This window comes from Natrix helvetica, assembly GCF_964273705.1.
Source record: "Natrix helvetica genome assembly, chromosome: 5".
Lineage (NCBI taxonomy): Eukaryota > Metazoa > Chordata > Lepidosauria > Squamata > Natricidae > Natrix > Natrix helvetica.
In genome coordinates, this window is record NC_138551.1 from 114,473,831 (window position 1) to 114,539,025 (window position 65,195).

The 65,195-nt window shown below is 48.6% G+C and overlaps 1 protein-coding gene across 5 annotated transcripts; it reads left to right on the forward strand.

Moving 5' to 3' along the window:
* The first annotated feature begins 35,340 nt into the window (after nt 1–35,340).
* On the forward strand, nt 35,341–58,034 carry LOC309393447 (telomerase Cajal body protein 1-like). Of its 5 annotated transcripts, none has more exons than XM_081955715.1 (11): nt 35,341–35,747; nt 39,028–39,464; nt 41,365–41,463; nt 43,133–43,241; nt 45,079–45,167; nt 46,117–46,207; nt 53,094–53,226; nt 54,150–54,358; nt 54,800–54,903; nt 55,761–55,904; nt 57,279–58,034. In XM_081955715.1, exons 2-11 carry the CDS (start codon nt 39,184–39,186, stop codon nt 57,478–57,480), a joined length of 1,461 nt encoding a protein of 486 aa, XP_081811841.1. In that variant the 5' UTR covers nt 35,341–35,747; nt 39,028–39,183; the 3' UTR covers nt 57,481–58,034. The 5 variants fall into 5 exon arrangements, with proteins under 5 accessions (XP_081811841.1, XP_081811843.1, XP_081811844.1 ...); XM_081955717.1 differs by having other exon boundaries at nt 39,121–39,464; XM_081955718.1 differs by having other exon boundaries at nt 35,341–35,525; nt 39,121–39,464.
* Nucleotides 58,035–65,195: the final 7,161 nt, after the last annotated feature.

Below are 65,195 nucleotides of genomic sequence, written 5' to 3' on the forward strand. Positions count from 1 at the left end.
CGCGTAGGCTTTCGGCACCCGAGGAAAAAAAGTTTAGCCATCACTGCTTGAGCAGGGGGTAGGACTAAAAGAACTCTAAGGTTCCTTCCAGCTCTGTTCCGACTGATTGATCTACATGACTGGCAGACTATTTGTGCAATGAGTTCCCTCCATAACTATCCATAGCACCACATTATGGACCAGTGACACCTTCTCAGTGCTCTTCAATGGGAGGAACCAATATACAGTGAATTGCAAGGTCTTTCATCAAGTTTCAAAGAACTCAGGTGTTCCTAGAAAGGTGAATTTAGCAGCACAAGTCCAAACTAGAAAGCAGGAGAGATGTTTCCTCTGCTGTTAGTAAAGCTTGCCCAGTCTGCCATCCCCTCCTCCCATCTCTTCCCAGCGCTTCTTTCAAAGTCTTTTTGGTTTACTTCCTTTTAGATAAGAAATTGTTCAGGTTAAAAATTAAGAAAGGTGAGCTTGTGTCTTTTAACTTGCACTTTCATGAAAATGTTCTGGATGGATCCAGTTCCACAAAGCCTCCCATTTTCCTCAGTGTGACCCACCTTCCTGAGTGGAGAAGGTCCCCTCCGGGCAAGGAACGCAGTCATAGCAGCAAACTGGCTCTCCTTCTCGAGCCCTCTTGACAAATCCAGGATGACAACTTTCCACACATTTGGACTGAGGCAGGGACTGAGCAGAAAAACAAGGAATGCCAAAGAAAATGTGTTAGTAGTCAACATTCATGGAAAATAGAGGTAGACACTGACAATAGCCAAATAGCTTCTGGTCTTCATGTAAGTAAATATGAAATACCTGACTACTACTAAGAAGATGCAGGAGGTATAACTAACTACTGGCAGATTCTTCATTTAGTTCCTCCTTTTTGCTTTTGGCATTTAACATTACAATAAAGTACTTTTCTACTTAATACAGTCAGCAGAGATGGAATTGAAAAAAGATTTACAATTGATGATATATTCAAATTAAAACTGAGAATAAAATTTATTGTAAAAGATTTAGGAAATTTCTATTCCATTAGATTTTTCAATAAAGAATAAAACTGTGATGAAGAAAGAAACCTCTGACCAGTAAGATCTTGAAAGATTTCCATAAAACATGGCAAAGCCCCTCCACTTACTGTAGGTCCCGTCTGTTGAAGAACTACAATCAGATAACACCAACTGGCATGGGATGCCAACCACCCTGGAGACTATAGGCTTTGCCCACTTGAAATGGGACCTCAGACTTTGGGAAACAGAGAAAAGACACCAAAATTTATCTCACCTTATTGAGCAACTTTAGCCGTAAAAGAGCATAGTGTTTGATAGAAAGTCTCTGCCTTTTAAAATACGCCAGAGTCTCTATCTTGGGATCCTCCTTGGGGAGAACCAAGAAGCCCGAAATGGCCAGATCTGCTCTTATCTCTCCATTTTGGCCCAAGTATAGTTTAAATTCGGAAATATTCCAAAATTCATTCTTCTCCAGAAAGGGATGAAACTAGAATGGGAACATCCAGGAATTTGAAAAGCAGAAAACTTTGTTTCTCATCCCACATTTAATCTTTCTTCTACAATTGTCTTATCTCCAAATATGGTTAAATAGGATACAAATACTGCCATTATCTTCATAAGTGAATGAAAAAGTTTGAGAAAAAATTGTCAATCATTTAGTAACAAAATATAAAGAAAATATAATTGACACAATTGGTCAATTATAGGGAACATTCTAGAGCAAATGGCAAATAAAATGAACAGAGAAAAAACGATGATCCATAAACTCTTTGAAAACAACAGGTTTCCCAGAAAGCATGGGTTGATCAAGAAGAAAGTTGTCAGGCTAATCTTCTCCCTGGTCATCCTGATGGAAAACATCTCTAAATGTGCTTATTCTACTTGATCGTAATACGGCATTAATTTTTTTTGCAGATCTGAAAGAACAAATCTCCCACCAGCTCTTTTCTCAGTCTGAAAAGTTAGGGAGGATCCTGAGTTTCTTTCTCTCCCATTATGCAGCTGCAGGATTCTCCCCTCTTATCTGATCCTTCCCTAGGCAGCCTCTCTTCCCCTCATCCCAAAAATCATTCTCACACATCATTACACTTCCTAAATAGATTATGGGAACTCTGGTGATAGAACTGGATTTCAATAAAGGACTCAGAAATGATTTTGCGATAGGATTAGAAACCTGAGGGGTGGGTGGTATGATAACTAAGTGGATAAAAACTGTCTTCAAAATGATACTCAAATAATTTTTAACCCTTTTTAATCTTTCTTATGACACCTAAAAGTGATGGATACAAATTTGCCTTTGGTCATCAATTATTCTATGTTGTCATTAATAGGGTAATTAATGGGATCTTAGAGTAAGCTAATTTGATGTGATTTAAAGAATATAAAGTCTTTCAACTTAGAAGCCTTATTTGAAACTTCATTTTAAAAGTTTGATAAAATAACAATGGTTTTAAATCAACTTAAAGGCGATAATCAGAAGCAAGCAACAATTGTTGAATCAAATGGATTGGATGGATGGACTGGAACTTAACTTGCTGCTGGCATCCCTGAAGGAGGAGTCTGGTTTGAAGGAAGGCTGCTTGGAGATGGCTGGAGAGGCCATGGACCCTGAAGACTCAAAGTGGACAGAATGGAGGACTGATGAAATGGATTCTTTCAAGAAGATTGAGGGAGATTGGGGAATGGACTTGCCATATTTAACTGGAAAACAAGTCTTAAGAGCCGTTGTTTTTCCATTTACAGGAGGTCCTATGACTTTGGGGAATGGAAAGCAGTTGTTGGGAAAGATTCTAATTAAATTTTTAAGGAAATGTATTTTTATTATAAGAATCAAACAAAGATGTTTAACCCTGGACAGATTATGGATGAATCAGAGGTAATGATTGTGTTGGTCTGTGGTAGAAATTTTCTGTGAGTTAAATACAATAGCAGATAACAGACAATTTTGAAGTTTTGAAATTTAACTTTATTGTTGGATTGCCTGTTAACTATGTTTTTTATATACAGCAGATAGATGACAAGTCAAGTAGATAAATAGTTTATAATTGTGGGCCTATTTTGAAAGTGGGAGAAACTATTATTGCTGTATTGTATTCAATTGGGGAGACAATATGCATGTCTTTGTCTGTTTTTAATGTTTTATCTAGTTTTGTTTTGTCTTTGTAATAGTTTTATTTTCCAAAACTTGTATTTTACCTTTTTGAATAAAATAAAATTTTATAAGATGAATATCAAGTTTCGAGAAACAATATTTATGATTAGCACACAGAGAAGGGTTCATAAGTAAAAAGCAGTAGAAAAGTATCTGATTTTTATCTACTAGGACTTGACTAACAATAGAGCCTCATATAAGAATATTAAGGATGGACTGGAAGAAACATGAAGGATAGCAAATTTGATATGTATGTTTGTGAAAATGATCTCAAAATCGTAGTTAACTGGAAACAGACTATGAGTCAGCCGGGAGATGTTCATGGAAAGAAGGCAAATGCAGCCATAAGAATCTGAGGAAGTGAACATTCTGGTTTGGGGAGATCCCAACTCAAGGATCAGATCCCCTTCCAGGCATCACACGTGGAGGAGAATTTGCACACAATCTACATGAACTTCAGGGAAGGACAATGAAGCCAAGGAAGAGTTGAAAAGAGCTGCTTTTAGCCTTGAGGAAAGACAACAAGGAGAAGAGCTGAAGATCAAGAGGAGTCTGGGAGCCCCCTTTCCAATTGAAACAATCTTTCAGTTGGGGAAGGGAGGATACAGCCAGTGGTGGGATTCAGACGATCTGGCCCGGTTTGGGTGAACCAATAGTAAAAATTCTGCCTGACCATGCCCTGCCCCACCGCTACTTGCCTCGCACGCCTTGGCTTGGGCCTTAGAGTCATAGCTGCAGCTGCTCTTTGGCTCCCTTGTATTGACCACATGGCACGCCGCCCAGCCTGTTTGCCTGTCTTTGCCGTGGCCTCCTGCTCATCTTGGTCTGCTCCCGAATGCCCACCTCTGGCTGCTCCCGACCACTCCAGCATTCTTCACCTTTTCCCTCTTTCCTTTCTTTCTCTTTTCCTTTCTCCTTCCCTTCCCATTCCCTCCGTTTTCATCCTTTCCTTCTTTCCCATTTCCTTTCCCTCCCTCCCCTCCCCTCCCTTCCCTTCCTTCCTTCTTTCCTTCCTTCCTTCCTTCCTTCCTTCCTTCCCTCCCTCCCTCCCTCCCTCCCTCCTTCCTTCCTTCCTTTCTGGGAGTCTGAGGGAGAGTCAGGGGACCCCTTTCCTCCTTGACCCCCTCTCCAATATCTGCTCTGATGGCAATTATGGCTAAAAGGCCTTTGGAATCTGGGGCTACCCTCTCCCCCTCCCCATTGCAGAAACTCCTCTTGCTGCAGAATTGGGATCTTTCAGATCTTCTCCTGCCCCCCTCCTCCCCCCTGCACAGTCTCAGTTGCTGCTTGGAGGGGGGGAGATTTCTGGTTTTGCTGGGCTGAGAGGAAAAGGGGAAGGGTGAACAGGCCCTCCAAGGCTGCCCACCCATTTGCGTTTCTGCAGCCAAATCCTACCCCCAAACAGAGGAACCCCCCCACCCGAATACTGCAGGGAAGAGTAGGCTGGGCGCATAACTGGGCAGTGTGTTGGGGAAGAGGCTCCAGCAGCTCTGCGGGGACCAGAGGGAGGGAGAAAAGTTCAGCCAGGTCCAACTGGGGGGGGGGGGGGATTGACCAGCTCAGCCAACAGATTTCATTCGTCCCTCCTGGCTCACCTGAACCACTCCAATTTCCCCCCTGGCCAGAGGCGCCTCCGGCTAAAAGCCCCTCAGTGGACACCCCACGCACACGCCCCCCAACGTGGAGTTCAGAATGACGATTCTCCCAAAGGAGTTCTGGGGAACCGAACCCCCCACCCCCCTGCTGCCCCTTCCAGAGCCCAGAAAACTCCCAGGCAAAGCAGCGCCGCCTTGCTCTCAGGAGTGCGGGAGAGAATGGATGGGAGGAAAGAAAAACTTGGGGAAGTTGGAAGGAGATCCAGAGGAAATGGGGAGAGGCCCTCACCCCATTTCTGCCTCCTCCCAGGCGGCCCACAAGGTTGAAAAGCTTCTGATTCCTCACTCTCACTCTCTTTTTCTTTTTTCTTCCCCCCCCTCTCTCGCTCTTATTCTCTCTTACATACTCTCTCTCTCTCACACACACACACACACACACTCGCAATCTTATCCCTGCAAGTCCCCCTTCTCTGCCTGCTCCAGAGAGAGAAGCTGGCCTGCGCAGAAGAGGCACCGATCAAAGCGCGTCCCAGTAAGTTAATCAGCCGGGTTTTCCTGGGATGCGAGCAATGCTGCCGGGCGCTTGGAAAGGACTTCGGCCACCGGCCCACCACTAAAATCAAACAATGAGGCGAGGCGCAGAGCTGGTTGGAAGAGTGTGTGCGTGTGTGTGTGTGTGTAAAATGGACGGTTTCATCCAAAGTTTTTGTTTCAGGTGGATCTCCTAGCTTTGGAAGGAGGAAAGGAAGGGGTAGAAAGAGAGAGAAAGAGAGAGATGAAAGAAAAGGAAAAAGAAAGAAAAGGAAAAGAAAGGAAAGGAGAGAGAGAAAGAAAGAAAGAGGGAGTTATGGAAGGAAGGGAAAGAAAGAAAGAGAGGGAGGGAGGAGGAAGTGAATGAGATATAGTTGGATGGATGGGTCAATAGATACATGGAGGGATTGAAAATGAGAGGAAGGAAGGACACAAACCATGGCTTCAGAAGACTCTTTCAAACAGCACAACAATGTTTGAAAGAGCTGGAAAGGATCTTGGAGGTCATTTTCTAGTCCAAGCCCTGCTCTAGTAGGGTCAGAAGGGACCTTGGAAGCCATCTAGTCCAACCCCGTGCTCCAGCTGGAGACCTTATATCCTCTGGATTATTTTGGTGTCTAACAGAGAGGAAAATTGCCAGAAAAGGGAAGGAGTTTACTTGGACAAGGCTGCCATGCAGAGGAAGGCAGAGACAGTCCTTGACTTGTGACAATTGAGCCCAACATTTTGGTTGCTAAGCAAGAGCGTTGTTAAGTGAGCTTTGCCACATTTGACTCAATCCATGACGTCTCCTGGCTCTAACAGTCATGTGCAGGCTAGGGAAGAACATCTGAAGGCCTGTGTAATGTTCTAATGAGCAGAAGTGATAGTTAAATGTGTGCCAGAAAGTGGACTCTGGGTGTGTTTTTCAAAACACAATAAGTGAGGTTGAATGTGTATAGTTTTAGAAGAGCTCTCTGTGTGTGTATGTGTGTGTGTGTACATACACATACAGTGTATAAAGTAGATAATGTATCTTTTTGTGTGCATATACACACAGTATACCTTGTAATATGCATGTGCACATATGGCATATATACATAGGATTAAAGTGTGTATTTTGGATGTTCAGTAGTAGTAAATAAATAGACAGGGAAATTGTATCTTGTTGATGCCAGGAGAGGCCAGGCAAGGTACCCCTTGACGTGAGTGATGTCAAGTTGGCTACACCCATCCAATCACATGACAACCAAGCCACACCCACCCAGTCACAAGACCACCAAGCCACACCCACCCAGTCACAAGACCACCAAGCCATGCCCACAGAACCAGGAGTAAAAACATTTGAATCCCACCACCGGATACAACCCTCTTCCAATAACTGACTCCTGTTACACACGAGTGTAAGATCTGCTCTCTATTATTCCAGACTGTCAGACGTGGAAAAGTGAATTCAGTTACAAGAGAGGAGATTTTAACTGAATGAGAGAAAAAATATATCATAAAAGGATGAGCTGTTTTAGAGCTGAGCCAGTAAAGCAGAGAAGTTCAGTCTCCTCTTCATGGATCATCTGAGAGCAAAGACTGAGCAGCCATCAGTTAGAGAAACTTGAACTGGGATTCCTGCAGAGAGGAGGGGTTGGTCTAGATGGTCTCAGGGTCTCCTCCTAATTTATAAAGGTTGTCATGCCACAACATGTACCGTACATTTCGGAGTATAAGATGCACCGGAGTATAAGACACACCAAGATTTTGAAGAGGCAATTTTTTTTAACAAAAGTAGGTAGGTAGGTAGAGGGAGAGAAAGAGGGAGAAATACAGTAGGTAGGGAGGGAGAGAGAGAGAGAGTAGTTAGGTAGGGAGGGAGGGAGGTAGATAAAGGAATAAAGACAGAGAGAAATGGAGAGAGAGATAGAGATAGAGAAATACATTAGGTAGGTGTTCTGACCCCCCTTCTTCCCTTGCCCACACAGAACACGTTCCGGAACAATACTACTTTAACAGGATTTATTGCACAGACAGACAGACAGATCCTTGGCAGTAAACCTCCACGACAAGGCTCACAGACACGAGACACGATAGCAGCTATCCAGCATGCTACGTTTCCAAGACCGAACTTCTTTAATAATTCCTTTGTTGACTTCTGCAAAGGGCGGATGCTCAGTCAATCCTTTTATAGCCTGAAGGGGAGTCTACTTATCAGCAGCTGAGAGCCCTTACCGCCGATAACTGCGCCCTTGCTCCCTGCTTCTGTGGGCGCGGCGGTAACGAGCATCCAAGAACTCCCTGCTGATCTCTGATTCACTGTCCCATGACTCCTCCCCACTGCTCCAAGGCATGGCATCAGGAGCCCCCCTCCTTTGGCTCTCACCGCTGCTCCATGCCTCAGGTGCCTCCTGGTGGCCGACCAGACTCTCCGATCCCTGCTCAGAGTCAGAACCCTGCCCAAGGTCCTCCTCATTCTCCAGAGCCGACTCATAGGGACCCTCACTCTCGGAGTCTGGTGGCAGCTCCAACGGCTCCTGCTGGGCCACAACAGGTAGGTAGGTAGGTAGAGGGAGAGAAAGAGAAATACAGTAGGTAGGTAGGGAGAGAAAGAGTAGTTAGGGAGGTAGGGAGGTAGATAAAGGGATAGAGATAGAGAAATAGAGAGAGATATAGAGATAGAGAAATAAAGTAGGTAGGTAGAGGGATAGAGAGAGAGAGAGAGAAATAAAAAGAGATAGAGAGAAAAATACAGTAGGTAGGGAAAGAGAGGGGGTAGGTAGGTAGAGGGATAGAGAGAGAGAAATAGAGAGAGAGAGAGAAATACAGTAGGGAGGGAGGGAGGAAGAGAGAGTAGTTAGGTAGGGAGGTATGGAGGTAGATAAAGGGATAACGAGAGAGAGAAATAGAGAGAGATATAGAGATAGAGAAATGCAGTAGGTAGGTAGAGGGATAGAGAGAGAGAAATAAAAAGTGATAGAGAGAGAAATACAGTAGGGAGGTAGGGAGAGAGAGAGAGAGAGTAGGTAGGTAGATGTTTCCAGGTGTATTTATCCATGTGCTGGAGAAGGAAATCGCTGACAATCTGCAGCACCTAAGACTTTGTTTCTGCTGGCAAAGCACTTGATGAATGTAATTCTCATCAACCAGTTAAAGAGCTTTCCAAGAGGCGGGAAAAAGTTTTTCCACTCTGCAAACTTCCCCAAAACAGTCCGTTTTTGTAAAAACGCCCCCCCTTTAAAAAGTCATGAATAGCCTTGGGGAGGCTTGCAAAGTGGCCCCCTGGGGGGGGGGAATGAGCAAATGGCCCATTTTTCGAAAAAACAAGCCCGTTTTTTGTCAAAAAATTGCATGCATAGCCTTATGGAGGCTTATAGAGTGCTGCTGGGATGGGGGGGGCCAAAATGGTCCAATATTTGCTCATTACTGCCGTCCCCAGCCCCCAGGAGCTCTCTGAAAGCCTCCATAAGGGTATGCACGGCCATTTTGGTGAAAGGGGTGGGGCTTCGAAAGGCAAAAAATGCTGTATTCGATGTATAAGACGCACCCAGATTTTCAGCGTCTTTTTTGAGGGAAAAAGGTGAGTCTTATATTCTGAAAAATACGGTAACTGTTGTGCTGTTCTTGCTCTAGCCCCACCTAGTGGCCGGGTGCAGATAAGCCTAACTATAAGGTCTGAAGCCAGACTCCATTTTCTGTCAGCCTTTGGAGAAGACGGAAGCAGCCATTGTGACCGAGACCCCTGGTCATCCGGAGACAGCCTCCATCCCTCACACGGAGCATCGCTGGAGAGGTTCCAGCTGCTTCTTTGCTGGCTGTCAGTTAATGCTGCCTATCTCGTCTTTCTATTTGATTTCCACTCTTTGCATCTCCTCAGTTTCACCTGCCCTCTTCTCCCAATAAAGGATCCAGATCCATGCCAGGCTCCCTTTCATTGGAGGAGAATAGGGGGGCTTAGCTGCCTGTCCAGCTGCACACAGACCCACGTGCAATGGGGACGGAAGAAAGGTGGAATTCCACCAGGCTAATCACAAACCCACAAATACAGGAATTTATTTTGAAAAGAATACAGCATTTTCCAATTATCAGTGTTTAATATAAAAATGCCATGGTATCTACTCTTTGGAACCATTAATTCCCTGAGTAATTAAATTGGCCAGATCTGTTGAGATGGTTCCCCTCCTTCTCCTGTGGATTCCTCCTCCAAAGGATCTAAGATTAATGGATCCATATCGGGACCCCCATACCTGCCATGGCTGCAGCCTTGGAGACCCCAAGATCTTTTCATCCTCCTTCCTTCTCGATCTGGAGGAATATGCAGCATTCAAGGCCTGGGCCAGAGTCTTCATGAGACTGTAATTGTGGTAGTCATTTGGGATCCTTCCTCTGTCCCATTTCCACTGGGACTCCAGTGGGGCTTTCTGGGTGCATCTTCTGCGCCCTTTGACAGAAAAGACATTCTTTGAAATAGAACAGTGGAAATAATGATCTTGAAACTTTTCTTCCACAAAGAAATGGGCTTTAAAGACAGAATCTTTTGGCCTTATTTTTCTCAGATAACCAAAGCTCCAAATACTATGGATGTATTTGAGAAGTCTGCGCTTGTTTATTGTATACCCTACAAAACTTGTGAGGATCCAGACTTTCCCCTCAATGGGTCCTGGGAGACGCATAAGTGTTAAATGGAAAGGAAGAATTCTCTCCCAAATAAAATCAAATTCCATGAAGTGAACAAAGACGTTGACTTGTCTCCACTTAGAGAGGGAATCCCTGAGGGCTGCTGTATGTCCAGTTGTTGAGAACAGTTGTGATATAACCACACAAATTCCATTCCTGACAAGCACAGGAGGGAAAATCCTCATGAAATTCTCTCCCTTTTCTGTGTCTGGAGCAAAGAGGCCAATCAGGGTCCATCTGAAGTGGAGGAGCAGCTGGACAATTGCTGGGTACTGGAATCCTTCTTTGATGTCCATCTGGTGGAAAAAGGGGTATCGACTTTTATCACTCAGAGCCTCTGAAGCTGTAAAATAATTGATCTGGAAAAGGAATTGAAAGGATTAGAGCCGTGATGGGGAACCTGTGGCATGCAGAGCGTCCTCTCCTGGCATGCCAGCCACCCCAGCCCAGCTCCACTAGCATCCACATGCAGGCACACCTCCTGCCGGCCAGCTGGTTTTCGGGCCTTTGTGGAGGACCAGGGAGGGGGACGCAAGAGTATGTAGTGGGGGGGGGGGCGCTCACACTGGGCAGGAAACTCCGGCTGGCTGGAAGTGAGTGTGGATGGCCTCCCCCCCCCCTCAGTGCTTCCTGGCTCAGTTGGAGGCTTCCTTCAGCCTTCAAACACTTTCAGAGTTTTTTTTTGGGGGGGGGTTGCTTCCAGGTGGGTGCAGGAGGCTTTCCAGGGCCAAAATGGGGCATGGAAAGCACAGGGTTTTTCCCCCTGTTATTCCCGAATTGTGAGCTCTTGGGAAAGTATCCCCTCCTTGAGGGTTGCTAACAGTGGTGTGTCTCAAACATTTTTTAGAACCTCTTCTGAAGGTGTGGCCTGTTTTGTGGGAGTGGCTTGCCAGCCATGTGACTGGGTGGAAGTTGCTTGGCAGTCATGTGACCGGGAGGGAGTGGCCAAGACGAAGTCAGCATTCCCAGCCAAGATAGAGGTATAAATTACACAGAAAAGAAAGAGGCATCCATACATCTGAATTTAACTTCAAAGCAGTGGCAACAACTTAAATTCATTCAATAATAATGTTTGTTAGGGCTATGCACTGTTTTTGAATATATAGGAATATAAAGCCCACAGCATCTACTTGGTACTTTTTAAAGCAGCGGAACCTTTTTCCTGGATTGATGAAATATCTACTTTAAAGAGTTGTGGGTGGGTCCTATATTTACAGTCTTGTATTCTCTCCAGTACTTTGTTTGGAACAGAATCCAAAGTACCATGCAGTCCTAGCATTTGTACTAAAGCTAGGCAAGTTATTTTACAGGGCTCTGAGCACTCCTCCAGATCTGGTCAATGAAGCAGATGTTCCAAAGTACTCCCACAACTTTCCAATGCTTTGAAATCCCACCAAATAGTGACGTGCGGTCAGGGGAGGCAAGGGAGGCAGAGCCTCACCTCTCTTCATGAAATAATAATAATAATAATAATAATAATAATAATAATAATAATAATAATAATAATATTTAATGCTTCTAGACCGCCCCCTCTCCCGCAAGGGACTCGGGGCGGTGTACAGTTCATACAAAATATAACAGGATACAATAAAATTAAATTAAATATGTACAGTTGAATAGTATATAATATTATATACTATATATATATATATAATATTATAATATTATACATCCATCTGGGCGCGCACGGGAGCTGCGGAGGGCAGAGGCAGAAATGTTGACAGTCGCTTTTGTGCCTTCGTCATCCTGAAACGCCGACATTTCTGCCTCCACCCTCCGCAGCTCCCGGGCGCGCATGGACAGAGGTAGGCAGAATGGCGCCGATCCGTCCCTGTGCAGAAATGTCGGCGTTTCCGGATGACGTCATCCGGGAGCACCGACAACATCAGCATGGACGGAGGTAGCCACAGCGACACCGAGGCGATCCAGGCGGACGAAAGAGCGAGCGAGGCAGCCCGATCCTCGGTTGCTCGCCCGCTGGATCGGATCGGCGTCATTTTGCTACCTCCGTCCATGCGCGCCTGGGAGCTGCGGAGGGCGGAGGCAGAAATGTCGGCGTTTCCAGATGACGTCATCCGGCAGCGGCGACAACATCAGCACGGACGGAGGTAGCCACAGCGACACCGAGGCGATCCGGGCGGACGAAAGAGCGAGCGAGGCAGCCCGATCCTTGGTCGCTCGCCCGCCGGATCGCCTCGGCGCCATTCTGCCTATCTCCGTCCGTGCGCGCCCGGGAGCTGCGGAGGGCAGAGGAAGAAATTTGTGCCTCCAGCACACGTGGTCCCATTCCCCGCCTTCCTGATGACGTCACCAGCCTCACCAGCCATTAACCTCACAGCACGTCACTGCCACCAAATGATTTAGACAGGCCTTATTTCATACTTTCTTCTATATGGCAACCAGGGTGGTTTTACAGATTGTTCACAGGTGGTCTATTTCCCAAGTACTTAGAGGGCCAAGAACTGCCTTTCCTAGATTGCAGCTTTAGCTTCCTTGAATGTTAACACACCTTCAGGCCATTCAAATACAGACTAGCTCTGATCCTGGAACCATATCACATGCTTTATATATTAGTATCATAATCAATGTAATCATTATTGCTAAAAAAAACAGACAGCAGTTAGAGTAGTTTGTAGCAAAACATGGACAATAAACAAGAAGTTGATTCACCACCACCACCCCTATTTTAGCTTCTTTCTGTCTTATCTAATATCTTCGGGGAGAAGCTTCCTGAAAGGTAGCTGCTAGTGGCCCAAAAGACGCCATGGAAAACATAGGTGCGTGCACACCCCACACAATTACACCCCCAGAGTCTCTCGGAGGGAAGCCTCTGCACAAGCCCGGGTGAGTGAGAACAAGTTCCCACTGTTACGAAGGCTCCGGGAGGAGGGACGGAATCTTCGCTGTGGGACAGTAAAGCTCTATCCGCCAGAGACAGCAGGACCAAAGCCCCTCTCCCAAATGGCTCTTCCTCCCTCTGAGGGTGAGGGACCTGGCTGCCCCGCTGCCTCACTGGAGCCTCATCCCGGAGCCTTCGTAATGGCAAAAACTTGTTCTCACTTGCCTGCGATTGTACGGAGGCTTCCCTCCAAGACTCTCTGGGGCTGTAATTGTGTGGGTGTGCGCACGCGCCTATGTTTTCCATGGGTTTGGGCAGCAGCCGTCTTTTGCGCCACTAGCAGCTACCTTTCAGGAAGCACTTAAAAAGAGGAACCAGGAGGGGAAAGAGTATGAACAAAGCCGCTGGCCTGAACTGCAGGACCAATGGCAGGGAGCTGTCGAGCCTCTGCGCTGCCGGCGATGACTCCGTAGCCCATCCGCGTGGGCAGGAAGATGAGGAATGGGAGGTGGACCAGGGGGGTCTCATCCTTCTGAAGAGGACCTGCCAAAGAGGGCCTGTTCCCGAAGAGGACAGATGTGGTGGCATCCATCTTGAGATGTTCTGTGGAGTCCCCCAAGGAAAAATGCCACTGCCAGGTACTTTTAAGTAGAAATGGCTTTTTAAACAGGCGTCTGTCAAAGAGAAAAGGACAGCGCACTCCATGTGGGCTTGTCAAACAGCCGAAGAAGGAACAGGAGGCGAGGATTCATTGCACAAGCCCACGGCCTTTGCTGCTCTCTCCTCTGACAGCCGCCTCATTTCCAATGAAGGGAGTAAGGAATCCATGCAATTTCCTCCCTCTGCATGGATTCCCCACTACCTTCATTGGAAAAGAGGCGGCTATCAAAGAGCAGAGGACAGTGCATGCCACGTGGGCTTGTCCAACAGCTGAAGAAGGAACAAGAGGCGAGGACTCTGGTACGGGGCCTCCGGAAGAACGGGTACGAGAAGGCATGCTAAATATCACCAACCGGTATGCCCGTACTGATCAGTACCGGCTTGAACCCAGCCCTGCAGCAGATTTTAATGTTTCTATATCCCAGATTCTTTGTGGAGGAATCTCTTTAACTTCTTCTCCAGTTGTACAAGAATCAGGGATACTTCAATTCCTAATACAATTTGTCAGTAGTACAATCCAAGATTGGACTTTAATTGAAGTTTTGTCTGTTCTAACAGCCACCACAATTTTCAGAGTCTGTCAGTTTCCATAGATTAAATGCCAATATCCACATTTTCTGATTTTACAGTGTAAATCAACATGTTCCAATAGGTATTTAGCATGCAAAGCATATGTACCTACAACAGAACTTATAACAAAATAACAGGGTTGGAAAGGACCTTTGAGGTTTTCTAGTCCAACCCCCTGCTCTAGCAGGAGACCTTATACCAGGGGTCCTCAAACCCAGCCCACGGGGCCAGATACAGCCCACCAAAGCCATTAATCCAGCCCACGTGGGACCACGAGGCTGCCCCACCCAAATCACTCTGCCCATCCGCTGGCCCCCACCCACCGACCTTACCTTCGCAAGCCCCACAGACTGAAACTACAAAGTAAGACCAAAGCTTTTGGCCGGCAGAGTGCTTCTGGGGGCCTTGGAGGCCAAAAAGAGGATGAACGGAGGCCCCAGGAGGGGAAAATGCTGCCCTCTGCCTCAGCTTCTTAGCTCGGGCTAAGTGGAATGCAGAGCCATGTCGCCTGGCACTCGCGGCCTTCCCCGTTGCTCTTCCGGGTTTCTGGTGCGCATGCGCATGTGACAATCAACTGCCCTTTGCACGCACCGCAGTGCCAGGAACTGGAAGAGCTGGTCATTTGCTTGCATACCAGAAGAGGAGCTGCCTGGTGCATATATGTGCAGTGGCATAAACACTGGGCAACTCCTCTTCCAGATCGTGTCCCTGACAAAAGCACTTGGTGCTGTAAAGGTTCTCCATCAATGCACTATTCCAAGGGTGGTTTTACTAAGGCTTTATAAAGCTGTACCAATACGTCTCGTGATTTGGATTCTCTCCTTCTGTTGATGCAGCCTAGGATTGCAGTGGCTTTTTTTGGCTGCTGCCACACATTGTTGGCTCCCATTTGAGAGATTGTCCTCTAAGATTCCAAGATCCCTCTCACAGTTACTGCTATTGAGCCAGGCTTCACCTAATGTGTACCTGTACATTTGGTTTTTCTAGCCTCAGTGTAAGCCTTTACTTTTCTCTACATTGAATTTCATTTTGTTAGGTAGGCCCAGGGTTCAAGTCCATCTAGATCCATCTGGATCTTGAGCCTATCTTCTGGGCTGTTGGCTATTCCTGCCAGTTTAGTGTCATCTGTAAATGTGATGAGTTCCCCATCTATCCTTCATCCAAACCCTTGATGAAGATGTTGAAGAGTACTGGGCCTAAAATGGAACCTTGGGGTTCCCCACTGCTTGTTTCCCTCCATGTAGACGTAGTTCCATTGAGGACCACCCACCACCACCCACCACTCACTTTTCCAGATGGAGAAAAACACACACAAACCTGTGGGACTTTGTAGGTGCCTCCTAACGTTGACGCCTGAACGGAGATGTCCCTGGCAGCTGCATCAAGAAGAGCCAGAAGATTCTCCTTCCTTCCACAGCCGTAGTTGGGGACATTGGCTTCTCCAGTGGAGAGAATGTCCAGCAAGGCATCTGAAGTACAGAAAGTGCTGAAATAGTTGCTGTGGATGTTGTAGCCAAGTGTGAGATTGTGCAGGAGGTGGGAATTCTTGTTGACCATTTGAATGTTGAAAAAAAAACGTAAGCCATTTTGAATATCATAAGCCTCCCTATGGTAAAAAAAAAAGGTGTCATTATAATGAACAGCAACAACAAATACCTTTTTAAAAAATATATAATCCTCCAGAAGCCCACTGAGCCTTAAACCAACATTGATCCAAAACCAATGATCAATTATACAAATATGGAAATTGGCTGAGGTATGGCAACTACAACTGGTTCAATCACTACCTTAAATAAAATTCATTATTCAGGTGATAAATCAAGGATTGAACTGAGAGAGAAAAATAATCTTGAGTCCTTTCAGCTTTTTTTCAGACCCCTTTTTGAGTCTCTTTCACAAAATCAAACAAAAGAGAGAAGCTATGGAAATCAAAATCATTCAGGAAATTAGACATATTCCCCAATATAGGAATAAATGAAGAATAAAAAACAGAAAAGAAGGAGAGTGTTGGAATGGAAGGAGTGCAACTCCATCACCCTGAATGACTTACCAATCACGGAAAGCCAACTGAAGAGAAGGAGCCACATTGAAAAGCAACTTTGTATGCAATGTTTCATTTCCACTGAGGACTATACTGATGAGATGGTCTCCTGGCCTATAAAAGCTCTGTGGTCGTTTTCCATCCTGGTGCTCCAAACTCTGCGGGCATTTCATTCTCAGCTTCCCAGAGGCTGTATGAGACAAAAGCAGCATCAGAAGCAGAAGATTCATGGGGTGAATCAATGAATCCCTTTTCTGTTTCTAAAGAAGAATTAGAAGAATCAAAGGATTCTCACAAGGTGGAAAATGTTCCAGTGTCTTTCCTGATTGAAACACAGAGAAACACTCAGCTTCATCTGGAAAGGAGAGAGACGTACATTCAAGAGCATAGACCCTGCCTGTCCCAAAACACCATATTTCTCTGCCCAAAGCTGAAACCTTTATCATAATTCTCCCTCTCAGGAGGGATCCCTGGATAATTCAACCAGTTTGTGGACTCAAAGATTGTTGGGAAATTCTCTGGAGGGAAATGAAAGGGAAATAATCCTCATGTGATTCATAATAACAGGGGCAGAGATGGAATTAAATCCATCATCTAGAATTGAGAGGTTTGGGGTCTCCAGGCTTGAAACTGGCCCCAGAGGGAATACACAGCACTTGTGGCTGAAGAAGAAAAAAAAGAAATGTAACATTTGTTGGCATGATGGTGAAATCAAGTCTGCCTCTCATGGAAGGAAGGAAGGAAGGAAGGAAGGAAGGAAGGAAGGAAGGAAGGAAGGAAGGAAGGAAGGAAGGAAGGAAGGAAGGAAGGAAGGAAGGAAGGAGGGAGGGAGGGAGGGGGGGAGGGAAGGAAGGAAGGATAGGGAGGGAGGGAGGGAGGAAGGAAGGAGAGGGAGGGAGGAAGGAAGGAAGGAAGGAAGGAGAGGGAGGGAGGGAGGGAGGGAGGAAGGAAGGAAGGAAGGAAGGAAGGAAGGAAGGAAGGAAGGAAGGAAGGAAGGAAGGAAGGAAGGAAGGAAGGAAGGAGAGGGAGGGAAGGGAAGCTCAAGACCTTCGTGTTGCAGATGAAAAAGTTGACCTACAAAATCCAATTTCCATCTTCAGAGACTGGGAATGCAGAAGCCCATATCCCATGTTCCCTTGCCACCCTTTTCCATGCAGAGGCCAGCCAAGGGGGCTCTTGCAGGGATGCCAGAGAGGACTCTGCCTAGCTGTGGGGAGCCCCTCTTGGGAGAAGGAAGCTGGAGAGCCTCATGTTGGGGAATGGAAGCAGATCTGCAAAATCCCCCTCCAGGTTCCATCTCCTGAGTCCTGGGAAGGGGGGAGACCATATCCCATGTTGCTCAGCCACCTCTTTCCATGCATGGGGCACCCAGGGGAAAGCAAACCCCAGACCCACGGAGAAAGCCCAGGATGGCCAGGAAGGAGGAGGGGGGTCTGGGGCGTTCCTGGGAAGAGAATGGGTTTATGGGTCCCAGGGTTGAATGTTGGGGGGATGTAGCCCCCGGGGTTCCTCCAGCCTTGCTTGGGCTGCATGTCTTTCCAGGAGTGGCTCCTGTGGCAGAGAAGCCATCTGGGGCTGGGTCTTCCAAGGGGGATCTGGGGTTGCCCTGGAGGAAAAGAGGAGACCCTCCGTGACTCTGAGGAAGATGGGGTTCTCCTGTGGTCCCTCCAGGCTCTCAGAGCCCCCAGCTGAGGAGACCCTCTTCATTGCAGCCTTTTCTGGGTAGGGGGCTTAAGCCCTCCCCCCTCTGCAATTCTGGGAGGTTTTGTCTCTTCCTCATCCCCTCCCCTTTGGCTTGGCTTCTTCAGCCTCTTCTCCATCAGGCTGAGGGCAGGGAAGCTCCCAGGCAACCGTCTCTTCCCCCCGTGTGATTGGCTACAGGGTTGTCATGACAAAGGGGGTGGGCCAGGAATAGAGGCAGCCACTAGAGGGAAAGAGGGGCAGGATTTTTGTCTTCCCTGAGAACTTCAGGATTTGAATGCGAAATCTGTTTTCTTTTAAGAAACCCTTTAAATTATTATGGAAAAATAAAAAGTTGAGATTTGATTTTAATGCTTTATTTTATTGCAACAGAGGAAGTCAGAAGTCAATTCTTTTTTTTCTATTCTCCTTCCCCGCCCCTTATTTTTCTTTCCCCTTCTACCCCCTACCAGTTTCTTCCTATTTGACTTTGTATTTTTGTATTTTATTTTGTAATTGATAAAATGTTTGAAGAGCAAAAAAAGAACTGGAGGATTTGAATGTGAAATCTGCTTTCCTTTAGGAAACTCTGTTCAGATGCAGCCCAGAATCAGAGGGAGGGTCAGAGGAAACGAAGGAATATTTAAAAATATATTTATATATAAAATACTGACTGCTACATTGTTTTCGTAACAATGATAATAAGGTTAATTCTTTTTTTTAACAAAATTTTATTGGTTTTTCAAATATTTAGGGAAGGGTAAATGGGTATACAAATTTTTTTGGCAGCTTCCATACTGTTGGTAGGGATCCCTCCACGATACTCACATATTTAACATCTTACAAACAAAATTATAAAAGAAAACAGTAGACCAAATCTTACTCTATATTGTTAATCTTGTTTTCCTACATTTTCCTCTTTGTCATTTTCTAACATATCACCAAATGCTATTATTTCAAACAATTTTATTTTTGTGATCTGAGCCTTTTCGATATTGCTTCTTCTTCCCTATCCCTAAGGGGGGCCTCAGTGCCCCCCTCCTTCCTGTCTTGAGTCTTACTATCTTGTGTTTTACTGTCTCTTTCGCTACTCCCACTCAATTCTTCCTCTAGGAGCGGAAAATTCTTTTTAATAAAGGCATCCGCCTCTTGAACTGTATTAATTCTGATCCTATTTCCCTCCCAGAAGACCAACATCCCCTATGGTATCAACCACTTAAACCCGATCCCTTTTTCATACAATTCTTTTGAAAGAGGGGAATATTTCCTCCTCCCATCTCTTATTTTTTTCGGGATCTGTTTAAGAATGGTGATCTCTTCGTCTTTGTATTTCAATGGTCTCTCCCTTTGGGTCACAAGTACCTCATCCCTTGTGGATCTCCTGACAAATTTAACATGTATCTCCCTTGGAACATTGTGTCTTCTGGCATACACTGAATTTATCCTGTATACAAAATCCATATCCCACCATAATTGTTTTCTGTCTCTCTTAAGATAATCTGCTAAAATTGTACTCATAACATCCTTAATATCTTCATTCTTTACTTCTGGTAGGTTCTGAGATCTAAGAAAAAAGGACATTCTTTCAAATTCTACTTTTGTCAGAAAGTTTTCCGTATCTGTGTTTCCCTTACGTATTGTTTTCACTTCTTCCCCCAGCCCCTCCACTCCATCCTCCAACGCCAAAATTCGCTGTTTATTTCCAGCTATATGTTCTTTAACCTCTCTGAGTTCTTCTTTAACCTCTGCCATTTCTTTTCTCATTTCATTCTGCCCCCTCATAAGTTCTTTAAACATTTCAATCACCGATAATTTCTTTGGATCCTCTCCAGCCGCTCCTTTCTGCAACATTGAGGTAATCTTAGACTGTTGCGATATGGGGCTGGGGGCTGCAGATGAGGGGGTTGAGTGGGTTTTGCCAGTCGGTGGTTTCCTTGAAGCCATTTGTTTAAGTTCAGAGATATAAGTCTTTTCCAGGAAAGGTGATGTCAGAGAATTTTGCAGCAGCACTGGTCTCCAAAGGTAGACAATAGCAGAGACTCCCAGTTTACAGTTCCAAGGGTAAAATACACCAAAGAAGGGAAAAAAGAAAGTCAATCAAAGTTCAGAAGATCCATACACAGGAGGAGGTCCCAGTTTCCCTTTGAGAGAGCTAAACAAACAATCCACTTTTCTTTACTTTCTCTTTGGGAGTAGCTTCAAAGGACAGGCTTCATTTGCATGTAGACAAAGAGAGAGGGGCGAGTGCCATCTTGCCCCCCCTTTCGTAGGAAAAGGAGACGCAGAAAGTTTTTTATTTTAGAGCGACCGCTCAGAATTGTTTCCAGCAATTGTGAAGGGTCATTTTCAATTAAAAGTCCAAAATGACAAATCAATCTTTTGTCCTCTCTCTTCAAGAGGGTCCATTTTCAAAGCCGCTTAGTCTGAGGGGGGAGAATAACCCCCCCCCCAATCTCCATTCAAAAACAGAAACACAAAAAACTTACAAAGTGTCTGCTGATTTTCTCTTAAATCCTCCAAGAGAACCGATCAGAGTCCCCACCTCCAGTCTCCAGCCGCACCTCTCCAACTTTTCTTTTAACCTCCGAAGCCATCCGACGAAGGGGCCGAACAGCGCAATGCTGTTTCTCACCCCCCTTCCTCTCCCCGGCTCCTAGGCAAAGCCAAAAAACACCCCAACTGGCTGCCGCCACATGTGGGGTGTCTCGGCAAGCCGCCCTTTGGCAGGATCCCCCTCCAAGGGCTCCTGTGTCCCTTATGGGACCCACCGGGAAGACGAGCGGCGGACAAACACGTCCGTCGTCGTCCGAATCCGGAAGTGCTCTCCAATAAGGCTTATTCTTAATGGGGGCTCCATTACTGGAGGTTTTCAAGAAAAGATTGGGGGTTGGACTAGAAGACCTCCAAAGTCCCTTCCAGACCTGAGGTATTCATTTTCCAGGGGTCTCCAAGGAAGTTCTGGGGTCTCTCACTGGAGGGCCACATCAGCTCCTTTTGATCCATTTCTGAAAGAGAAAAGGGATGGAGGGAGAAGAGTCGAATTCTGGTATTGATGGTTGGTGGTTCCCTCCAAGACTCTCCATCCCAAGGCCAAACTCCTAAGGAAGAAAGAAAAATACTCAACACTAAAAACCAAGTCCTGCTTATCTACAGAATGGATTTTCTCCCTGTGTCTCTCTGTATCTATCTATATACCTATCTATACAATTATCTATGTACCTGTGTAACTATCTATGTAACTATCTCTGTAACTAAACCTTGTTCAGGAGCAACTTCCCTTCCCTGGTGCAGGAAAATACAGAGGCCAACCATCACAGAGATTCCAAAGATGATTAAACTTACATTATGCTTATTGTGTTTTCTTTATACACATATGCAGTACATATACATATATAAAACAATGTAATACATCTTGAATTCAGTTGCTTGTTTATATTTAGATTCAGGGCTCTAATAAAGAAATTTGTATGTGAGGATTGCTGTCTAAATATTTCTCACCTGTTAAGTTCATCTTTCAGATCCTTGTTTTCCTTTGGAAGTTCTGCCTTTTCCCATCTTGCTTTAGACCCAAGCAAAGGAGACAATTGTTCTCCCTTCTAAGGTTTTCTCTCTGCAAAGCTTCATTTGAAATAGTTTTTTTCTCTAAAATATCAAGACCAGAATAATATTAGCCCCCTTGGGTTTTACTTGAATTATCAGGCTTGTTTAAAATAAAACCTAATTAAACAATATTTTGTTTTTTATACATAGCCTTACGTTTTCATTAATGTATTTTTGCTATGTTTTGAAGAAGTTGAAAAGAGTCACTTCTTATTTTCCCCAACTTTGTTCCAGGAAACACAATTCAACTCAGAACGTTAGAGAATATTTGTTCATGGAAGGAAGCTGTCAAGAATTTAATATGAAATTCTGGAAGAAAAGCTGGGGTTGTGATCTAAAAGTTCTCCGTCTCTCTTCCAAATCTATGCAGAGCTCTTCCTTCTCTTCAATTAGTTGGAGATTTTTCTGTTGTGTTCCTCTCAGTTATGAAGAAGAGGGAGAAATTAGACTCCATTTTTTTAAAAACTTGGAACGCTTTCTTAAATTGCAAATATTAAATATAACTTCATGTATTTGTGTGTGTGTGTCTATGTGTATAGAAATCCAATTTTGCGATTTCTGCTATAACAACCAGCAGTTTCTCCTGTAGGAAGTTAGCACCCACCTCTCTCCTAGAAAATGAAATATTTTAGGAAATATTAAAGGGCAGAATATTTCCCCCTAAAAGGGAGGAAGAAACTCATCCCCCCACCTTTGGCAATGAGCCATTAAGGCTTGGGCTAGTCTATTCTACATAACAAAGATCTCTCCCCTTGAGCTCCAGGTGATCCTGTCCACCATTAAACCATCTTTCCAAGCGGTCTCCATGTTTCCAGTGTCTTTTTCCCCACTTGGAACTGAACCCAAAAGGACATTTCTTCCAACGCTCCTTATAAGAAACAATGTGCAAACTTTTATCAGGTATATTAGAAATTCTCAGTGAAACAGACAATATTTATGCATTATTTATGAATATTTATACAGCCTCATCATTCTAGGTTTTCATTGTTATTTTCCCTCTAAAAGGTTCCAGAGAGTTTTTCAACCGAATTGAATCACTTAGATGTTATATAAAAGGTGGAAAAAATTCTGAAGTGATTTATCTTGGTCTGAGGGGTGTTTTTTTTTTTTGGGGGGGGGGAATCTCAGAAACATCTCAGTCATTTTAATGGGGTCTGCAGACTTTCTATGTCCTCCCTGCAGGAGATCCTTGACTTGCAACCACAATGGAGCCCAAATTTCCTATTGCTAAGCGAGACCGTTGTTAAGTGAATTTTGCCCCATTATACGACCTTTTTGCCACTGTTAAGTGAATCATCGCAGTTGTTAAGTCAGTCACAGGGGATGTGAAGTGAATCTGGCTTCCGCATTGACTCTGCTTGTCAGAAGGTCCCCAAAAGAGAATCACGTCACCCTTCCAGACCCTGTGACCGTCATAAATGGTCTCCTCTCTGCTGCAGAATCTGAGCCCTTTTGCCCTGGAAGGGATTCTCCTCTGCTACAATCCCTCCAAATGCCATGGAGTTCTCCACACCCGACAACCAGATTGTGTTGTAAGAAATGCCAAACTCTCTGAAACTCCATTGCTGGTGTTTCATGTTAATTTATACGGCAAATCATTACAAAATACTTTGCAGAAGCCATTCTGGAGGGGGTCCCTTCAATGCTTCTGAGATCTGTACATGATTACATTTAGAATATTTGTGTCCTATAGTTCAATATACAATTATTTACTATCATCATATATTTTATTATAATTGGTGACATGGAGTATCCTCTACTCAGATATACAAATAGCAGTAAATGCAGACAGAATTAACATGAAGGGAATTTCTTCTTAATCTAACTTATTTCAGTATGAATTGGAGAAATTAAAGGCTTCTCCTAAAACTCCTGGGATATTAAATAATTCAATTCGGTTTGGATTTGATCTAGTTATCAGGCCATAAGTGACAGCCCGAAGGGAAACTTTGCTACTTGATGGGTGGAAAGACACAAAAAGGAGGAAATCTCAGCAATTGAAGGTGCATCTTTCCAAGAAGAAATTGCCCACACAAAGGCATCTTCAACTATGCCAAGATTTAATTCTGTTCCAATGGCTTCCTTCAGTTCTTCTTCCAGCCATTCTATTTATGTCGCAAGTCTCTGGAGAAGTCAAAATACATTACAATGGAGGAACATATTTATAGATCAGCTCACTGATATAGAAAGGAATACACAGGAATAGAATTAATATTTTATCTGGAAAATCAGAATATGGGTTTTCAGAGAAAATATCCAAAGCAGCACATAATATTCCAAAAGTATTTGGCTTTCAATTCCTCTAATATTCCTGTAATATATTAATGATACTTTAGGAGAATTATTGAAGAGCCAGGGAAAATTATAATTTAAAGTAACATGAAAAGATAAGCAAAAAAATAATATTCCTGTCCTAAAAGAACTAGAAGAACGGTCACAGTAATGGAAAATGTGATTGGTCAACTAAAATCCAAACAATATACAGCTTATTGCTTTTCCAGCATTTCCCCCCAAACTCTGGTCAGAAGAGAGGTCAAGCAACAGCTGAGGTCTGCTCAATGTTATCTGCCTCCATCCTACAATTCCTCTGCCTTTCAGGTGGGGATTGGCAACCGGAGTTTTACAAGCGTCCACCAAGGTCTTTGCCACCTGATTTGGGTGTAAAATATGGAAAGTGCAAATGTAACCCAGACTTGGGGGGCAGCAAAGCAGAGAGCCAGTCTCTGTGAGAGACTTATTTCCATGAAGGCTTCAATGGCTACAGGAGCATTTTTAGAAAATCCAAGGTGGGTGAGGACATCTCAGGGCTTTCTCTGGAAGGCAGACTTCCTGCTACCCTCCATCCTCTCGCCCACACCAGAAAAAGGGCAAAGGGCCAAAGGTGGAGGAGGAGACATTCTGGGCAAGGAAGGATGGACTGGGATCTCTGCTGATGTTGAATTTAATTTTAAATGTTAGGTGTGTGTAGATGGCCTTTGACCCCTTCAGATCTGCTTCCTCGCCAGGATCCTCCTCAGCCCCTCCAAAAAGGAGGGGTCTCCCAATGTGAGGCCTTCCGTCCCTTGAAGGGCTGGGCAGAGCCCCAGAGGGAGCCCCCTTGAAGGAGCCCCAGACAAAGTCAGCCCAGGAAAGGTTTCCTGGCATTTTGCATTACATCACAATCGTTGATCCAGCTGTGGGGAGAGGCTGGGGCTGCCCCCTCAGAGACCCCTCAGCAGCAGTGGACCTTTCAATATGAGGAAGGGTCCCAAGGGAAAAGGGAGATCCGGAGAGTCCCAGGCAAAGTCTGTGGAATAAGAGAAGGCAAAAGAAGAATCTCCAAGGCTCCCAGGACAACTGAGCAAACAGGAGGTTCCTCAAAGTGCTAAATGACTTGGGGAGGGGGGAAGAGAGAGGGGGGTGTTGGAAGGAGGGAAGGAGGGAGGGAGGAAAGGATCAAAAGGAGAGAGAGAAGGAAGAAGCAAGAAAATGGAAAAAAGCAACGGAAGGGAAGGGTTGCTTAACTGCTTTCCTATCCTCAATAATACAAGGGCAAACAATGGATACAATACAATAGTAGAGTTGGAAGGGACCTTGGAGGTCTTCTAGTCCAACCCCCTGCCTAGGCAGGAAACCCTATACCGTTTCAGACAAATAGCTATCCAACATAGGATAGGAACTCAAGGTAAACCACTCCAAACCTGACTGCAGAAAATAGACTTCAGCCACAGAGTGGTCGCCTGGAATGCTCTACCTGACTCCCTTGCTACATCCTCAAACCCCCACAGGTTCAACCTCAAACTGTCCACCCTGGACCTCACCCCATTCCTAAGAGGTCCCTAAAGGGGGCGTGCATAAGCGCACCAGCATGCCTTCTGTCCCTCTCCAACTGTCCCCATTTATTTGTATCCATTTCTTTCGTTCATATTCCTGTTCATATTTATACCTGCTATCTTGTGCATGTTTGACAAACTAAATAAATCAAATAAATAAATTGTAAAGACTCCAGTAGTTTGTTGAAGGCACTAAAGATGACCTTTGAATCTCTCTCTCTCTCCAAGGTTAAAGGGATCAAGTGGATCACTCAGCTTCCTCTCAATCCACCATCTCTCCTCCCTCTCTTCTCTATCCTGGATCCTCTGCTTCTATTTCCATTTCTTTTCTTTTATAGAACTAATGTCAACTCACAAAGTCTGCTGGAGTTGCCATGGGGAGAAGGTGTGTGTGTGTGTGGGGGGGGGGGTAGATTCCACATGTACCTTCTTCCAGGGGTGGATCTCAGATGACTTGTGAGGTGTGGATTTTACAGCTTGATGAAGTACCTCGTGGGTCAATGTGATTTATGACACAGACTGAGGGGAGGGGGGAAACTTCAGCCGTAACTTACGCGCAGTATAGCTGACCTCACCTGAGTAGATGCCAGGCATGCTGCTCAGGAGTTCATTAGGCCATCTGTCAGAACCTTGAAACTAGGTCAGCTCTCCTTTCTGGCTTCATTTCCTTTGAGATTTCCTATTTTGTGAGGTGGGAGGTGGGAGGCAGCTGGGGCAGCTGGGAAGGAGAGAGTCTGTCTGCTCCAGAATTGGAGGAATGATCAGATTCCAAAGTCCTTTTGGTCCAGAGGCAGAAAATCTCTTTCACTGAAAGGTCCAACTGATGGGGAGAAGGAAGGAAGGTGGAAAGAGAGTTAAGAGTGGGGGGGGAGCATTCCTTGAGGGATCTGTGGCCCCTGCAGAGCTCCCCATTCACCCCAATAGACCCGAACACCCTCTGTGGCCCTTTGGAAGTTCACTTCCCCCTCCCCCGAACCCAGATTGACCACTGAAGTAACAATTGCGCAAGACCCTCCTTAGTTCAGGGAGTTAATGACAGATTTTGATGTTTTCTGCACACTAAGAAGATTCCAGAAGTTTAGAGCTCCTTCTGAGCTGGACCTGCTTGTCTTTCACTTCTACTTAAAGTTGGGGGGAGGGAGAAGAGGGAACCCCGAGATCCTGGACAGAAGCATCAGCTCCTCTCCGTAGTTTCCCAGGCATTTGGGAGGGGGCCACCACCAGGGTCCCCAGGCAGCCAGGCTGGGCTCCCCCAGTTGAGCTGCCATGGAAACAGGCAGGGGGCCCTGAGTCCAGACTGGGATGGAAGCCCTGAAGTTGCCTTTGACCTTCTGGGTGCGTCTGGATGGGGCTTGGCACTGGGTCCTCTGGAAATTGGCCGTCCTTTGGAATTCTCGGTTGTCATCCTTAAGCAAATCCTGGCAGTTTAGGGGAGATTGGGGGTCATCTTGCTTGAGTTGGATGCTTTTTAGGCTGTGCCTTTAGGTTTTTGTTTCATTCACTTGAACTAATAGTAAAGCTTAAAATCTCTTTATTTCCCGGTGTGGTTATTATGTGGGAATCCCAGAGGACTCATAGCCTGGACTCCTGGTCCCTGCCCTGACCCTTGGCCATCCAGCCCTGCTCAAGTTGGAGATGCTAAAGGAATTCAGAGAAACGTTTCTCCAATCTCTTCTTGAAAACCTCCCTCAATGGAGCAGCCACAACTTCCTGGATGCAAACTCTTCCATTAGTTAATAGATTTTCCCTGTCAGGAAAATCTGTCCTGGCTTCTATGATTGGTTCTCTCTTTCCTGGGCTTCTCTCCTTTGCTTCTTTTTCCTGCCTTCAGGGGCTCCGGAGGATGAAAGGAGCCCCTCTTCTCTGGGACAGTCGCCCGAGTATTGGGCGATGTTAGGGGAAAATATTTCACCCTGAACTAGATGAGGTCTTAGATCGCGGCTTTTCCAAACAGCATTTTCTTTAAGGTGCGAAAAATGAAAATAAAATCCCGGAAACATATTCTAATGAGAAACAAAACTTTTAATACAAAAATAATAAAATAAAGAAATAAACAAATCTATCTAATTGTTACATTTTGCAAGAGCAGTTTGTCTACCAGCTTCCTGGCAGACGGACAAAGATCAAAAGGGAAGAAGTCTCTGGAATGTGTGAAGAGCAGGCGCAGTACATCATTGTCAGATAAGACCTTATGACCTGCGCAGTAACTCTTTCAGTTCAGCTATTCAGTTCAGGCTAGCAAACAATTTAACACAGTGACAGGCGATGCTCTCACATCCCCTGCAGCCCTTCTCTTCCTCAGACCGGACATTCTCGGTCCCTTCATCGATCATCCCCCGGTTCAGCCTCCGGACACCCCACCCTCTTCCTTGCTCTTCTCTGCCCACTGAGGGAGTCGCCTTTAGCGATGGAGGCCGAGGGGGTTGGGGGAGCTGACAGCGGAGCCCCCAAAGCTGTTCTGACTTTAAAGCCTGTTTTCCAATGCAGAGCCCCACTTTGTTCTTGGAGGGGGGGGGGGAGGAATACTTGCCAGGCGGAGTCCTGGGAGGGACGAAGGTTCTCTCTGAGGGATCGAGAGACGGGCAGCTCTGGGACTGCCGCATCCCACCCTCGGGCAACGTCTCCTCTCCGAAGTGTTGGTCAGCCCAGCGCCCTTCCTCTCCGGCGCAGCGCAACCTGGAAGGCGAGGAATCCAGGCGGCTTTTGTTGAGCCCATTTCTGGAGCCCAGAGTGGCTGAGTGAGTCTCCCCCTCCGCGTAAAGGTCCCGTGTGCCCTCAAACCCCCCTTAGGCAGCCCGACCGCCCGGGACGCTTCTCCCCCTGGTAGATCCGGGCGGCCACGCTCGCCCGCCCGCCCGCCGTGGGTCCCCAGGCCTCCTTCTCTATGGGGCCCCCTCAGGCTCTGCAATGGGAGCCCCGACCTGGCGCTGGAGGGAAGAGGCGCAGACCCCCCACGCACTCCGATCCTGCATCCGCCTGGGAGAAATCCACTCTTCTCTCGCCCGCTGCGCTCCTTCTGACCGGCAGCTGCTCGCTGAGAAGCGAATGGAGGGAGGGGGCGAGGGGAGCTGCGCCCAAGGCCAGACGCCCCCTTTCCCCCCCCACCTTTGTGGGCGGCGGCTGGGCTGAGTCCCAGGGGCTCCCGAAGCCCTCACCCCCATGTCCGATCTCGGGGTGGGGTTACTGGGAAGTTGCAGCAGGTGTGGGGAGGGGTGATTGGGGGAACTGGGCCCTTCTTCACTCCCAAAACTGTAGGCAGCAACATCTGGAGAAGGAGGGGCTTCCTCTGCCTTGGGAGAAAAATGAAGAGGTGGCAGCTGCCCAAATTAAGGGGGGGGTGTGAAGTCTGTCTTTTGCTCCAGTTGAGGCGGACCCGGTTCCTCCCTTTCAGACCTTCTGACTCTGGGGATGTGCCCCTTCACGAGATCCCTTCAGTCCCCGGAGACCCTCCCTTCCTCGGTCAAACCTCTCCGACTGGCCGTCCCTCTGGATCCCTTCCCATTCAACTGCGGCAGGGACCTCGGTCTAGCCGGGGAATCATTGGTAGCTCCTGTGTAAGAGCTGCGTAAGGGAACGTCACAAATATGCTGCAGACACCTGGTGGCAGGTGAGGAGGGAGGAAAAGTCCATGGACAAGAAAGAGGGGAGGGAGGGGGAGAGGGAGAGGGGAAGAGGGGGAGGGAGGGAAATCAATTCCCAGAATCCCAGAGAGCTGCAGGGGGTCCCTTCTGAAGAGGGCAGCCTTCGGATTTCTTTGATCTCGGAAGTTTGAGCAGGTCAGGCTGAGTCTTCTTCAGTTATTTGTAGTTACAAAATCATCCAAAAACAAGGGAAGTTGACGGGGGTGTCTTCCTGTTAGATATTAGCATATATCGCAGTAAGTCTCCTCTCTGGTCCGCCGCTACGGCGGGAAACAGGTATCGTTCTGATTGGTCGAGAGGCGTACCCGATTCCTATAAAAGGGGAACCCTCCGACCACAGAGCAAGCTGGATCACTACTACTACTAATAAAGAGCTGATAAGTCACTACGTGTCCGCAGTCTGTTCTCTCGTTGCCCAAATCTAACATTGGCGACGAAGGTGAGATCGAGAGACAGATAGGACGAAGAAAGCTACTTCAGGATCCCAGGATTCGATCCAGCCCAGGAATTCGGCAGAAATTCCGGCAGCCATCTCAGGACACCGCAGCGCGGCAAATTCGAACGAAGAGAAGATGGCGATGCACACTCCCCCCGCTCCATTCGACCCGATGAACGACGAATGGGAGGCATACATGATTCATTTCGAGTGTTTTCTCGAAGCGAACGAATACACGGGGATAACCGATGCCCGAAAGAAGAATATCTTCCTCAGCTACTGTGGGCGAGACGTTTTTAACACGGCCAGAGACCTCTCCGAGACTACTCCGATACAAGCGGTATCATGGACGGCGTTACAACAGACTCTACAAACTCATTATGCGCCAAAACCTTCCCGCCACGTTTGCCGCCAGGAATTCAACACGCGGAACCAGAAGGCGGGAGAATCAATCAACCAATATGTTGCAGTTCTACGTAAAGCAGCGACTCATTGCGAGTTCAGGGATCTGGACGAGCAAATCCTGGCAAGACTTGTGTGTGGGTTAAAGGACATTTCGCTACAAAAAAGACTATTGGCCAATCCGAATTTAACCCTCCAAATAGCACTCAACGAAGCAAGAGCATCCGAGTCAGCAGAAAAATCGTCGGAAACGATACAACGAGGGTTCAACGTAAGCCAGCCAGCACCCAGACACACCAGAGTCCACTACGAGGACACCGATCCAGACTACGAGGGTTCCGAGTTCGAGGACAGTCACCTGATGCGGAGCAGTCACATGAGACCTGGCGGTAGACCCGGATTCCATTTGCCGCCCTGCGCAAGCTGCGGAGGGAATCACCCCCGGTCTACCTGCCGGTTCAGGAACGTTGTATGTTCACACTGCAACAAACTTGGGCACATCGCACGAGTGTGCCGGAGCGAAGTCCCTGCCTTCCCACGGCAACCTCCAATGTACCGCCAACAGAAGCCCAACCCAGGGGCTTGGCGAAATCAAAAAGGGCGCCCAGAGAGAAATCCACAAGTGTTTACCCAGAGAGAAAATTCCCATAGAGCTGAAAGGGCGTATTCCCAGAGAGATTACACACAAAGAGCTGAGAGAGCGTTCTACCAAGACGCTCAACGAGAGTTTTGTCAGGATACTGATGCTGAGATAGAGTTGACCCAGAGTGAAGAATTGCCAACCTATCTCACCACAATAAGTCAGGTCCGCACCAAGCGGCCTAAAAAGCTGAAAGTCACAGTCCTCTTGGAGGGCTCTCCTTGCGAGCTGGAAGTTGACACAGGATCGTCCTTGACGATCATTTCATGGGCCTCCATGAAAAAGGCTATCCCTAGCCTCAAAAAGAGCCAACTACCCGCACCAGACATCCTGCTACGAGACTACCAGGGGAACCGAGTCCCCATCGTGGGCCAAGGCACGTTCCAAATTCGATTCAAGGACATCATAGCCCAGCTGCCCGTGACCATCGCCAGCGCGCCGTTACAGAACCTTCTAGGACTAGATTGGTTTGAAGCCCTGGGGTTAGAAGTAACCGGGATCAACGCCATGGAGAACAGCAGCGCTGATCAGATTTTTAAGGAGTTCGAGGATGTGTTCAGCCCCGGTCTTGGTAAGTACGTGGGTAAACCAATCTCATTCAATTTAGACCCCAAAGTGGCGCCAATCCGACTTAAACCGAGACGAGTGCCTTTTGCACTCCACCCAAAAATAGATAAAGAGATCGATAAGTTAGTTGAGCAAGGAATCCTTGAGCCGGTGGATCATGCGCGTTGGGAAACTCCCATTGTGACCCCAGTTAAACCAGACGGGTCAGTCCGCATCTGCGCGGACTATAAATGCACAATTAATGTCACGCTACAACAAAGCGCATATCCTGTGCCAGTAGTACAACACTTATTGCATTCGTTGGGGCCAGGAAAGATATTTGCTAAATTAGACATGGCACAAGCTTACCAGCAGTTGCCCGTGGATAGCGCCACAGCGGAGGCCCAAACTATAGTGACGCATAGAGGAGCATTCAAATGCAACCGGCTACAATTCGGTGTGAGTATTGCTCCAGGTCTGTTCCAGAGCGTCATGGAACGGCTTTTGCAAGGGATACCGGGAGTCGTCCCCTATTTCGACGACATCTTGGTGTCCGCTGCAAACGAGGAGCAACTATTAAAAAGAGTCAGAACTGTTTTGACCAGAATCAGAGAAAAGGGCCTCCGCCTCAAAAAGGAGAAATGCCAAATTAACGTGCCTAGCGTAGAATTCCTGGGATATAGAATCGATGGTCAAGGAATACACCCCACTTCAAAGAAAATTAAGGCGATCCAGGACGCCCCCACACCACGAAATCAGACCGAGTTGCAGGCTTTCCTCGGACTACTTAACTTCTACAGCGTTTTTCTGAGACAGAAGGCGACCATTGCTGAGCCATTACATCGACTACTCCAGAGGAATTCAACATGGAGATGGGGACGATCCGAAGCAGCAACTTTTGCCGGGGTAAAGCGCCTACTCACCACCGACTCGCTGCTCGTGCAATACAGCCAGACGCTACCGCTGGTATTGACCTGTGACGCATCCCCATTCGGAGTCGGCGCAGTCCTTAGCCACAGGATGCCAAACGTGAACAAAGCACCCATCGCTTTCTACTCCAGGACTCTTTCATCGGCCGAGAGGAATTACAGCCAGATGGACAGAGAAGCGTTAGCTGCTGTAGCTGGAGTAAAACGTTTCCACGAATACCTCTACGGCCGCGATTTTGAACTGATTACAGATCATAAACCACTGTTGGGACTTTTGGCGGGAAACCGCCCCACACCAGTCTCCCTTTCTCCACGCATGACCAGGTGGACTGTTTTCCTGGCCGCGTATTCATACAAGTTAATTCATCGACCGGGCTCCACTCTTGGACACGCAGACGCTCTTAGCCGTTGCTCACTTCCGGACCTCTTGCCAGACCCCACTCCCGAGGTACCGGTATTGTTAATTGACTGTTTGGACTCTGGACCGGTTTCTTCCTGCGACGTTGCCAGATTCTCGGCTAAGGACAATATAATAAAGCAAGTTCAAACCTGGGTTTGGAGGGGGTGGCCGAAAGGGAACGTGGGCCCGGAATTCAAGCTATTTTGGGGGAAACGAGATGAGCTTTCAGTGTTGCAAGGTTGTTTATTGTGGGGGGATCGAGTTGTTATTCCTTATGCGTTACGTAGAAATGTATTAGAAGCGTTACATGTGGGGCATCCGGGGATCGTTAGAATGAAGGCGTTAGCAAGAAGTTACGTTTGGTGGCCCAACATGGACAAAGAAATAGAGGAATGGGTGGCCACTTGTGATCCATGCCAGGAATCGAGACCCGCACCCCCGGAAGCGCCCGCCACTGAATGGGAGAAGCCTAAAGCACCCTGGTCGCGAATACACATCGATTTCGCAGGACCAGTCCAAGGTCAGACTTTCCTTATAGTTGTGGACGCATACTCCAAATGGCTAGAAGTAGTCCTAATGACTTCAACCACGGCAGAGGCAGTCATTAAGGTTCTACGGCGATTTTTCGCCACTCATGGCCTGCCCGACCTCCTGGTCTCCGATAATGGGCCCCAATTCACGGCCATGCAATTTGAAACGTACTTAGCAGGTCAGGAAATTCGGCATGCCCTCGTTGCACCATTCCATCCGGCATCGAACGGACAGGCGGAGAGAATGGTGTGATCCGCAAAAGAGGCCCTTGCTAGGATGGGTCCAGGTGATTGGCAAACACGCATCGACCATTACCTCCTAATTCAGCATATTACCCCCAGCGCAACGACGGGTAGGAGCCAAGCTGAACTACTCATGGGCCACCGTCTACGGTCTCACCTGGACCGTCTTCACCCAAATTACTCTGCCACATCGCCCCCAGACTCAACAAGCAAAATTCGGAATTTTAGCATAGGGCATTCAGTATACGCCCACAACTATGCAGGGGAACATTGTGGATGCCGGCAAGGGTCATTGGCATCACAGGTCCACGATCATATTTGCTAGAGCTTGAAGATGGACAAAATTGGAAACGGCACATCAATCAACTACGAGGTCGCCTGACACACTCAGACCTACGGGCTGCAGACGAAAATTATCTGCCAGCACAAAGTCAGCCATTGGAGAACCCCAACACAGAGAATCGGGACACCTGCGAGCCCAGGGTAGAACAAGAGGTCGAAGGCGAAACCAAACAACGCCAAAGCAACGAAAACCAACAGACCCCCGAACGCGAAACAGAAAAAGCAACCGATCCTGAAACCACTCTTAGTCAACCAGAACTGCGGCGTTCCACCCGTGTAAGGCAAACACCCACTTATCTTAAGGACTATGTAACAAACCGGAATGCTCCGTCGAAGAGGGGAGGGGTGTTAGATATTAGCATATATCGCAGTAAGTCTCCTCTCTGGTCCGCCGCTACGGCGGGAAACAGGTATCGTTCTGATTGGTCGAGAGGCGTACCCGATTCCTATAAAAGGGGAACCCTCCGACCACAGAACAAGCTGGATCACTACTACTACTAATAAAGAGCTGATAAGTCACTACGTGTCCGGAGTCTGTTCTCTCGTTGCCAAAATCTAACACTTCCCCTCCCCCTCCCCTCCCCCTCTCCTCCCCCTCCTCTTTCAATCCCCCTTTCCCTTCCTGTTACATCAACTCACACAGACTTCATGCAAATTCCTAATTCTCCAGGATCGCCTGGAAGAGGCCCTTGGACAGGAGATTAAAGGGAAACGCCACGGAGAGAAATGGACACTCAACCTAGACTCAGACACACAGGGATGGATGGATGGATGGATGGGTGGATGGATGGATGGATAGTAAATAGCCCCCCACGCTCCCCTTTTGCCTTGCCCAAACATACAGCCTTCGCGCAGCCCTTGCCTGTCTCGTGCACCTGGGGAACATCGGAACAAGGCACAGCAGGCCAGTGGTGGGATTCAAATAATTTAACAACTGGTTCTGTGCTCCAATGATGATTTAATGTATAAAAAAACCGATATTAAGTCTTATTTTGGAGGGGATGCCTTACTTTAAAGCAGGCGGTGGTGTCTGCGCATAATTCAGCACCTGGTGCCCTCGCTTATGTTTCTGTACATTTGACTCATCCCATGAACAGTACAAATCTTATTATCTGTGTTAAGGTTGCAGAGAAGAGCAGACTTCACAGTATCAGAATGAGGATGGGATATGTTTATATGGTTTGTCCTGAGAGCATCAACCAGGCAGGGCAACAGTGTGTTGAAAAATGAATAAAAGTAGTAAAAACAGAAAAGGTCTGGCTTTAAGAGACTCATTATCATCTGGAGCATTAAAAAAAAACCTGTAACTGACTTAGTAATGGCCGAATCAGAAACATTCTAGCTGGCAGAACCCAACTTTCCTTCCCAATATAAACAGACCTTTTGTGCAGCACAAGATTCAAAGAGTCTTTCAAAGGAATGTCAAACTGGCCTTGAACTAACACACTCAACGCTCTTTTTCATGGCCAGAAAACCTACATTGAAGAGAAGCTTGTCAAGGGGCATAGAAAGCCCCAGGGAGGCTTCCATCCACAGACACCTCTGGAAAAGCCAGGCTTTGGCTCCTCTCTGCCCCTCCAGCCAGAAGGACCTGGGAACGGATGCATCCAGGGGGGGGGGGGGGGGAATCAGTTTGAGAAAGTAACAGGGCCTGCCAGATCCCCCCCTCCCCATTGACTGCCTCAACCACAACTGGCGGTGAAGTGAAGACCTTTTCCGGATTGCTGGTGGTGGAGGTGCGGGGGCCCGTCGCCCGTGCTCAGCAAAGCAAGTCCGGGGAAGTCCTTTGCGCTGGCCTGAAAAGGTCTTCACTCCCTCCCTCTTGCAGCAGGCCCCGATGCGAAAAAGGCCGAGATCGGCGCCCTTGGGGTTGCTGCGACGTCCAGGGAGGCTAAACCCAAGCCCCATTAGCCCCCAAAGCTCCCCCCTCCTGCTCGCTCCCCCCCCCCCGCTCCTGCCCAGTCGAAAGAAGCGCGGGCTTCTTCCACAGCCGAGGAAGGAAGAAGAGCGGAGGACTCGCCCACCCTGCCAGGCTCCCCCAGGGCTCTGCGCCCCCAGAAACAGCGGGGTGGAAGGAGGGTCCCTCCCTGTATCCTCTGGGGAAGGGCCGGGGACCGCACTGGACCTCGTTCCAGCTGCCGCTTCTCTCTCGCCCTCCGTCACGGGAGCCAGCCAGGGCAGCGGAGTCCTGAGCAATCTTCCCCCGGCGCCTTTGGTGCCTGAAGCCCACGTGGGCAGGAGGAAGACTAGGACAGGGATCTCCCCTTGGATCCAGCCTGGGAGAGAAGCAGCAGAGAAAGGTAAAGCAGCACTTTATATTTTATTGTCTTTATTTTCTTTCAGCCCGAGCGGGGCGGGGAAGACACCTTGCCAGAGGCTGCTGGAGAACTCAAACCGAAGAGCCTGGTTTGGGACCTGGGCGGGCGAGATTGGAGCGGGCAGGCGGGCGAGCGCACTTGCTCCCCTTTCTCACGGCCCGCATTTCCCCACGGAGCCTGTGGACGCGGCTGCTGGCTGTGCAGGTGGCCTGGAGGGAAGCCCCGAACCTCCTGGCGTGGACCTGGCGTTGGAGATCCGCGTTTCCAAAGCGTAGCATTATTTTACTCCTCTCCCGTTTTCTAGTATGGGGGGGGGGGGCACCAGGGATGGTGGCCACTTGGGGAATATTTGTATCCCCGGGAGATCTGCTCTTCCCCGCCCCTTACCTCCGGAGGTGAGGCCAGGCGTGGGAGAGAGTGTTAATGATAATGACCGATTCCCCCGTTTCTGCAGGTTTGGGGGGGGGGAGAGAAGGTAATTGCAGAGCCTGGACTGAAGTTAGGAGGCTGACTCGCTACAATAAGCGGTGACCATTATTTGGAGGAATAAAAAGCGTAGCCGTGCGATGGAGATTCGCTCTTGCAAAAACTGCATCATCCCCCCCCCAATTTAAAAAAAAGCTTTCTAAACAGAACGCATGCGCAGAAGGCGCACGTGTGAGTAAAGCCTATAGGTTGAAGGCTGGGCGCATGCACGGAAGGGAGCAGGCGCACAGATGGAGAACCGGTGGTAACAAAATGTGAAACCCCACCGCTGGATTCATGGCACAGAAAGAATCAATCCAAAATAAAATTACGGTCAATCTCCACCCCACCGCCTTCCTCCTGACCCCTTGAGACACCCCTTCTTCTACCCTTCCCAGTCCCCCACCGTCCCGCTTCTCACCCTAACCAGCCGCACCATATCCCGGACGTCCCTTTTGGCCCAGGGACGGACGAGGAAGCTCATGGTGGCCAGGAGACGCCTTGAAGGACCTGCCGTCGTTCCTCCGCTGGACGCTGGTCCTTTAAAGCCCATGCGTGACCCTTGGACCCGTTGCCGGCCGGTCTTCTCCGCTCGGTTGCCTTCCCCGGATGAGCACGGGGGAGATCAGAAGTCACATCTTGATCTTTAACACCGATCTTCAGGCCATGAGCTTGATTTTTTTGTCCCCCGCCTTGCGGATGTCCTGTTCCCTGTAGCAAATTAACATTCTTGGGCACTGATCTCTTTCGCACTCAGCTCCGTTTCAGACTTTGTCATTTTTGGATGACTGCCAAGCGTCCCTCGTGGGCCCTGGACTTGAGAGGCCACTGCCCTTCTGGGGACTGGTGTCATTCTTGCCACGTGAATCCGGCACGTGGCCTCAAGGGGGTCAGTTAAAGGCACAAGATCAGCATTTCCATGGCATGGAAACCTAGTTTGTGGTAACCCCAGATAGATAGAAGAGTTGTGCCTTACCCATAAAATCTGGCTGGGTGACTTTGGATCAATCACCAGGAGACTGGGAGTTCTAGTCCCGCCTTAGGCATGGAAGATGGCTGGGTGACTTTGAGCCAATCACCAGGAGACTGGGAGTTCTAGTCCCGCCTTAGGCATGGAAGATGGCTGGGTGACTGAGCCAATCACCAGGAGACTGGTAGTTCTAGTCCCGCCTTAGGCATGGAAGATGGCTGGGTGACTGAGCCAATCACCAGGAGACTGGGAGTTCTAGTCCCGCCTTAGGCATGGAAGATAGCTGGGTGACTTTGGGTCAATCACCAGGAGACTGGGAGTTCTAGTCCCGCCTTAGGCATGGAAGATGGCTGGGTGACTTTGGGCCAATCACCAGGAGACTGGGAGTTCTAGTCCCGCCTTAGGCATGGAAGATGGCTGGGTGACTTTGGGCCAATCACCGGAGCCTGGGAGTTCTAGTCCCACCTTAGGCATGAAAACCGGCTGGGTGATTTTGAGCCAATCATCAGGAGACTGGGAGTTCTAGTCCCACCTTAGGCATGGAAGATGGCTGGGTGACTTTGGGCCAATCACCAGGAGACTGGGAGTTCTAGTCCCGCCTTAGGCATGGAAGATGGCTGGGTGACTTTGAGCCAATCACCAGGAGACTGGGAGTTCTAGGCCCGCCTTAGGCATGGAAGATAGCTGGGTGACTTTGGGTCAATCACCAGGAGACTGGGAGTTCTAGTCCCGCCTTAGGCATGGAAGATGGCTGGGTGACTTTGGGCCAATCACCAGGAGACTGGGAGTTCTAGTCCCGCCTTAGGCATGGAAGATGGCTGGGTGACTTTGGGCCAATCACCGGAGCCTGGGAGTTCTAGTCCCACCTTAGGCATGAAAACCGGCTGGGTGATTTTGAGCCAATCATCAGGAGACTGGGAGTTCTAGTCCCACCTTAGGCATGGAAGATGGCTGGGTGACTTTGGGCCAATCACCAGGAGACTGGGAGTTCTAGTCCCGCCTTAGGCATGGAAGATGGCTGGGTGACTTTGAGCCAATCACCAGGAGACTGGGAGTTCTAGTCCCGCCTTAGGCATGGAAGATGGCTGGGTGACTTTGGGCCAATCACCAGGAGACTGGGAGTTCTAGTCCCGCCTTAGGCATGGAAGATGGCTGGCCAATCATCAGGAGACTGGGAGGAATTTAAAGACAACACTGTACCCGGAAGTTTCAATTTAAATCTCTGGGGTGTCTATTCTTCAGTTTCTTATCTCTATGCGCAAAAAAAGATGGCGCGGCGCCCGAAACATCCTCCAACTCTCGCGAGACGCGGCGTGGTTCCAGAGGGCGGTGCCCGAAGTGTCATGGCGGCCCCCTTTCGCCGCCCATCGCCTCAACGCCGGGAAGAAGCTTACGGCAGGGAAGGAGAAGGAGGGCCGCCTTTCGCCTCCTCCTCCCGGGGAAAGCTGCCGCGGGGAGGCCCGGAGCTGGCCCCTGATGGCGCTCCGTAACCCTGCACCGTTCGCACCGTTCACACCGCTACGACGGTGAACACGTGTCGACCCTCCCTCTCCGCACAGCCAGACGCGTGTCAACGCTTTCCCATCACGCCGCAACGTTGCTAAGTGAATCGCTGCGGTTCTTTAGTTAGTCACACGGTTGTTAAGTGACTCTGGCTCTCCCCATTGACTTGGCTTGTTAGATGGTCTCCAAAGAAGATCACGCGACACAGTGGCCGTCGTAAATATGAGTCGTTGTCAAGTGTCTGAATTTTGATCGTCTGCCTGCGTGTGAAGTGTGAAAAACGCTCATCCATCCCATTTATTTCAGTCCGGTTATAACTTTCAGCGGTCCCAAAACGAACAGTTGTAAGTCAAGGATTGCCTGTATTCCAAAGGACTAGTATCTTGGTTTTAAAATGTCCCTTTCCTCACTTTGTCCAATACAAGGAAAACCTTTTATCAGGCTACTAAATTAATTCTGTTTTTGGGTGCGGAATATTAACTTGCTTAATATTCAACATAATTAACAGCGCTGATATTTTTGGGGTTTTGTTTTTCAAATCTGCAGAAATCTCCCTTCCGCTTGGTCTCCTTTCCCTTCCTAAGCTGGGATGAATAAATCCGATTTCTCCCCGAGCTGAACTGGGATTTTTGCCTCCAGCCAGGAATAAAGGCTTCTGGAAGTAGAGTCTCGCTTAGTGGCCGCCTCGGCACGAGGATCCTGATGGATGTCAAACTCCCTGCGGAGGGCGCGGTTATGCCGGCCTTGCCCCAGTTGGCCGACGACAGCGGTGGGGATGCTGGAGAAACATCTGGACCAGCTTCTAAGGTGCCGGGGCGAAACGGGGCTGAAGAAGACGAAGGAAGCCCAGCTGTCCGGCCACTTTCTCCAGAGGGGGAAGAGTTAGAGGACGCTGTGCGGGACTCTGAGGAAAAGCTGCCCCCTGAGAAGGAGGAGGAAGCGGCGGAGGAAAGGGGAGCGTGGACCGACGGAGGGGAATATTAGTGAGTCGGGTTCCCGGCCTGTCTTCTGAATGGAACACAACTGGGTTTAGGGGTATGAATGTGGGCGTAGAAGAGGGGGGGGGGAAGCAGTGGGGAAGTCTTTTTTTTTACTACCGGTTCTGTGGGCGTGGCTTGCTAGGGGTGGTGGTCACATGACTGGGTGGGCGTGACTATGGAGTCATGTGACGGGGGGATCAAAAGACGGAAAGTCGCTTTAACAATGTCGTGCTGGAGCGGGGTTAGACTAGATGACCTTCAGGTCCCTTCTAGGTCTGGATTATCCTCTGAAGCTGCGTCTAATGCCAGGTTTGTAGTCCTTCCTTCCTTTCCTTTTTCCCTCCCTCACTCCCTTTCTTTCTCTTTCTTTCCTCTTTTTCTTTCCGTTCTTTCTTTCTCTCTTTTCCTTCCTTCCTCCCTTCTTTCTTTCTCTTTCTCTTTTTCCCTTTTCTTTCCTTCCTTCCTTCCTCTCCTTTTTCCCACCCTCCCTTTTTCTTTCTTTCTCTTTCTCCTTTTTCTTTCTTTCTCCCTTTTCTTTCCTTCCTTCCTTCCTTCTTTCTTTTTCTTTCTCTCTCCGTTTTCTTTCTTTCCTTCATTCCGTTCCTTTTTCCCTCCCTCCCTCTTCTTTTTATTTCTCTTTCTTCCTCCCTTTTCTTTCCTTCCTTCCTTTCTCTTTCTCCCTTTCCTTTCCTTCCTACCTTCCTTCCTTTCCTTTTTCCCTCCCTCCCTTTCTTTTTCTTTCTTTCTCTTTCTCCCTTTTCTTTCCTTCTTTCTTTTTTTCTCTTTCTCCCTTTCCTTCCCTTCCTTCCTTCCTTGCTTGCCTTTTTCCCTTTCTCCTTCCCTTTCTTTCTCTTTCTCTCTCCCTTTCCTTTCCTTCCTTCCTTTCCTTTTTCCCTCCCTCCCTTTCTTTTTCTTTCTTTCTCTTTCTTTCTCCCTTTTCTTTCTTTCCTTCTTTCTTTCTCTTTCTCCCTTTCCTTCCCTTTCTTCCTTCCTTCCCCTCCTTTTTCCCTCCCTCCCTTTCTTTCTCTTTTTCTTTCTCCATTTTCTTTCTTTCTCTTTCATTCCCTTTCTTCCTCCCTGTTTTCACCTTCCTTCTTTTTTCCTTTCTTTCTTTCTATCTTTCTCAGCATCCCCTCCCCCCTTCATTTTTGACCTAGCAGGCTTCAGGGAAGGGAAGTCTGCTGGGAGCAAAAATGGCCCCCACCCCTACATTTCCGGAGAATCTGTAGTAAAAAAAAATGCTTAAAAAGTTTTTTTAAAAAAGTTCTGAAGATCAGCTGTGTCGGAACTCTTTTTTAAAAAAAAAACCTTTTTAAAGTGTTTTTTACTACCGGTTCGGGACCGAACCAGTAGCATTTCACCCCTGGTGGGAAGGGACCTTGGAGGCCTCCGGGCCCTTGTTTTTGAGGCATGGGGTGGTTGGAGTTGGGGGAAGGCAGCTTAGTGAGGGGGTCTCTGAGCTTGGGCGGGGGTGTGTGTGTGTTGGGTTTTTTGCAGACGTTTCATGACCCAACTAGGTAACATCATCAGTGCTAGAAGGGAGTGGGGTTTGCAGAGAGGAGGAGGAGGAAGAGGAGAGAAAGGAAGGAGGAGGAGGAGGAGGAGGACAACTCTGGGGTCTTTGGATGCTCCTCTGAGCTTAGTGGTTTCCTTGCAGACGTTTCATGACCCAGCTAGGTAACATCATCAGTGCTAGAAGGGAGTGGGGTTTGCAGAGAGGAGGAGGAGGAGGACTGTGGGGTCCTTGGGGGTCTCTGAGCTTGGTTATTTCCTTGCAGGTTCTTTTCATGACCCAAACTCGGCGGTAGCGGAAGGCAGATTAGTTAGCAGCCTTGATAGGGGCAGTGAGTAGATTAATTCGCGAGATGCAACCGACCGGCGCGTTTCTCCTCTTGTCTCCCAGCTTCACAGCGTACGACTTCGCCGAGGCCCCCCGGCTTTTGACAGGCTCCTGGGCCGAGTACAGCCGCGCCCCCGAAAACTTCTTGAAGGGCTGCAAGTGGTGAGTAGCCAGCGGGGAGCTTTTCCGGTGGCCCCCTTCCCACTGCCCTCCCTCAGCTGGAAGGGACCTTGGAGGTCTTCTAGTCCAACCCCCTGCTTGAGCAGGAGAGACCCTAGGCCAGGCTGTCCAGTCTCTTCTTCAAAACCTCCAGTGTGGGAGCACTCACAACTTCTGGTGGCAAGCAGTTCCACGGGTGAATTGTCCTCCTTGTCAGGAAGTTCCTTCTTCATTCCAGGTTGCTTCTCTCCTCGCTTAGTTTCCATCCGTTGCTTCTTCTCCAGCCTTCTTTGGAGAATGGGTGTCCCCCCCCTTCTTTGGGGCAGCCCCCCCCCAAATACTGGCATTCTGCTATTATGTCGCCCCTAATCAGTGGGCGTGGCTTGGTGGGCGTGGCTTGCTTGGGGGTCATGTGACTGGGTGGGCGTGACTACGTAATCATGTGACCAGGGGAATCAAAAGACGGAAAGTCGCTTTAACAATGTCGTGCTGGAGCGGGGTTGGACTAGATGACCTTCGGGTCCCTTCTAGGTCTGGATTATCCTCTAAAGCAGCGTCTAATGCCAGGTTGTAGTCCTTCCTTCTTCTCCTTCTTCCCTCCCTCCTTCCCTTTCTTTTTCTTTCTTTCTTTCTCCCTTTTCTTTCCATCCTTCCTTTCTTTCCATTTCTCTTTATTTCTTTCATTCACCCTTTTCTTTCCTTCCTCCTTTCTTTCTCTTTCTCTCCCTTTTCCTTCCTTCCTTCCATCTTTCTTTCTATTTCTTTCTCTCTTTTCTTTCCTTCCTTTCCATTTCTCTTTCCCTCTCCCTTTTCTTTCCTTCCTTCCTTTCTTTCTTTCTCCTTCTTTCTCCCCTTTCTTTCCTTCCTTCTTTTTTCCCATTTCTCTTTCTTTCTCCCTTTTCTTTCCTTCCTTCCTTCTTCCTTTCCTTCTCGTTCTTTCTTTCTCCCTTTTCTTTCATTCCTTCATTCCTTTCTTTCTCTTTCTTTCTCTTTCTCCCTTTTCTTTCCTTCCTTCCTTTTTTCTCTTTCTTTCTCCTTTTTCTTTCCATCCTTCCTTCGTTTCTTTCTCTTTCTTTCTCCCTTTTCTTTCCTTCTTTCTTCCTTTCCTTCTCGTTCTCTTTTTTTCTCTCTTTTCTTTCATTCCTTCATTCCTTTCTCTTTCTTTCTCTTTCTTTCTCCCTTTTCTTTCCTTCCTTCCTTTCCTTCTCTTTCTTTCTCCCTTTTCTTTCCTTCCTTCCTTCTTTCTTTCTTTGGCTTGCTGGGGGTGTGTGTCATGTGACTGGGGTGGGTGTGGCTATGTAGCCCTGCAACTGGAGGATCAAAAGACAGAAAATCACTTCTCACAATGTCCTGTTGGAGCAGGGTTGGACTAGATGACCTCCCGGGCCCCTTGCAGCCCCGGACTATCGATTCTCCATTGCTGGCTAGAGAATTCTGGGAGTTGAAGTCCACCCCTCTTGCTGAGGCTCAGAAACACGGGAATGAAATCATCCTTGGTTTGGCCAAAGTAACACAACTTCTCTTGTGGGTCAGCTTTGTGTCATCGTCCTCCCCCTGTTTGTGGCTGAAACAAACCCGACTCGCTTAGCGTGATAGGCCGGGGACGGAACCCCTCCTGAATGGGGGAGACCCTCTTTTGGGGGGTTTCTGACCCCCTCCCCTCCTCCTACAGGGCCCCCGATGGAACCTGCCTGGTTACCAACAGTGCCGACAACATATTGCGGATATACAACCTTCCCCTGGAGTTCTACGTGGAGCAGTGGGGAGACGTGGCTGAAATGGTAGGTGGGTTTGTTGCTCCGTTTGGGCTCCCCGGCAGTCCTCGACTTACAACAGCTTCGTTTCAAAGTTACAGCGGTGCTGAAAACAGGGACGTTTTCCCCACACTTACGACCGTTGCCGCTTGCGCCGATATTCAGAGGCTTGGCAACTGACTCACATTTACGACGGCCTCAGTGTGCCAGAAAGGTCGTGAAACAGAGCGACGCTCGCTTAACGAACCTCTCACTTAGCAACTGAAAAGTTGGGCTCTCTTGTGGTCATAAGTCGAGGACTTGCCTGTGAATAAGTCAATGTATAAATCAGCACATCTACTTAATAGAGGCCAGTCCTTGATTTACAACTCCAATTGGGGACTGAATTTCTGTTGCTAAGTCAGGCAGTTCTTAAGGGAGTCACACCCATTTTTTTTGGGGGGGGGCACTGTTGTTTAGTGAATCACGCCGTCGTTAAGCAAATCTGGCTTCTTCCATTTCCTTTACTTATCGGAAGCAGGCCGAGGAGGTCCCTCACCTTTGTAAAAAATGCAAGTTGCCAAGTGCCTAAATTTTAAAGATGTGACAATGGCCACAAGTGTGAGAATGGTTTTTTCAGTGCTGTTCTCACTTCAGTTTCTAAAGGGATGGTCGTAAGTCGAGGACTGGCTGTACTCCTTTTTTCTTCTACTGTTTTCTCCCAAATAACGCTAACTGCAGCGTGGAGCCTGAGTTGTGACTGCGGAGTTGTGGGCATGTCGGACAAACAGGCCACACTCTGGAAGGGAGGGAGGAGATAAAAAAGGAAGGAAGGAAGAAAAATGAAAGAAGAAAGGAGGGAGAGAGAGAGAGAAAGGAAACAGAAAAGGAAGGAAAGAGATGGGGAGAGAGAGAGGAAGGAAGGAAGAAAATAGAAAAGAAAGAAGGAAGGCGGGAGGAAGAAATGAAAGAAAAGGAAGGCGATGGGGAGGGACAGGGAGAGGTAGGAAGGAGATAGAAAAGAAAGAAAGAAAAGGAAGGGAGGAGATGTAGGAAGGAGAAAGAAAAGGAAAGGAGAGGAAGGAAGGAGATAGAGAAAGAAAGGAGAGGAAGAAAGGAGATAGAAAAGGAAGGGAAAGGAAAGGGGGAGAAAGAAAAGGAAGGGAGAGGAAGGAAGGAGATAGAAAAGGAAGGGAGGGAGGAAGGAAATAGAAAAGGAACGAGGTGGGGAGAGAGGAAGGAGGAAAACAACAGGAAAAAGGAAGGAAGGAGGGAGAAGTGAAAGGAAAAAGGAGATGGGGAGGAAGAGAGAGGTAGGCAGGAGATAGAAAAGGAAGGAAGGAAGCAAGAAAGTACAGAAGGGAAGAGGAAAAGAGACATGGACGGAGGGAGGAAAGAGACAAATGGAGGAAGGAAAAGGAAGGAAGGAAAGAGACAGGAAGGAAGGGAGGAAGAAAAAAGAGGAAGGAAGGAGATGAGAAAAGGAAGACAATAGAAAAGGAAAGGAAGAGGAGGAATGAAATAGAAAAGGAAGGAGAGAGGAAGGAAAGAGAGAGAGAGAGAGAAAAGGAAGCAGGAAAGGAGAGAAGGAGGGAGGGAGAAATGAAATAGAAAAGGAAGAAGGAGGCCGGGAGGGACAGAGAGTTAGGAAGGAGATAGAAAAGGAAGGAAGGAAGGAGAGCCAAGCGGAAGGAAGGTGAATTCACACCTCTTTGGTCTTGGGGGAGCCGATCCTTGGGGGAAATTCTGGGAGTTGAAGTCCCCCCCTCCCATCTTTTTTGAGGTTGAGAAAGAAGGGCCCCCGAGCCTTTGGGGGGGGTGAGTCCCATCGACCTTCTGGAGTCCCCTCCCCGGAGCCCACGTCTCCCCCTCTTTCCCTCCACAGAGCCCCGTGCTGCGCATGGCGGAAGGAGACACCCTCTACGACTACTGCTGGTTCCCGCTGATGAATTCCTCCCAGCCGGAAACTTGCTTGTAAGTTGCTCCCTTCCGTTCTTCTTCCTGCCTTCAGTCACCTAATGGCCAGGTTGGTCAAGGAAGTCAATAGAATGGACCAACAGAAAAGGGAATAGAGAATAGAATAGAATAGGGAATAGAATAGAATTCAGAGTAGGATAGAATAGAAAATAGAAAAGAATAAAATAGAATAGAATAGAGAATATAGAATAGAATAGAAAATAGAATAGAAAATAGAATAGAATAGAAAATAGAATAGAATAGAATTAAGAGTACAATAGAATAGAGAATAGAATAGAATTCAGAGAATAGAATAGAAAATAGAATATAGAATAGAAAATAGAATAGAATAGAGAATAGAATTAATAGAGAATAGAATAGAATATAGAATGTAATAGAAAATAGAATAGAATAGAATAGAAAACAGAATAGAATAGAATTAAGAGTACAATAGAATAGAGAAGAGAATATAGAATAGAATAGAATTCAGAATAGAATAGAAAATAGAAAAGAATAAAATAGAATAGAAAATAGAATATAGAATAGAATATAATAGAAAATAGAATTAATAGAGAATAGAAAAGAATATAGAATATAATAGAAAATAGAATAGAATAGAATAGAATAGAATTAAGAGTACAATAGAATAGAGAAGAGAAGAGAAGAGAAGAGAAGAGAATTCATAGTAGAATAGAATAGACAGTGGAATAGAAAATAGAATAGAATAAAATTAGAATTATAACTTTATGGTCACTTAGGGCAGCCACTGCTCGGCCTGCATTAAAATGACATTTCGTTGCCTGGAGCTCTCCGAGGGGTCCCCACCTCCGATACCCCCTGCCTAAAGCAGGCCTCAAAGAGACCCAAGCCTTACGCCTGCCCTGCACCCACCTATCGTTCCCGGCTGGCTGGGGGTCCCTGGCAGCCTTCCTCAGCCCCCCCTTCCATGCCTTCTCTGCCCACACAGCCTGGCCAGCAGCAGCCGAGACAACCCCATCCACATCTGGGATGCCTTCGGAGGACAACTCCGGGCCTCTTTTCGCCCCTACAACCACTTGGTGAGTAAGTCTGAAGGTTGGTCTCTCTCTCTCTCTCTCTCTCTCTCTCTCTCTCTCTCTCTCTCTCTCTCTCTCTCTCACACACACACACACACACACACACACACACACACACACACACACTTCTCTCCATCCCTCCCCATCTCCTTTTTCCTTTCCTATTTCGTTTCTCCTTTCTTTCTTTCTTCCTTTCCTTTTCTCTCTCCTTCCTTCCTTCTTTTTTCTTCCTCCCTCCCTTCCTGTCTCTTTCCCTCCTTCCTTTTTTATTCCTCCTTCCGTCTCTTTCCTTCCTCCCTCACTCCATCTCTTTTCCTCCTTCCTTCCGCCTCCCTTCTGTACTTCCTTGCTTCCTTCTTTTCTCCATAGCGCTGCTTGGAGAGTACAAGGATGGGTTAACACAGCCTGTTTGCCCATGGACTGAGTAGATTTTTCCCCTCTGGCCACGCCTCCTTTGCCTCTTCTGGCTCAGTTTTAAAAACTCAGTCTGCCCGATAGGACGAGTTTGGGGAACACTCAGCATTGAGCAAATAGGCTGGGTTCTCCAATAGTAATTTTAGAGTATTTTATGTGATATTTAGTTGTTATTAGGATTTTTCCCCAGGTTTTATTATTTTGATTTTTTATTTTCCTTTTTTCTATTTTTTATCGAAGAGGATTTACCTAACTAAGGCTGAGGCAGCGATCGGTTCCACAGCTGCTTAGTCGCAGCTGGGGGAACAAGCGAGGCCGCTTGTCCGGCGTCTGCTGGCAAGCGCAGGGAAGGACGGCAATCCCCGTGTTTCCCTGGTCGCTTTGGAGGAGAGGCTTTTAAAAAAGCCCTGGCTTCTCCAAACGGCGTCTTTTGCAGATCGGGAGAGCGGCGGCCATTTTGAAAAGCGCTGCTTTGGCGCGCTTTTCGGCTGCAGCCAATGAGAAGCGCCTGGCCCTTAAGTGAGGCTTTTGGCGCGCAGAAGAACCGGCGGCCATTTTTTTGAGACTTTTTTACCTTCCGGAAAGCAGCAGCAAGCAGCAGAGCCTCTCCGCCTCAACAGACAGCCGCAGAGGATTGCGAGGGCTTGCCTGGGTCTCCAGCAAGCCTGAAGTTCCCCAGCCACCCAAGGGGAAGCGGCAAGGAGTGTCCTGGTGCCTGATCCAGCCTCCCATCTGAGTCTGCAGACGCTTCTGGAGCCGTCGGGCCAGCGTCCACTGCCCTTCCCTCAGCAGCGACCTCTTCGACTCAAGATCAACCAAGGATGGCTGATGAAGGTTTGGAGCGAAGGGAGGAGCTGGCAGGGCCATCTGCAAAGCGCAGTAGGCCAGATCCCTCAGGCCAGGGGAGAAAGGGAAATAAGGGCGCTGGGGGGAAAGCTTCCCACTCTGCAGCTGGGAGTAAGGCCCCCAAAATTCAAGGGGACAAGGGGCAGGACTCCCTGAAGGATAAGTCTGCTAGGCCCCAGATTCCCTCTGCACCCTTACCAAGTGAGGCTGGGCCAGTTCCTTCCCCACCCATCCAGAGGGAGATAGAGCAGGGGGAGGAGATGGGGGATAGATCCCCATCCTTCTGTGATAGGGATTCCATGTCAGGATCCCCTGCAGCCTCTCTGGGTTATCCAGGTTCTCCTAGCTCTTCAGTCAGGGAGGATATCCCCTCCTTTCAATGTTGTTTTCATGCAGAGGATCAGAGAGATCCTCCTAGGGGTGCCAGGGGACAGGCCTATGCCAAATCCAGACCTGTAGAGGACAAGGGCCCAGCTATGTCAGCAGAGATGAGGGATCTCATCACGCAGGCTATTTCCCAGGGTGTGGTAGAAGCCATGAGGCTACAGGAAGGCAGGGGTGGCAAGGCCTCTAGGCCTACTCGCCCCCTGGGGGAAAAGAGGACCAGAGTACTCGATTCCCCGGGCACTTCTATCACCACAGAGGTGTCTACGTGGGAGGAGGAGGCTGCTGAGGACTTTGCCCTCTCGGAGGATGAGGATATGCCTCCAGACAAGCCCTCTTTCACTGGTCTCTTTAAGCCAGCCTTATTCAAGTCCATCTTACACAAGGCCAGAGCCTCTACTGAGCTTGGTGCCAAACCTAAGGACAAGGAAGTCCCCTCTACTTCCCAGGACCTCATGGCAGGGTTGTTCAGCGAAACAACCCCTGACCCAGAACTGATACCAGTCCCTGACATGTTCATGGAGGTTATTCAGCACCAATGGGCACAGCCAGGTACCCTGGCCAACCCCAGTGGCGCAGACAAATCTCTGTACCCCTTAGAACCTAGGCTGGAGGATGTATTGAAGCCTCCAGAAGTGGATGCCCCTGTGGTCTCTCTGACCTCTAATTCTAATCTCCCGGCCGAGTTATTAGAAGGGTTAAAGGCAGAGGATAAGAGGGCAGAAAAGGCTTGTCTCAAAACGCACCAGGCGGCTGCCTGGGCGATCAAGACCTCCACTTCGGCCTCGTTCTTTACGAGGGCATCCTTATTATGGCTGCGCCAACTCAGATCTCAGCCCCCATCTGAAGCATCTCGTTGGCGACATGATCTTAACAAGATCATTACGGCTGTGGAATACGCCTCTGATGCGTCCCTGCACGCAGCGAAATTCGCCTCCAGGGCACTAGCGTCCAACATCACTTCTCGCCGCCTGCTTTGGCTTCGGCACTGGCAGGCGGACATGAAGGCTAAGTGGAAGCTGGCTTCAGCTCCATTCAAGGGAGAGAACCTCTTTGGGGATTCCCTAGAGAAATTCCTAATTGAGACAAAGGATAAGAGGAAGGTCCTTCCTTCCACCTTCAGGAAGCATGACAGGAAAGGTCAGGGCTCGTTCAGGAAACAGGCCTTTCAGGCACAGGAAGGTGCCCAGGCCTCCTCCTCTTCATATTCCTCCCAAAGACAGTTTAACCAGTCCTCTGACAGGTCCCAGGAACGAAACAACTTTTCTTCCAGGGGCAGACAATCCAATCAGGGGTCCTTTCGGAAGCCCTTTCGTGGGAGATCCCTCAACCGTCAGTTTAGACGTGGGAAGTGACCGTCTGGGGTCTCCTCCCATCGGGGGCTGCCTGCAATTCTATGCAGACCGTTGGGAGGAAACAACCTCGGACAAGTGGGTCTTAAATACCATCAGGAGGGGTCTAACCTTGGAGTTTCTATCCTCTCCTCCGCGGACCTTTGTTCGCTGCCCACTAGCCAAGAACCCTGTAAAGAGGGCTCTCATGCAGGCAGAGATAGATCATCTTCTGCAGATCAACGCAATAGAGGCAGTTCCTCCAGAACAGGAAGGGAGGGGGTTCTATTCCATTCTCTTCCTGGTCCCCAAGAATTCAGGGGGGTGGAGGGCCATTTTAGATCTGAAGCGCCTGAACAGACATCTGGCCTACAAACGCTTCAAAATGCAGTCTCTTCAGTCGATCCTAAGCTGCATGCGACAAGGGGATCTGCTCACCTCCATCGATCTCAAGGAGGCGTACCTGCATGTGCCCATCCATCCTGCACACAGGAGGTTCCTGTGCTTGTGTTACAACGGAAAGCACTTCCAATACAGGGCGCTTCCGTTCGGACTTTCTTCTGCACCCAGAACGTTCACGAAGCTTCTTGCAGCTGTGGCGGCCCACCTGCGCAAGCTTCCAGTCCGCCTGGAGTGCTATCTGGACGACATCATCATCCATTCAAGAACTCAGCAGCAAGCGGTGAGAGATGTAAACGTCACAGTTCACACCTTACAGGACCACGGGTTTTCCGTAAACATGGAAAAAAGCAACCTGACTCCTGCCACACGCATACAACATCTGGGCCCCATAATAGACTCGGTGTCTTGCCAGGTGTCCCTGTCTCCGGAAAGAATCCGCAACCTCAGGAGCAGAATCCGGTTGTGTCGCAGGAACAGGTCCTGACAGGTAGTGCAGCTATCCCAACTGTTAGGGATCATGATTTCTTGTCTCAACATAGTTCCCTGGGCACGCCTTCATGCAAGGGAACTGCAATGGTTCTTACTTCCAATGCAAAGAGCAAAGATCAGCAACTCCACCAAGAAAGTTCGCATCCCACCAAGAGTGACTCGGTCTCTGAGTTGGTGGCAGTCTCGAGCAGTGGAGAAGGGTTGCCTATTCAGAGAACCCGACAGGATCGTGGTAACGACCGACGCCAGTCTCTACGGTTGGGGGGCGCATTGCCAAGGCCAGCTGGCGCAAGGCAGGTGGTCCAGCGCGGAGGCAGCCTGGAGCATCAATTGGCTAGAACTCAGGGCAGCCCGGCTTGCGCTGAGGAGATTTGCAGAACAGCTGAAGGGGCACCACGTTCTGCTGCTGACCGACAATGTGGCCACAAAGGCTCACGTGAACCGACAAGGAGGGACCCACTCCAAAAGACTCATGTCAGAGGCGGAGGCCATAGGACAATGGGCAGAGATCCACTTAGCGTCGCTGAGGGCGGATCACATCTCCGGGACCAGCAACGTAAGTGTGGATTGGTTGAGCCGTCAGACCATCGACAACTCGGAGTGGCAACTTCATCCGGACCTGTTCGCACAGGTGGTAAGGAGGTTTGGTCTCCCACAGGTCGACCTGTTTGCCTCGGCGGCAAACACACAGCTCCAGCGGTTCTTCTCCCGCTACAAGTCAGCACAAGCGGAGGGAACGGATGCCCTGAGGTCCAACTGGCCTCCAGGGCTTCTTTACGCGTTTCCGCCCCTCCCTCTGATCCCGCAGGTGATCTACAAGCTGCTGAAGGAGGGGGCGGAGCTCATTCTGGTAGCTCCACATTGGCCCAGGAGATCCTGGTTCGCGGACCTAGTCGATCTGTCTGTGGAGCAACCGTGGAGAATTCCTCCAGACCAGGTATCCTTGCGTCAAGGGGCCATCAACCATCCAGAGCCCCAATGGTTGCAGTTAGCCGTCTGGCACTTGAGGGGCAGCTCCTGAAGGACCAGAGCCTCTCAGACAACGTCATTAAAACCATCCAAGCTTCCAGACGTCCGGCCACTACTCGCATTTATGACGCGACTTGGGCTGCCTTTTCTTCCTGGTGCAGCAAACGGGACATTGACAGTGTGGAAGCGTCCATCCCTCAGTTATTGGACTTCCTACAGGAAGGCTTGGACAAAGGACTAGCACCAGCCACTCTCAGGCGCCAGGTTGCTGCATTATCCACCATCTTAGCCAGACACCAACCTCAATCCCTGAGTCACCATCCTCAGGTCAAAAGCTTCTTGAAGGGGGCCTACAACATCCGACCCCAGGTGGTGCACAGGTACCCGACCTGGAACCTACCCTTTGTCCTGCAGGCATTGACAGCGGCTCCCTTCGAACCTTTGAGGAAGGTATCTCTTCGACATCTGACTCTTAAGACTGCCTTCCTCATAGCCATTACTTCAGCCAGAAGGGTATCTGAGATTGCGGCCTTCTCGGCCAAGGAAGAGCTGTGCATCATCCACCCAGACAGGGTCATCCTACGGTTAGACCCCGCCTTCATGCCGAAGGTGAATTCTCATTTTCACAGGTCTCAGGAGGTTATCCTCCCGAACTTCTGTCCCAGCCCTCAACACTCCAAGGAGCGCAGGTGGCACAAATTGGACGTGCGAAGGGCAGTCCGTATTTACCTGAAACGAACTAAGGATATCAGGCACTCCGAGGCCTTCTTTGTGTCTTTTCAACCAGGTTCTCTGGGTCGCAAGGTGTCATCTTCAACCATAGGTCGGTGGCTGCGAGCTTGCATTAAGATGACATATGACCTTCAGGGCAAGCCGGTTCCACCTCGTGTAACGGCACATTCCACCAGAAGTGCGGCCACGACCGCGGCCTGGGCGACTCAAGCATCTATTCTGGACATTTGCAGAGCGGCCACGTGGGCGTCTCCCACGGCTTTCATTAGAAACTACAAGATCGATTCCTTTGCCTCTGCCGAAGCCTCTTTTGGCCGTAGAGTATTACAGAAGGTTATTGAGGCTCCGGACAATGTCACTTCTTCCCGCCCTGGGACACAATAGCTTGGGCATGTCCCATCCTTGTACTCTCCAAGCAGCGCTATGGAGAATGACCGTTGTCTTACCTGAACGGTCGTTCTCATGGCGCTGCGGAGAGTACAAGACCCACCCAGGGTGATTGTTTAGCTCCGAGATTGTATCTTTGCACAGGTGTGAGCTGAGAACGTCTTCGTCGGACAAGACCTCGTTTTTAAAACTGAGCCAGAAGAGGCAAAGGAGGCGTGGCCAGAGGGGAAAAATCTACTCAGTCCATGGGCAAACAGGCTGTGTTAACCCATCCTTGTACTCTCCGCAGCGCCATGAGAACGACCGTTCAGGTAAGACAACGGTCATTCTCTCCTTCCTTCCTTTTCTATCTCCTGCCTACTTCTCTCTCTCTCCCTTCCCATCTCCATCTTCCTTTCCTATTTAATTTCTCCCTCTTTCCTTCCATTTTCCTTTTCTGTTTCCCTCCTTCCTCTCTCCCTCCCCATCTCCTTTCTTTTCTATTTCCTTCCTACCTCTCCCTGTGCCTCCCCATCTCCTTCTTCCTTTCCTATTTCATTTCTCCTTTTCATCCTTCCTTTTTCTAACTCTTTCCCGCTCTCTCTGTCCCTTCCCATCTCCTTCCTTTTCTTTTCTTTCTCCCATTTCTCTTTTCGCCCCTACAACCACTTGGTGAGTAAGTCTGAAGGTTGGTCTCTCTCTCTCTCTCTCTCTCTCTCTCTCTCTCTCTCTCTCTCTCTCTCTCCCTCTCCCTCTCCCTCTCCCTCTCCCTCTCTCTCTCTCTCTCTCTCTCTCTCACACACACACACACACAAACACACCACACCTGGAAGGTTTTCAAGAAGAGACCGGGCTGCCACTGGTCAGAAACAGTATAGGGTCTTCTACTTGGGTGGAGTTGGACTAGATGACCTCCAGGGTACCTTCCAACTCTTCTGTTATTCCTTTCAATCCAGGATGAACTGACGGCCGCCCACTCGCTCTGCTTCACTCCGGATGGCGCCCAGCTCTTCTGCGGCTTTGACAAGACAGTGCGTGTGTTTGACACGTCGCGGCCCGGACGGTCGTGCGAAAACAGACCTACGTTTGGTGAGGGTTTGGGGGGGGCGAGTTCAGGCCCGAGGTCCACAGGCGGCTGAAATCTGGGGCCAAATCGAACGTTTAACTCACTTTGCAACGGAGGTTTGGGGCTCCATCGTGGTCGTACGTCGAGGACTACCTGTGGCCATCTCTGCCCAGAATGGACCCCCTTCAGAATGGGCGTGGGTGGGAGGAGAAGAGGTGATGTTATGGGTTTTGTAGTCCCGAGCGGTTGAGGGACTGGTGACAATTTCCCTTTTAAAAGTTCCTCCTCTCTAAAAGGATCCACATAGAAAAGAACCTGCCTGAATTAAAGCAGTGGCCCCTTTAAGAGGCGTGGACTTCAACTCCCATAAGGCCTTGTCTTTCCCTAAGCCTTGCTGGCTGTGGAATTCTGGGAATTGAAGTCCACGCCTCTTAAAGGGGCCACAATTAAAAAAAACACTGAAATTAGAATACAGGTTCTCTAGATTGAATTCCAACTGCCATGGAGCCCAAATTTCTAATTTTGCTAATCGAGACAGTTCTTAAGTGAATTTTGCTCCCTTTTGCAACCGTCGTTAAGCAAATCCCTGCAGTTAAGTGACTCACACGGTCGTTAGGTAAATCCAGCTCCCCGTTGACTTCGCTTGTTGGACGGTTGCAAAAGGGGATTGCGTCTCTCTCTCACACACACACGGGACGCTGCGACCGTCGTAAATACGAGCCAGTTGCTGAGCGTCCGAATTTTTGATCGCGCGACCGCGGGGATGCCGCAACGGTTGTAAGCGTGGGTCAAACTTATTCCAGGGCTGTCGTAACCGCGAACGGTCACTAAACCCACGCCCCCCCCTCTTGAAAGCCCCCATTTCGTAGCTTGATAGGTTTTAAGAGTGGATTAATTGGGTGGAGAGTTCGAATCCTGCTATTTCCCACCCTCTTTTTCCCCCCAGTGAAGAAGCAAGGGCAAAGCGGGATTATCTCCTGCATTGCCTTCAGCCCAACGCAGCCGCTCTACGCCTGCGCGTCGTACGCCAAGACCGTTGGCCTCTACTCCTGCGCCGAGGGAGATCCCTTGGCGATGCTCGTCGGCCACCACGGGGGTGTCACCCATGCCGTCTTCTCCCCTGATGGCTTTTACCTCTTCACCGGCGGTCGTAAGGTAGGAGGCCCCAGGCTGGATGGGATGGAGGGACCGAGCAGGGCACGGCGGCTGTCCATCTCTCGAACCCGATTCCGGGGTGTCTGGTGTCAGGGTTCCAAATAGCATCCAAAATTAAATCGCAGTCCGAGTCAAAGGATCGCTCAAAATTCCCATTGATGAAGAGAGCCATGTTGGCACATCTGGGAAAACTCGAATCTGAAAGGATGACCTTGGCTTTCTAGAAAGAATGCTGTTATGGCTGCCTTATCATCTAACTCCGGACAATCCCATTTTCCCACCTTAGAAAACGCATCGTAGAACAATAGAAAGTGTGGCAGGCCTAATGTCAGAAAGAAAAGAAGGCTGCAGGCCTGACTGGCTGGTTGGAGGACGGGAGAAGGGAGCTCGGCTCGTTCCTTCTCCTTTTTTTGTTTTTAAGCCGTCTCAATTTCCCGCCAGGACGCCGAGATTCTCTGCTGGGACCTGAGACAGCCGGGCGACATCGTCTTCTCGCTCTCCCGCACGGTGGCCACGAACCAGAGGATGTATTTTGACCTGGATCCGTAAGTGATCCTCGGGAGGAGATCCCCCTCCAGTCCCCCATCTCTGGTGGAGATGGTTTTCTTCTGCATTGGGGGTTCTTGGGGGGGAGGGAGAGGGTTGGGGGGAGGTCTCTGAGCTGGGTGGGTTTTCTGGCAGACATTTTGTGACCCAACTGGAGAACGTCATCGGTGCTAGAAGGGAGGGGGTCTGTGGAGGAGGGGAGCAGAATGCGGGGGGGGGGGGGGGGACAACAATGAGGATGGGAGGAGAGGAAGAAGAGGAAGGGCAGAAGGAGGAGGGGAAGTGGAAGGCAGAAGGGGAAGAGGAGGAGGAGAAGAGGGGGAAGAGGAAGGGGAGAAGGAGGAGGAGTGAGGAGGAGGGGGAGAGGAGGGAGGAGCAGGTGGAATAGAAGAGGAGGAGAGGAGAAAGGAAGGGGAGAAGGAGGGGAAGAGGAAGAGGAAGGAGAGAAGGAAGAGGAAGGGCAGAAGGAGGAGGAGGAGGGGAAGAGGAGAAGAGGAAGGAGGAGGAGGGGAAGAGGAGGAAGAGGAAGGGCAGAAGGGGAGGAGGAGGAGGAGAGGAGGAAGAGGGAGAAGGAGGAGGGGGATAGCAAGAGGAGTGGGTGGAGGAGAGGAGGAGGAGGAAGGGGAGTGCGATGAGAATAGGAAGGGGGGAGGAGGGGGGTCCACCCCTCCCGCCCCCGACTAACTTAACCACGGCAGCGATTCACTTAATCACCGAGAAAGGTCGTAAAACGAGGATGAGACTCACTGAACCACTCTCTCGTTTAGCGATGGTTTTGGGGGGCCTTCCATTTTGGCCGTAAGTCAATGACTCGCTGTATTTCAAGCAGGTTTCTCGTGCTTTTCCCCCCAAACAGGAGTGGACGGTACTTGCTGAGTGGGGACACCGGTGGCCGGATAACGGCCTGGGACACCACCCAGCCTCCCCCCGCTGACCCCCCGGCTGTGCTCCAGCCCGCCCTGCAGTTCCAGGCCGTGGGAGACTGTGTGAACGGGATCAGGTGCGAATTCTGCTCGGGTGCCATTGGGAGGGAGGGAGGGAGTGGGGGGGGGGGTCTGCCTTTTTATGTTCAAACTGGCCTCTCGAATCCCACAGGACTTTGCGGGGTGGGACTGAGGAATGACCCCGGAGCTTTTAGGATGGGTATCGGGAGGTATCGGAGGGCCTCTGCTTCCCCCCAGCCCCAGGAGGGAGCTGACCGCCAAGGAAGCAGAGAGAGGCCCTGCTTGAACCCGCTTCCTCTACTACTCTATGGTTTCCTAGCAGGTTGGACTTCGACTCCCAGAATCCCTTTCAAGCACATTAGAATTAGAATGAATAATAAAATATAGAATTAGAATAGAATAGAATGAATAATAAAATTTAGAATTAGAATAGAATAGAGTAGAATGAATAATAAAATGTAGAATTAGAATGAATGATAAAATGTAGAATTAGAAAAAATAGAATGAATAATAAAATAGGAATTAGAATGAATAATAAAATATAGAATAGAATGAATAATAAAATGTAGAATTAGAATGAATGATAAAATGTAGAATTAGAAAAAATAGAATGAATAATAAAATAGGAATTAGAATGAATAATAAAATATAGAATAGAATAGAATAGAATAGAATGATAAAATAGGAATTAGAATGAATAATAAAATGTAGAATTAGAATGAATAATAAAATGTAGAATTAGACTAGAATAGAATGAATAATAAAATATAGACTAGAATAGAATGAATAATAAAATGTGAATTAGAATGAATAATAAAATGTAGAATTAGACTAGAATAGAATGAATAATAAAATGTGAATTAGAATGAATAATGACATATAGAATAGAATAAGAAATAGTAGAAAAGACAAGAATAGAATGAATAATAAAATATAGAATACAATATAGAACAGAATAGAATAATAAATAGAATAGAATGAATAATAAAATATATAATAGAATATAGAACAGAAGAGAATAGAATAATAGAATAGAATAATAAATAGAATAGAATGAATAATAAAATATATAATAGAATATAGAACAGAAGAGAATAGTAATAACAGAATAGAATAAGAAATAGTAGAATAGAATTCACAAAATATAGAATTAGAATAGAATAGAATTAATTAGGAAGAAGAATATAATAGGAATAGAAAATAAAATAAGTAAAATGAAAGTCTTCAATTCCAGGGAGGCTATGGATCTGTAGCAGAGCCCCTCCCTCTCCCTCCCCCTCCCCCTTCCTGCGTGATATTAATGCTGCTTCCGGTGCTCCAGCTGTGAGGCCACCCTTAGCCCGGAAGTGCCGGCCCAACCTTCCAGATGTGGCTTCTCGGGGCATGAGCTGGGCCCAGTCCTTCCTCATCCTCCCTCGTCTTCCTTTCAGCCTCCACCCGAGTCTCCCTCTGTTGGCCACAACTTCCGGCCAGCGCCAGTTTCCCGACCTGCCAGACAGCGAAGAGGACGAGGCGGAAGGAGGAGGAGGAGGAGGGAACCGCCTGCCCTCCCCTCCTCGGGCGCGGGGTGACAACGCTCTCCGGCTGTGGTGGTGCTCCTCGCCATCGGGCGTCGAGAGGGCCGTTTCCTAGCCCGGAAGACCCGACTCAGACTGTGGAGTCTTCCGCGGCAAGTGGAACCGTGAGGAGCCGAACAAGAATTACGGCAAACGTGGGGCAGTGTTGCACAAAACCCGGGAGCCTAACGACGACTCCCGGACGTGGTGCGAATCCTTCCGCACGGAGGTTGAGAACTTGAGGACGGGAGTTTATGAGAAGACACAAGCCCAAAGGGGTGTTTCAGGGAGCAGAAACCTCCAAGCTGGTCTCAGGAGAGTCCCTAACCTTTCTTCTTGGTCTCCTTTCCTTTTTCAACCAAATTCCCCAGAATTCTTCCCTTCTCTGATATATAGGAGTGGTTTTTTTTCTGGCTTTGCCCAACCGATGGATTTGGGACCTTGACTCTGTTGTCCCCTGAAGGCTTTCTCCAAATGTAGGCCAAAATTCCTTTTTTTCCAAGACTGATTTTTTTTTCATCGTCCAGTGAAAGATTCAGCAAAAAGGATCTGTATTGTGTGAAGTCTTTCTCCCCAAGTCATTCTCAACAAGTCTAAATAAATTGAGAAGTATTTTTAATTTTTTATGAAGTCATTCGTATCCTGCTTTTATTATTTTTACAAATGAGATGTCGAACATATCCAAAGTTCCTTCCTCCTCCTGTTTTATCCATAGTAACCCTGAACTAGAAGTCACCGTCTCCTGGTGATTGGCCCAAAGTCACCCAGTTTATTTTCATGCCTAAAGCGGGACTAGAACTCACCGTCTCCTGGTGATTGGTCCAAAGTCACCCAGCTGCTTTCATGCCTAAGGCGGGACTAGAACTCACCGTCTCCTGGCGATTGGCCCAAAGTCACCCAGCTGTCTTTCATGCCTAAGGTGGGACTAGAACTCACCGTCTCCTGGTGATTGGCCCAAAGTCACCCAGTTTATTTTCATGCCTAAGGCAGGACTAGAACTCACTGTCTCCTGGTGATTGGCCCAAAGTCACTCAGTTTATTTTCATGCCTAAGGCAGGACTAGAACTCACCGTCTCCTGGTGATTGGTCCAAAGTCACCCAGCTGCTTTCATGCCTAAGGCGGGACTAGAACTCACCATCTCCTGGTGATTGGCCCAAAGTCACCCAGCTGTTTTTCATGCCTAAGGCGAGACTAGAACTCACCGTCTCCTGGTGATTGGCCCAAAGTCACCCAGTTTATTTTCATGCCTAAGATGGGACTAGAACTCACCGTCTCCTGGTGATTGGCCCAAAGTCACCCAGTTTATTTTCATGCCTAAAGAGGGACTAGAACTCACCGTCTCCTGGTGATTGGCCCAAAGTCACCCAGCTGCTTTCATGCCTAAGGCAGGACTAGAACTCCCCATCTCCTGGTGATTGGCCCAAAGTCACCCAGTTTATTTTCATGCCTAAGGCGGGACTAGAACTCACCGTCTCCTGGTGATTGGCCCAAAGTCATTCAGTTGGCTTTGATGCCTAAAGCTGGACTGGAACGAAGAGGAAAAAGGAGGCCGTGCTAGGAGGAGACTCTATGGTGGGGGAACCGGACTTCCGGTGGGCTCCAGAATTGAACGGGGGAGGGGGGGCTTCCGGTGAGGACATTTGTGGCTCATTGAGTGTTTAAGGTTGCCGACCTCTTGGATAAAGAGCCTCGTTAGTTCAACCCTGCCCGAAGAATATAATGTAATGCTCGGTGGCTACCACAAGGGGGCAGACTCCAGGATCCCTTATCCCCTGTTTAGATCTCGGAAACCCAATGGATTACCCTGAAAGGAATCCTTTTTGCATGCTTCCTTCTCCCCCCCTAACCCCCATTCCTCCCCCCCCCCCACTCCCTTCTATTCTGGATCACTCCCAAGAAAAGGAAGTAAGGGATAAATTAGCATTGACTCATATTTATGACGGTTGCAGCCAGAGGTGGTATTCACTTATCTTCCCTAAAGGTAAAGTTCCTCTCGCACATCTGTGCTAGTCGTTCCCGGCTCTAGGGGGCGCTGCTCATCTCCGTTTCAAAGCCGAAGAGCCAGCGCTGTCCGAAGACGTCTCTGTGGTCGTGTGGCCGGCATGACTCAACGCCGAAGGCGCACGGAACGCTGTTCCCTTCCCACCAAAAGCGGTTCCTATTTTTCTACTTGCATTTTTTAACGTGCTTTCAAACTGCTAGGTTGGCAGAAGCTGGGACAAGTAATAGGAGCTCACTCCATGACGCGGCGCTCAGGATTCAAACCGCCGAACGGCCAACCTTTCTGATCGACAAGCTCAGCGTCTTAGCCCCTGAGCCATCGCGTCCCTTTACCTTCCCTCCCAGTTCGCAAATGAGAGCGCCTCGTCTGCGCACGATCTCCTTTTTGCGACCTTCACTTAGGTCAAAGTGGATTCACTTAGTAACTGGGTTACTCACTTAACAATTCGCTTAACAACTATTCTCAAGAAAGTTGGTAACGGGACGACATTCACTTCAGCTTGGAAATTTGGGGGCTCAATTGTCGTTAAACCGAGGGCTATGTTTAATCGGAGAAGAATCTGGTGGTGCCCCTTTTCCGACGCACAGATCAAAAGTTTTTGGTGAGCTGCCGCTACGGGAAACTTCGGCCTTTGCATCAAATGTTTCCGTCCAAATGTTTTAACATTGACGACGTTTCTCTTTCTCCTCCTCTTTTAATCTGGTATTTCACTAGTTTTCCAAACAAGGCAGAAAGTTTGAAATGAACCACAGAACGAGTCTACCGACCAGAGGTGAAATTTTACCGGTTTGGATCGGGTAGCCCGAACCGGTAGTGGAATCCACCCACCCGCTCCCGACCCTACGGCATCCCATTTAGACCGTTTTTTTTCACCAAAAGCGCACGCGCAAAAGGATCTGTGCTCAGATTTGCGAGCCGGTAGGGAAGGTCAGTGTATACCACCCCTGCTACGGACCTGCAAAGGAGTGGGGGGGTTAGGAGTGGAGTAGACTTAAGAGGCAGTCCTCGACTTGCGACCACCACAGAGGCCAACATGTTGCTAAGTGAGACAGTTGTCAAAGTCAACGTTGCCCCATTGTACGAACTTTCTCGCCACCGCTGTGAAGCGAATCCCCGCAGTGGTTAGGGTCACGGTCGTTAAGCGAATCCGGCTTCCCCGTGGACTTCGCAAGTCAGACGTTTGCAAAACGAGTGACCCCGCATAATGATGGTCGCAAAGTGCTGCGACCGTCATTAATACGTGCCCGTTGCCGAACGGCCGAATTTTGATCTCGCGACCGTCGGGATGTTGCTGTGTGAGAGACGGTCCCAAGTCCCATTTTTCGGTTCCGTTGTAACTTCGAACCATCACTAAATAAACTGTCGTAAGTCAAGGTCTACCTGTATTTTTCCTTTCGAAGAAACGGAAATCGAAGCCGGGGGGGGGCATCATGGAGAGCATCCCCGAAACGGTTGTGCAAACCGGTACCCCAAGTTTGTGCCACCGACAAGCAGGGCCCGCCAAGCTCCAGGTTTTATGGTGAGAATTGGGGAGGGGGGTCTCCCAAAGCTAAGGACCCCTCCCTTTTCAAAATGTCTGCTACAAGTTGTGATGTACGCAAATGTCCGCTTCTTTTCTCCCGCAAACACGCCCCCCCACCTCCCGAAGAACACCTGGCAGCTTTCGGATTTGCTGCTTGCCCCCCAAATTTAATCCACCCGAGCAGAATTATTGGGGCCGGGTCTCCCTCGCCCGAAGCCCCCTTAGCTGATAGCCCTGGATGAGTGCCTGCTTGGAGAGACGGTTGCCTGGCAACCGGGTAAACTGAGAATGAGGGTCTGGCGTGTCGAGGGATCCGAAAAGGGCCCATTTTGTTTCTCCACTCATGGAGGAAGCCCAACCCTGGGGAGAGAACGGCCTGGCTGGGGGGATCCTCTTCCCCACCTCCCCAAGGAGGATTTCTCTGGCCCATTTTAGGGTTTGGGGGCAGCCAGAGCCTTGGGTACCGCCTTGGGGGGGGGGTTTCCTGGTTTGGAGGGGGGTTTGGGGAGGGGGGCTCAACTGCAGGAGAATTTGCAGGAACCTGGTCTGGAGGATTGTGTGAACGGAGACGATGGATGAGTTCCGGGAAGGGGGTTTAGGTTCGTTGTGGAAATTGCCAACCCAGTTTGGAGATCAACAAGGACCACACGGTCCTCCTCCTCCTCCTCCTCCTCCTTCCACTTCATGAGCCCCCTCCCTTCTAGCACTGATGATGTTGCTTAGCTGGGCCACGAAACGTCTGCAAGAAAAGAACCAAGCTGAGAGAGCACCAAGGGCCCCACTGTTGTTCTCCTCCTCCTCCTCCTCCTCCTCCTCCTCCTCCTCCTCCTCCTCCTCCTCCTCCTCCTCCTCCTCCTCCTTTTCCTTCTCCTTCCTTTTCTTTTCTCCTTCTTCTCCTTCTCTTCCTCCTCCTCTTCTTCTTCTCTTTCTCCTTCCTTTTCTTTTCTCCTCTTCCTCTTCCTTCTCCTTCCTCTTCTTTTCTTCTCCTCCTTTTCCTTCTCCCTTTTCTTTTCTCCTCCTCCTTCTCCTTCCTTTTCTTTTCTCCTCCTCCGCCTCCTTTTCCTTCTCCTTCCTTTTCTTTTCTCCTTCTCCTCCTCTCCTTCATTTTCTTTTCTCCTCCTCCTCCTCCTTTTCCTTCTCCCTTTTCTTTTCTCCTTCTTCTCCTCCTCCTCTTCTTCTCTTTCTCCTTCCTTTTCTTTTCTCTCTTCCTCTTCCTTCTCCTTCCTCTTCTTTTCTTCTCCTCCTCCTTTTCCTTCCTTTTCTTTTCTCCTTCTCCTCCTCCTTCTCCTTCTCCTTTTTTTTCTTGTTCTTGTTCTCCTCCTCCTTCCTTTTCTTTTTTTCCTTCTTCTTCCTCCTCCTCCTCCTCCTCCTCCTCTCCTTCTTCTCTTTCTCCTTCCTTTTCTTGTTCTTGTTCTCCTCCTCTCCTCCTCTTCCTGTTCTTCTCCTTCTCCTCCTCCTCCTCCTCTTCTTCTTCTCCTTTTTTTCTTGAGCTTGTTCTCCTCCTCTCCTCCTCCTCTTCCTGTTCTCCTCCTCCTCCTCCTCTTCTTCTTCTCCTTTTTCTTTTCTTGTTCCTGTTCTCCTCCTCCTTGTGTCTCGACTTGTTCGCCCCTTCCCGTCACAATTTCACACTTCCTTTCCAGCCCAGCTGGTCTCTGCGTTGTGCACATGTGTCTTCCGTTGTGGCCAGGGCTCCTCGGACCTACCTAACGGAAGAGAGTCTGCAAGGGGAATGGGTCAAGCAAGATCACGATAGTGGCCACAAGTGTGGGGATGGCCCCCTCTTTTTTTGGACTGGGTCAACGCTTCCCCCAGGGCTGTGCAGCCTAATGGTTAAACAACTTGCAAAGTTCTACATATTGTTGGTCCAGAAACTAGCAACTAGCGGGACTGATCCTGATTAACTGCTCAGCCTGTGTTTGCAAATTGTGCAAACAACACAACCGACGGATGCAGGTGGGTAAGCGAGCAAGCGGTGACCAGGAGACTGGTTCGGGGGCATGGCCAGCCTGCCGGTTCTACCGGTTCAGGGGCATGGCCAGCCTGTTGGTCCTACCCGTTTGGGGGGGTGGGCCAATCTGTCGGTCCTACTGGTTCGGGGAGGGGCGGCTAGCCTGCCGGTTCTACCCATTCAGGGGTGTGGTCAGCCTATCAGACCTACCGGTTCAAGGGCGTGGCCAGCCTGTTGGTCCTTCTGGTTTGGGGGTGGCCAGCCTGTTGATCCTACCCATTCGGGGGCATGGTCAGCCTGTCCGTCCTATCAGTTCGGGGGCGTGGCCAGCCTGCCAGTCCTACCAGTTGGGGGGCATGGCCAGCCTGCCGGTCCTACCGGTTTGGCCGAACCGTTCCAAAACGGTAGGAACCCACCTCTGAACCGAACTCTGGGGTTTCACAAAGCCCGAAGTCGCTGCGTTGCATTTTCAGACTGAGATGAAAGGGTGGGGTCTAGCACCTTTGAAGATCCCTTCTTGGGACCCTTCCCCTAAATTATGGGGTCTCTCCACACTTAACCACTTTAAGATTTGTGGACTTCAATTCCCAGAATTCCCCAGCCGGTTTTTATTCCCGCCCCCCAGGGCGTTGTAACATCGAGCGGTCACTAAATGAATGGCTGTAAGGCTACAGAACGAGGCCTTCTGTGTTCCTCTCCCAGCTCCAGAGTTAATTCTGAGCAATGCGAAACAAACCAGCATTTGTGGTTAGTTTGCTGAAGGTTTGGCCCCCCACAAAAATTATGTTTTTTTTTTCTTTGTTCCTGCAAACCCTGCTGTCTTCCCCCCTCGTGGCCTCTAGGTGGCTCCCTTTCCTCTCTCTCGTTCACCTCGCTGGTTTAGATTAGATTAACAGAGTTGGAAGGGACCTTGTAGGTCATCTAGTCCAACCCCCCCGCCCCCCAAAAGCAGGAGACCTTACGCCATTTCTGACAGATGGCAGTCCAGCCTCTTCTTGAAAGCCTCCAGGGATGAAGCTCCCACAATTTCTGAATAACAGAATAGCAGCAAAGCTGGAAGGGACCTTGGAGGTCATCTAGTCCAACCCCAAATTGCCTTAATGCAGAAGACAACACCCTCCCCTCCCCCCCGAAAATCCCATCAAGCAAAACTTTAAAAAAAAAATCGACTTACGGCCTCAAATCGAGCTCCGGTTGCTAAGCGAGACGTTTGTGAAGGGAGTTTTGCTCCATTTTACGACCTTTCTCGCCACAGTTAAGCGAATCGGTGCGGTCCTTAAGTGAGTAACACGATTGTTAAGTGAACTTTGTCCCGTTTTACGACCTTTCTCGGCACAGTTAAGCAAATCGGTGCAGTCCTTAAGTGAGTAACACGGTTGTTAAGTGAACTTTATTCCGTTTTATGACCTTTAAGCGAATCGGTACAGTCCTTAAGTGAGTAACAGTTGTTAAGTGAACTTTGCCCCATTTTACAACTTTTCTTGTTGCTGTTGTTAAGTGAATCACTGCAGTCCTTAAGTGAGTAACATGGTTGTTAAGTGAGTTTTGCCCTGTTTATCACCTTTCTCATCACAGTTAACTGAATGAGGGTAGTCTGTAAGTGAATAACATGGTTGTTAAGTAAACTCTGCCTCATTTTATGACCTTTCTTGCCACAGTTGTTAAGTGAATCACTGCAGTCATTAAGCTAGTCACACGGTTGTTAAGTGAATCCGGCCTCCCCATTGACTTTGCTTCTCAGAAGGTCGCAAAAGAGGATACGGCGAATGTCATAAATGCGAGTCAATTGCCAAGCCCCTGAATTTTGACCACCTAAGCAGGGGAATCCTGCAACGGTCGTAAGTGTGAAAAACGGTCATAAGTCACTTTTTTCAGTGCCGTTCTAACTTGGGTCACTAAACAACTTGTACTGCAGCTTATTTGCACACTTAAGGTTTCAGGGTTGTTATATTCTGGCAGAAAATTGATCCCGCACTTTCACACTGAGGACTAGCCGCCTCGTGTATTGTTTTAAAGGTTCCGAATTTTAGCAGGCTGCTGTTTTTTTGCTGCCTTCTCTCTCTCTCTCTCCCTCCCTCCCCCCCTCTCTTAATTTTGCAAGATATGTATTTATATATTTTCGAAAGCGAGGAAACGCAGATTGTGCTTGGTTACAATATGCTTATTTACTCAATTGCTACGTTTTCTGGACCAGCACAAGGCAGCAAAATAGGAATTAAGTGGGCTGCGTTTAAATAACACATTAAGTGGCCAAAAAAAGAAAGGAAGGAAGAAAGAAAGAAACGAGAAAGAAAAATACGATGCAAATTTACAGCTAG

Coding starts and splice junctions, on each gene's coding strand:
- LOC309393447 (XM_081955715.1), top strand. CDS start 39,184: ATGGATGTCAAACTCCCTGCGGAGGGCGCGGTTATGCCGGCCTTGCCC. Junction 54,359..54,799: donor TCTTCACCGGCGGTCGTAAG/GTAGGAGGCCCC, acceptor ATTTCCCGCCAG/GACGCCGAGATTCTCTGCTG. Junction 55,905..57,278: donor GACTGTGTGAACGGGATCAG/GTGCGAATTCTG, acceptor TCTTCCTTTCAG/CCTCCACCCGAGTCTCCCTC.